This window comes from Chrysochloris asiatica, unplaced genomic scaffold (assembly GCF_000296735.1).
Source record: "Chrysochloris asiatica unplaced genomic scaffold, ChrAsi1.0 scaffold00021, whole genome shotgun sequence".
Classification (NCBI taxonomy): domain Eukaryota; kingdom Metazoa; phylum Chordata; class Mammalia; order Afrosoricida; family Chrysochloridae; genus Chrysochloris; species Chrysochloris asiatica.
In genome coordinates, this window is record NW_006408539.1 from 16,801,656 (window position 1) to 16,869,270 (window position 67,615).

A 67,615-nucleotide genomic window follows, 5' to 3' on the forward strand; every position below is an offset into this window, starting at 1 on the left:
ACAGTTGTGGGATGACATCAAGAACACCATACATGAAGATAAAAGGTCATTAAAATGACAGGAAAGGAAGAAAGAAAGACCAAAATGGAAGTCAGAAGAGACTCTGAACCTTGTTCTTGAGCATAGAAAAGCTAAAGCAAATGGAATAAATGAAGAAGTAAGCATGCTGAATAGAAAAGTTCAAACGGCAGCTTGAGAAGACAAAGTATTATATAGAAATGTGCAAAGACCTGGAATTAGAAAACTATGTATTTCACCTGACCCAAGCCATGGCATTTTTATTAGCCTCATATGCATGTGACAGTTGGGCAATGAATAAGGAAGACTGGAGAAGCAGTGATACATCTGAGTTATGGTGCTGGAGAAGAATATGAAAAGTGCCATGGACTGCCAGAAGAACCAACAAATTTGTGTACAGCCCGAATGCTCCTGAGAAGCCAGGATGCTGAGACCTCATCTCTCATACTTCAGACACATTATCAGGAGGGAGCAGTCCGTGGAGAAGGACATCATGCCCGGTAAAGTGGAGGGTCAGAGAAAAAGAGGAAGACACCAACGAGATGGATTGGCACAGTGGCAGCAGCAGTGAGCTCAAGGGGAACAAGTGTTGTGAGGCTAACGCAGGACTGGGTAATGTTTCAGTCTGTTGTAAATAGAGTGGCTGTGAGTCAGAACCCGGAGATAGCACCTAAACAACAACAACCCACTGTCTTCAAGTGGAGTCGCTCTCATAGGGACCCTGTAAGATAGAGTACAGCTGCTCCGTAGGGTTTCCAAGGTTGTAAATCTTCAAGGGAACAGACAGCCTCCTTTCCCCAGTGGATTATTGATGGATTTGAACCACTGAATTATAGTTAGAGCCCAATGCTTAATCTACTGCACCCCGTGGGCTAGTAGTTGTTTATTGGATAGCAGAGACCAGAGGAAGTCATCAGTGAGACATGGAGACTTGAGCTAAGACTTCAGCTATGCTTGTCCATCTTACCCTTCATGGCTCCGGGTAATCAGCATGGCAGTTGAATCGATTTCAACTCATTGTGAATCCTGCAGGCCAGAGTAGAACTGCTCCCCAGAGTTTCTGAGATGGTAAATCTTTTGTTTTTGCTCCAAAGTGAGTTATTTTTTTTATTAGATTGGGGTGATTCAGTGCAATTTTAACTAGATGCCATGTCTTTAACCTTTTATTGTGAATTGAGTGAAGGTTTACAAAGCAGATCATCAGTTTTACACCCAACATTATACATCTCAATGATTGCAATCCTCTCCAGGCAACAGCACTTCCCCACTTCCTCCACGTGCCTCTTATTTTTAGTTACCTTCCTTCCCGTTCCTTCTGAACTTCATCCTGAGGTAAATGATGCTCTTTTGAGCTTGAATGGTTGACTGAACTTCATCCTGAGGTAAATGATGCTCTTTTGAGCTTGAATGGTTGACTCCTGTATATCTATATACTACTTGTTTGGAAATTGAGCCATGAGGATGAGTTCCATTCCAGTCTCTTTCTGATCGGTAAGCTTGTTCTTTTTGATAATTTTGAGTTTTGTTCCACATTGAGACTGTTAATCTTTATGTAAATCTTATCTTTCTCCTGAGTAGCGGCTGGTAGGTTTGAACCGCTAAACCTTGCAGTTAGTAGCTCAATGCTTTGTTGTTGTTGTTGTTATGAGGTGCCGTCGAGTCTGTTCCAAATCACAAAAGAATGAAACACTGTGTGGTCCTGGGCCATCCTGACAATTGTCATGTTTGAGCCCTTTGTTGTTGCATCTTTATTAGTCCCAATTTACCAAGCATGATGTCCTCCTCCACGGGCTGGTCCTTCCTGGCACCATGTTCAAAATCTTGCCATCTTCGCTTCTAAGGAGCGTTTTGCTTGTACTTCTTCCAAGACGTAGTTATTTGTTCTTCTGGTGGTCCACGGCACTTTCAGTAATCTTTGTCAACACCTTAATTCGAATGCATTGGTTTTTCTGCTGTCTTTCTTATTCATTGTCCAACTTACACATTCAATATATGAGGTGACTGAAAATACTGTGACTTGGGTCAGGTGCACCTTAGTCCTCAAAGTTACATCTTTGTTCTTTAATGCTTTAAGGAGATATTGTGCAGCAGATTTGCCTAATATAATATGTCCTTTGATTTTTTTGACCACTGCTTTCATGAGCATTGATTATGAATCCAAGCAAAATGAAGTCTTGGACAATTTCAATCTTTTATCTCTTTATCATGATGCTATTTATTGATCCAGTTGTGAGGCTTTCAAAAAAAAATTTTTTTTTTTTTTCATTGACGTGTTGTCCATTCTGAAGGCTGTATTTTTTGATCTTCATCACTAAGTATTTCAGTTCTGGCAATCTGAAATAGAGATTTCAGCCTGGCAAACCCGATGGACAGTTCTACTCTGTCATTTGGGACCAGTATGAGTTGGGATAAGGAACTCTGACACCGTAGTGGTTATGAATCGGGCTGCAGTTTGAAACTACCAGCTGTTCCACGGGAGAAAGATGAGGCTTTCTGCTCCCGTAAAGATTTATTATAGCCTCGGAAGCACTACACAGGGTCTCTATGAGTTGGAACCGACTCCACTGCACATAATCACCACCATGAGTTGGAATTGGCTCCATAGTATACTGACATACATGCTCACAGGAGAACAGGGTCCTAAAGTGACCCAGTGTGATCGGGTGGTACACAGGGTGGTGTGGGCCTCAGAGAGGGTGCGAGAGGGTCAGGACCGGGTTGAGAGCATGGGATGAAATAGGGCCAGAGATTTGCACCTAGGACATGGTGATGGTAGCTAGTAGAACTGAATCGAGAAAGGTCTCAGGGCAGTTAGATTGGGGAATTGGAGTAGACAGATCTTAACCTTTTGTTCTCTAAATCATTTGCATCATGCTTCTGAAAAAATATTTTTCATTCCTTTTTTCCTTTATTCCATTTAAGTAGTGTTGTGGTCAGAAACATCGATTGCTTATCTTATTTCTTGGGTATTAAGATTTACTTTTTTTCAAACTTGAATAAATAGACATTTAAAAATGTAATACATTAAAGGCTTATGGAAACATTACAAAACACACACACACAGTGTGTCTGAGTGGGTCAAGTTAAGTCCATCTCCAAAATGTGCTCTCAGGATGAGGCAGCGAATATGTCACTTACTCACAATAAACATGTGGATAGCCATCATAGAAGCTGACAGGAAATTAGCAGAATAGTCCCTAGGGAAACACAGTGCTCTGCTTCTAGTGCCGTGAAATGTAAATATGTCTTCTGAAATGCAGACATACATGTTCAATTTCTTACTACCACTTAAAAGTTTGTCACTAAGGAAGCATGTGTGCCATGATGGATGGGTGTGCTGGACATTTATCCTCTAAGATATACTTCAGTGACCTCATTCCTGGGGTCAACAAGCACTTAAAATATGAGCCTTTTAAACTGCTCTAGAATTTCTTCCCCACCCGTCCTCAAAATGTGAATCCATTCTGTTGATGTAAAGGTAAGTGAAGACAGGGCATGCCTCATGCTCTGATGAAACATCCGTCTCGAATGTGCAAAGAAACATATTCATTCCTAGAAACGGGACTCCACCATGCTCTTGTAGGGGCCTGTTAGGGCAATCCTCTGTTGGATCAGACCCCTGTGGGAGCTGTGCCCACTCTCTAGGTATAGAACCTGCTCGATCAGATTTATGTCCTGAAGTCAAACATCTTGTGTTATGAGGAAATTAGTGAGTTTGCAGACATTTTATGGGAGCAGCTAGATTTGACCCAGGTGAAAGACAGAAAGCATGCCTGAGAAGAGAGGACCAAGTTCACATTGGTTTAGAATTATTAGGAAAAATGGAGTTTGGATGAGGGAAAATTCTGAATGATGGAATATTTGAAAAGAGACATGATTTAGTATTTTCAATAACTAGGTCATATGCTGTTATTGTTAGCTACCATAGAGTCAGTTCCAACTCATAGTGACTCTGTATAGAGTTTCCCAGGTTGTAAATCTTTACGGGAGCAGAAAGCCTTATCTTTCTCCTTTGGAGTGACTTGGTGAGTTTTTGAACTCACCGGTTAGCAGTCCAGTGCTTACCCTACATCGCCACCTAAGCCCTATGGAGTAGTTCTACCCTGTCATTGGGTAATCATGAGTTGGAATTGATTACAAAGAAACTGAGGACAACAACATACACCCTGTTGATGCCTTCCACTGAGAGATGTCATAGAAAAACAAAGCAAAATAAAACGAACCTGATAGATTTCTTTTTGATTCAATTCTGGAACTCAAAATGTTTTAAGCAGTAATGGCCCCATTGAAACCCGATTTTAAAGAGTATGATCTGTTGAATATAAAACTGATAATCTTGTCTGTAAAGCTGAAACACAATTCTCAATAAAAAGAAGAAATCTGCTTTTAAGCTTTGCTTTATAGGCTTATGTAGTTTATGGCACGTGGCATGATGAATGATCAGTGACTTGGAGACAATATTGGTAACCGGTAGAAGTAGGTTGCTGATTCATCATGGGTGTTGAGGGTGGGGAAGAGTCCGTCCCAGTGAAGTCTCATCACCCCAGACAGTTTCATAACAGAGACTTCCACTTGCTGTAACTGAAAACTTAGTACAGGTAACAGGGACTGTATACAACAGTCTCCTCATTTTTTCCACATGCAAGAGTTCTTTTGAATTTCAGTAGAATATTAATTCACTTTTCTAAAACAGAAAGAAAGAATGTTTAATTCAGAGCTCCCTCCTGTTTTGCCTCCTTTACAGTGTTTCAATCTGACACCTCCTCTACAGTGGGAATGACAAGGTCCAGCCATGAGCCCCTTACTTCCCTGTGAAGTTACTGGCTATCAGAAAACTCAGGGGGGCCTTGACCATGGACACTTATGCTTATTCATATTCAGACTGGTCTCAAAAGTCAGAGCACGCTACCATGAACAGCCTCACCCATTGCCCCATGAACTCCCAGAGTAAGGGAGAGGTTCTGTAAGTATTCCTTTCAATTGAATAGAGGCATCTTCTATCTTATCTACATTCACATACTGTTGCTTGGATATATTCTGTTCATTAGGTCACAAAACACTTTGAATTTGAAGGTAGGGTTTGAATTTAAAAGATTTTCAGTATCATTCTGGAATGATAATGAGTGTTACTGATAAGTGTTAGTTTCAGATGATGTATAATTGCAAAAGCAAGCCTCTTTCCTAACCTATTTGTGTACCTTAGAGCCTCTCTTTTATCTCTTAGGTCCTGCTCTTTTGAGTCTTACAAACAACCTTGTCAGGTTTTGGTTTGGAGATTATGCTAGCCTCATCAAAAGAGTGAATGGTCTAATCTGCCGTTCATAACATACCCAAGCCTACATGACATACCACCTAGAAATCAACCAGTATCCATAGTGAAACAGATCTACAAGACTGAGGACTGCTGCAATAAAAAACTCAAAAAGAAGGAATCATGTATAGAACTTCTAAATGAAGAGAAAATCAAATAGATTTCAAGAACAAATAAACCTAAAACTAGACCAAGACTTATTCCTAACCTTAGCGCAACCCTAACCCCTAACACTAATTCTAGTACTAACCGTAACCTTAAAAGTAATTGAACTCTTAGGCCTAGCCTAGACCCACCCATTGTTCTAACCTTATTCCTTCCTTCTACCCACCACTCTGAAATAATTCAGTAGAATTTTCTGACAAAAACATCTGAAACCAAGATTTGCTTGGTGGGAAAGTTATTTATTGACTGAGTTTCTTTCATAGTTAAAGAACCATTCAGATTTTTATCTTCTTTTTAAAAAATTACAATATCATACATTAATTCATATGATTTTTAGTGAAAGTTGCAAATATAAGTGACTGTGGATCTTTCCATTTCTTCTCATGTTAGCTTCAGCAAACTGTATTTTTCTAGGATTTACTCCTTTTCACCTGTATTCTCAATTTTACTGGAACAACATTCTGTGTAATATCCTTTTATTGTTATTTGTTAATATCTGCAGGATTTGTAGCGCTATTCCTTTTTTTCTTGATCAGTCCATTTTACTTGGTTACATACACATTGTTGTCATTGTTAGGTACCATCCAGTGGGTTCTGACCTATGCACAACAGAATGAAACACTGTGTGATCCTGTGCCAACCTCACAACGGTTGTTATGTTTGAGTCCATTGTTGCTGCCACTGTGTTAATCATATTCCTCTTTTGCGTTGACCCTCCACATTACCAACATGATGTCCTTCTCCAGGGATTGGTTCCTCCTGAAAACACATCTAAACTGAGACATGAGGTCGCATCATTCTCTTTTATAAGGAATACTCTGGTTGTACTTCTTCCAGGACAACTTTGTTATTCTGGCAGTCCATGATACTTTCAATATTCCTCTCCAAATCCATAAACCAATTGCAGGATTCTTCTATTGTCTTCCTTATTCACTGTCCAGCTTTCATATGCATATAAGGCTTGAGTCAGGCACATCTTAGTCCTCAAAGTGACATCTTTGTTTCTTAACACTTTAGAGAGGTAGTTTGCTGCAGATTTGCCTAATGTAATACGTTGTTCAATTTTTTGATGATCACAATAAGCAACTCCAACCTCCAACCTAAAGCCACATCCAACATGGTCATTTGGGACAATTTCTAACTGTAATTCATACAGATTAATTCATTTATTTTGCTTTTTTGGATAGAAACCATCTTGATTAGAGGATTAGATCAGGGCTTCTCAAAGTGTTTATACTTTGGAACCATCTGGAGATCTTGCTGAAATGCAGATTTGGATTCAGTGACTGTAGGGTGGGGTCTCGCTCCCAGGGCAAGCAGACGTTGTTCTCCAAGGAGCTCGCTGTAGATAGCAAGGACTCAGATAATTACTTCCCAGGAAGACCTTCTCTTTAGGAGATGACCTCATGAGTGCTGATAAGGAATCACTATTTTGACTCTCTGTGTCTGACTGACTTCAGTGCCAAGTGACTTCATCTCACTTGAAAAGCTCATGTCAAATGATGTGCAAAACTGAAATTAAAAACAAACCCAAAGTAAAAAACACTAAAAATAATTGTGAGAGATTAAAGTAGTGAGTGAGATTTCAAATGTTTTTAAAGGCCAGAGAGACGTCTAAAGATTAATTTCTACTTCAGCAGTTTGGTTTCTGTATCCTTTTAGCTCTTAAAAATGATTGAGAAAAAAAAAAAAAAGATTGAGGACTCCAAAGAGTTTTGGTCTATGTAAGCTACAGTTATTGCTATCACTACTTTAGAAATTAAAACGGAGAAGCTTTAAAGACATTTATGTATTGTTGTTGTTGTTGTTGTTGTTGTTGTTCAGGGCCTACTCATAAGGACCCTGTGCACAACAGAATGAAACACTACCCTGTCCAGCATCTTTCTCACAATTGTTGCTAGTTTTGAGCCCCTCGCAGCTGCCACTGTGCCAGTCCATCTTGTTGGGAGGCCTTCCTTTTTTTCTCTGACCCTCCACTTTACCATGCAAAATGTCCTTCTCCAGGGACTGGTCCCTCCTGATACTATGCCTAACGTACGAGAGACGAAATCTCACCATCCTTGTCTTAAGGGACATTCTGGCTGTACCTCTTCCAACACAGACGGGTTTTTTCTGGTACCTTTAATATTCTTCTCCAACACCACATCTCAAATGCATCAATTCTTCTACGATCTTACTTATTCACCATCCAACTTTCACATGCATATGAGGCCATTGAACATACCATGATTTGGGTCAGGTGCATCTATTAAGTTACTTAAAATAATGATAAAATCCAGAAACCTAATCTTTGCCATTGAATTGATTCGGACTCATGGCAACCCTGTGTGTGACAGAGTAGAGCTACTCCATCGGGTTTTCTGGACTGTAATCTTTACGGTTGCTCATCACCAGGCCTTTCTTACATAGCACCCCTGGGTGGGTCTGAACCACCAACCTTTAGGTTTGTAGTCAAGCACAAACCCATTTACACCACTCCACCCCAAGACCAAACCCACTGCCACCGAGTTGATTCTGATTCATAGTGACCCTGTATAGGGTTTCTTAGACTATAAATCTTTATAGGGTCAGACAGCCTCATCTTTCTCCTGCTATTGAGAGTAAAAGTCCCAAACCAAACCAGTGCCATAGTCATTCTGCATAGGGTTTCCAAGAATGTAAATCTTGATTGGAGCACACAGTCTTATCTTCCTCCCTTGGAGCAGCTGATGGGCTTGAACTTCCAGACTTACAGTTAGCAGCCCAGGGCTTATCCCACAGTGCCACCATAGCTTCATATTTGCAGCATGCAAGGACAGATAAAGACATGATAGATAGATAGATAGATAGATAGATAGATAGATAGATAGATAGAAAGAATGATAACCCACCAACTGCACCATTGCATATTAACTTAAACAGCGTATGTTGTTGTTAAGCGCTGTCAAGTCAGTTCCAACTCAGTGACCCTGCGTAACGTTTCCGAGAAGCAGCTGGTGGGTTTGAACCACTGACCTTGCAGTTCAAACTGACCTTGAGGTCCAGTGCATTATCCTGCAGCACCACACCAGGGCTCCTAAATAACATATGTATATATACATATATATATATTTTTATTTTAAAGAAAAATAATTATTTAGGTCATTCAGGATTTAAAAACAACCGTGTAGTGAGAAGAGTGGCATTGTTGGACATTTTGGCCAATGTCTCTGAGGTCTGGCATCAGAGAAGACAGCTGGGTCCTCCATCTGCCTCTGTTTCTTCTCTGTTGTGGTATCATGCACCAGGTAATGTCTGGAAACCCCCACTGTACTCTGGAGGGAGAATGAAGATGAAAAAGGCAAAAGACCTCTTCCAATTGTTTTGAAAACAACTTGGATCTGAGAACCCTGGAAGGTGCTTCCTCCCTGTCCACGTGTACCCCAGCTTTCTTTGACTTTCTTTCTGGCTTATCTCAAGTCCTAGAGGCTTGGATGACTAATCTGCTTATATTTGGGCAGAGCAAACCTTCTGCTTAATTAGCAGTCAAGAAACCCGCCGAACCGGCCAAGAATTGGCCAACTCTCTAATAGTGAGTATTAACCCTGGTGAAAGTATTCAGCAGATTCTGAAGGTTAAGGCTTCAGAATTTACCCTAAAATAATTATTAGAATTTATTTATTGATACCAAAGGGGAAAATGTTTGGCATTTTAGACATTGTGGGAAATCTTCGTGAGGCAAGAATTTAGCGATGTTCTTTTGGCCCTTGCAGTTGTGACAACATTTTTTCTTTTTGTTGTGATTTGGGTACATGTTTACAGAGCGATTTTGTTTTCCGTGTAATAGTTTGTACACATTCTGTTGTGATGCTGTAGGATAAACACTGGACAGCTAGCCACAAGGCTGATGACTCAAACCCACTAACTGTTCCTCAGAAACCCCATACAGGGTCACTTAACAAAAGCAACAGCACCTTCTGCTTCGTGACATTGATTTGTAATTCCCAAATGGTAACAGCACTCTTCCCGTTTCCTCACCGTGCTTCCTGTTCTTTTCATTTGTCCTTCCTTCCTGTCCCTTCCTGATTCTGAGCTCACCACTGGGCAAATGTTGCCCTTTTAGTCTTGTATGGTTGATTGTTCTAAGGAGTGTATACCTCCCTGATGTTATTGTTCACCTGTTGTTGTTGTTATTGTTAAGTGCCTTCAAGTGGATTCTAACTCGTAGTGACCCTGCATAGGGTTTACAGGGAGCAGCTAGTGAGCTTGAACCACCAACCTTGTACTTCAAACCAACTTTGCAGTCCAGTGCATTAGCCCACAGCACTACCCCAAGACTCCTGTTGCTCTGATAGGCTTGTCTTTTGTTTAACTGAAAGCTCACTCCAGGGTGAGCTCACTTCTAGGTCAGAAGCATATGTAAGGGCCATGGTCTCAGGGGTTCCAATAAGACTGCTCTTTTGTTCTGAGTCTGAGTTTTGTACCACATTTCCCCCCACACTATCCAGAACCTTCTATTGTGATCGTAATCAGAGTGGTCTGTATTGGTCGTAGGGTACCATCTAGTTCTTCTGGTCTCATGGAAACTGAGGTTCACATGGTCCATTAGTCCTTTGGACAAATTGTTTCCATGCGTCTTTGATTTTCTTCCTTCTTTGCTCTGGCAGGGGAGAGATCAATAATAGCTGCATATTAGATGGCCACTTACAAGCTTTAAAGATGTTACTCACCAAAATAGGATATACTTTGTTTTTTTGAATTATGTTATGCTAACAGACATTTCAATGTAAAGAAAACAAAAATCCTCACCACTGGACCAATAAACAACATTCTTATCAACAGAGAAAAGATTGAAGTTGTCAAGAACTTCATTCTTATTGCATCAACTATCAACACTCATGGAAGTAGCAGTTAAGAAATCAAATGATGTATTACATTAGGCAAATCTGTTGCACAAGACCTTTTTAAAGTGTTGAAGAGCAAAGATGTCAGCTTGAAGACTAAAGTATGTCTGATTCAAGCCATGGTATTTTCAATAACATCATATGCATGCGGAAGCTGGACAGTGAATAAGAAGACCGTAGAAGAATTGATACTTTTGAGTTCTGGTGTTGGAGGAGAATATTGAAAGTGTCATGGGCTGCCAGAGTGCTTCTTGGAGGCCAGGATGGCCAAACTTCGTCTCTTATACTTTGGACATATTGTCAGGAGAGACCAGTCGCTGGAGAAGGATATCATGTTTGGTAGGATAGAGGGTCAGAGAAAAAGAGTAAGACCCCCAGCAAGATGGATTGGCAAAGTGGCAGCATCAATGGTCTCAAGCATGGCAACATAATGAGGTTGGCCCAGAATCAGGCCATGTTTCATTCTGCTGTGCATAAGGTTGCTATGAGTCGGTACTGACTCAATGGAACCTAATAAGAGCAACAACAACAGACATTCATGTCCCTTTTGCCCATGGTCCTCAGCCCCTAGACCCAGTGACTCATTTCCCAAAGGATTCAGGCTGTGGCTAAGAAATTTTTATAACTTTACCCCCTGTATATGCTGCTATATACATGGATATATTTGGAGCACATACGAATACATACATAGAACTTTCCTCTGCTAAACCTCTATATATGCATAGGTATAGTCCCATTTGCCTTCCCACACCTGCTCAGCGTGTGTGTCTGTTTGTGTGTCCACTCATGCTGTGGTGCTGTTGTGTGCCACCAAGTTGTTCTGACTCATAGTGACCCTGTTTTTTTTTTTTTACAGAAGCAGAAAGTCTCATCTTTCTATTATGGAGCGACTGGTAGATTAGAACTACTGACCTTGAGGTTATCAGCCCAGCTGGTAATCCACTAAGATACCAGGGGTCCTTATTTGTTGTTTTTATTAAGTTCCATCGAGTTGGTTCCAACTTATACCAACCCTGTGCAGGGTTTTTGAGGAGTGGCTGGTGAACTTGAACCACTGACCTTGCGGTTCAAATAGACCTTGCAGTCCAGCACATTAACCCATAGCACCACATGAGGAGTCCAGGGGTCCTTATAGATTATTGTTATTACTGTTAGCTGCATTTTTTTCTTTACACAGAGAAACAAATAAAGATGATCAGACTGCAAATGTGAGCGCAGTTGTTCATAACATTCTATTACTTCTCTCTCAACTGTGAGATGAATTTGCTTTCTAGGCTTGAAATAGGAAACACGAGACAACGAATGCTTATTTTATAGATTTCATGGGGAAACACATCCATTTTATCTTTTACATGTTGTATATGAGCTACGATGTCATTAAAAGGCCGTCAGCCAAAATGTTCTAGTTTTGTGTCGTAGTGGTTAACTTAACTGCTTCTCTGTGTAACAATTCTCACTTAAATTTTCACCTTTTATTTTGCCACTCAAGAGTTCCTTTTCTCACTTGGAACATGTTCTGGTACTATGAATTGCCATCGATTTTGGCTCTTGGGAAGAGTATCCAAAAGTGCCACACACCTCACCTAAAGACCACATCTCCCACAAAAGCAAACACAATTTTGGAAGTTAACCAACATGTTCTTGATCCGAAGAGTCAGGTATCATTGTAAGCTTCCTCACGCAAGCTTACAATGGTGGTGGTGTGTAGTGGATTTGGTTCCAAATCATAATGACCCTGTACAGGGTTTCTGAGGCTGTAAATCTTTATGGGAACAGAAAGCCTCATCTTTGTCCCATGGAACAGCTGGTAGTTTTGAACTGTTGACCTGGAGATTAGCAGCCCGATTTGTAACCACTACGCTACCAGAGCTTATAATATCTTGATTTATAGCCCCACTCTTTCATAACTGATGGCCATTCTAATTGGGAATATCGTAAAAGATGAAGCCTAGGCTGTATTTCCTTTATGTGTTCAACTTAATAATAACTGTTTGCATTTTTTTGCAGAGAATTCTTAGAAGACTTCTTTTCTTATGCATAAAGAAATGGTTCCTGTTTACCTCTATTCACTTTAATGATTACATTCCTCCCTTTGCCTCCCACTACGTCATCTTTCCTCTGCCAACCTCCCTCTTGTTGTATATTGCCTGCCCTGTCACCCTTGTTGGCAGGAATCTACCCTCTAGCTCATGAATCATTTTTCCTCCCTCCTCCTCACTGTAATCATCATTGATTGCTGTTGTTTCTTTAATGCAGAAAACTTTTTCTTAAGGTTTTAAAACATTAGTTTCATACAATATTTGTCCTTTTGTGATTGACTACTTTCACTCAGCATAAGGTCCTCTAGGTCCATCCATGTTATGAGATGTTTCACAGATTCATTGTTATTCTTCAACACTAAATTGTGTGTATGTACCAACGTTTGTTTATCCATTCTTCTGTTGATGGGCATTTAGGCTGTCTCTATCTTTTTGATGTTTCTCTTGTAGACAGAAAATTGAAGGATCCTGTTTTCCTTTTTGTTCTGCTCTCTCTGTCTCTTGACTGGTGAATTTAATCCATTTACATTCAGTGTAATTATCTATAGGTATGAATGGATTACTGTAATTTCGCTGTGTGTTTTTTTGTGTGTGGTATTGCTTGTGTCTTTATTCCACATCATTTCCTGCATTGAGTTCATTTTGTTTGTGGGTTATCTTTACATTTTCACTTTTATGTATTAATGTTAACTAAATCTCTCAATTTTCCTCTTTAAAATTTTTTTTTGATGTGCAGGTATGCTAATATTCTTTGAGGTTACCTTGTAATTTATTAATTTTTTTCCTGTTGAAGAAGGTCTATTTTATCTTGAAATCTACTTGGCTTCCTTGCATTTGGAAGTTCTGCATCTATGCTATTCCCTCTTTTTGCTTTGTAGTTGATTTCAATATAGATTGACATCTCTGATTCCCTATTTTCAGTCTTGTAGGATTGCTTTACTTTAAATACTTACATATCTGGGTTGATTCTGGGTGGTGTAGTCAAGTATAGTAATCTCAGGTTGTTATCTGCTGTTGAACACCCTTTCAAAATTTTTTGTAAAGTTGGTCTTATCATTACAAATACCTTTAATTTTGGTTTATCAGAAAACATCCTAATTTTGCCTTTGTATGTGAGGAACAGCTTTGTTGGGTATATGATTCTTGGTTGGCAATTTGTTTTCTTTTTTTCTGTCAGCATTTTGTATATGTCATCCCATCGCCTTCTTGCCTGCATGGTTTCTGCTGAGAAATCAGACATCAGTCGTATTGATTTTCCTTTGCAGGTAGCTTTTTGTTTTCCCCAAGTTGCCCTCAGGATTCTTTCCTTGTCTTTAATTTTGGAAAGTTTGATTATGATATGCCTTGGTGATTTTCTTTTAGGATTTATCCTGTTATTCAACTTCTTGTATGTCTTTCATGATATTAGGGAAGTTTTCCAACAACTGTCTCACAATTTCCTCTGTGTTTTTAACTGTCTGTCCCTGTTCTGAAAGAAATCTCATCACCTCTTCAAGGTGTCCCACATAATGGTTGTTTCTCGTCATGGTGTCCCACATAACTCTTAGACTTTCATTGGATTTTAAAATTCCTTGTTCTGATTTTCTTGTAGCATATTAGTATTAGAGATTTATCCTCAAGTTCAGTAATTTTGGCTTCCATTGCTTCAAATCTACTCCTTTGCCCTTTCAATGTATTGTCCATTTCTAAAATTTTAGTGCTAATGGATTTCTAATTGCAGGTTTTATATTGTTTCATAATTTGCATTTATTTTGTCTGTTTGTTCTTTAAGTGTTTTCCTGAATTCTTCTAAAGTTTTTTTTCTGTGTTCTCCTTGCTTTCCTTGATCCTCCTGTCAATCCTTAGAAGGCATCTAAATATCATTCTTTTTCAGGTAGTTCCATTATCTTTTCTTCTTCAGAAACATTTTCTGGCTCTGCATCTTGGCCATTTGTTTGAGTCATTCTCTCTTGTTTCTTCGTGTGAACTAAAATTTTCTGTTGTCTCTGGGGCATTGTGGGGTTGTTGAATTTAATCGATGACTGTGTGCTTATGTGTTCTTAAGAGCTGTCTCCTGTGGGTGTTGTTAGAGAATGGATGTGTGTACACTGTTCTCGTTTGCTGTTTATTCACCTCAGTTTAGGGTGGGTTTGGTTTGTGCTGGCTGCTGTCTGCCATTGACCAGGTGGTATAGGAGCTGTCTTCTGTTGGGTGGGAAAGAGAAAATACTTCCTCCTCCCCACAAGAAAACAAAACAGAATAAACAAACAAGGAAACAACAATAAAAACTGAAAATAGTAAAGAGAAAAAAAAACAACAAAAAACAGACAAGAGCCAGAAAAAAGAGCATAACAACTATCCAGATAGAAGAGCAACAGGGAAATGGAGTTATAGAAGAGAGAATAAAGGGGAGAAAAAACAAAACCAACAACAACAACAAAATGACACTTATGAAAACTAGGGAGAGGGGAGATGAAAAAAGAAAGAGAGTAGAGATTAGCAAAGAAAGATAAAAAGTTTGGGGGAAGGTAGAGGGAAAGTCAGAAACAGAAGAAAAGAAGGAAACACGAAACCAGAGATTTAAAGGATAAAATTCAAGGGAATGGAAAGAGGAGGAAGAGAATAGACAAAACACAATGAAACAACAAAAGGGAAAAACAAGCAAACCCCAAAGAGAAAACAAAACAGTATAGCTGTTGGATCTACAGAGGGGAAAACTCTGGGGAGCTCCTGCCAGCCAAGGAACTCATGAGGTGTGTGTGAGAGGGATGTGTTCCTGGGCCCAGCAGAGTTCCTGGGCCCAGAGAGAGTCACTATAGGCCTAAGTGTTATCTATCACGTAGGGCACTCAATCTGGAAGTAGTTCCTGGAGGTCCTTGATGGAGCTGCTTTCAGTGTCTGTTAGGACCACAGGGCAGCTTGCGGCAGGATGACTGATTAAATGCTGGTCTGGTGGCTCTTTGGGTTCTGTAGGTCCTAAGTCATGCCCACCTGAATCCAGGCACCAAAATTGTGCACCAAAGCAGTGCCACCTCACACTGGCATTGCTCCCAACCATGTGATTCTGAACTCACAGAGAGCAGAGGCTATGCTGGGCGTAGATGAAGGTGGGCAATGGCCACCCCTCTGGTCCCCAGGGAAGCATGGGGAAAAAGAAGGAACTGTGTATTCCTAGTTGCCTGTGTGACTCTGCTCTGCCAGGCTATCTTCTGTTGCCAAAGCTGCTAACAAAGGTGTGGTGTCTGGCCAGCTGTTCATCAGTCAGTCTCCCTCTTTCACCGTCCCTACTCAAATTCTCCTTTCTGCAAGTACACAGTCCACTTCTCTAGCCTTTCTTCTGAAGTTCAGGGTTCCTACATTTTCATCTGTGTCTGTTTTATATGGTCTCTCACATCTTTGTTGTAGAGGTCTGTGTAGTGCATCTGCCTAGTCCAGCATCTTATCGGAAGTCCATGTATACCTATTCTTGACTTTTTATAAAAGTGGTTTCATCCAATATTTGTCCTTTTGTGATTGACGTGTTTCACTAAACATAATGTCCTCCAGATCCATTGATGTTATGTATAAGATGTTTTGCAGACTGATGATCCTTTATTGTTGCATAGTATTTAATTGTGCGTATGTACCACAATTTATTTACCCATTCATCCATTGATAGTCACTTAGGTTGTTTGCATTTTTTGCTATTTTGAATAGTGCTGCAATGAACATATGTATGTGTATGTCTGTTCATGTCACTGCTCATATATCTATGAACCAACTCAATGGCACTTAGCAACAATGGCATGTCATAAGACATACTTGCAACCATTAGCCATTGTCATTGTGTGTCAGTGAGTCAGTTCTGACTCATAGCGACTCTCTATAAGGTTTCTGAGAGTCACTGGTGGATTTGAACTGAACTGTTGACCTTATGGTTAGCAGTCTAATGCTTATCCTACACTGCCACACCAGGGTTCATTAGCCGTTTACCTTTAGAGAAATGCAAATCAAACCCATAAAGAGTTACTTTCTTACCCCTGCAAAAGTGGCAATGATAAAAACAAAACAATACAGAAAACAACAAATGCTGGTGAGGTGTGGGGAGATTAGAACTTCTGGTGTTGTTAAGTGCCGTCAAGTTGGTTCTGACTCATAGCGACCCTGTATAGGGTTTCCGAGGAGTGGCCGGTGAGCTTGAATCACTGACCCTGTGGTTCAAACCGACCTTGCAGTCCAGTTCATTAACTTGTAATGCCACACCAGGTTGTGGGGAGACTAGAACACCTGGTGGGATTATAAAATGGTACAACCAGTGTGAAAAACAGTGTGGTGTTTTCTCAAAATGCTAGAACTAGAACTACATCATGATCCGGCAATCCCACTCCTAGATGTTTACCCTGGATGTGGGAGCAGCCATACAAACAGACATATGCTCAAACATGTTTTGCTTTTTTCTTGCCTCACAGGGGCCCCCTGATTTATTTTTAGGCTAATTTTGGGTTATTGTTATATTAATTTTCTATCTCAGGTTCAAAACATTTCATTTTATTTTCCCAATTCAATTGCATTACTGTTTTAAGTGTGATATACAAGTTTACTAAAGTTTGGAAGTTTCATCTCCCCTAAGGTGCCTCAGACTGACTGTTTTTTACTTTATACTTGAAATCTTTCTAGACTTGCAGAAAAAGTTAAAATAATAATAGAAAGAATTATCAAATTTTCCAAATGTTGTTATTCTATTAACAGTACTTTATTATTTTATTTTATTTTGTTCTGTTCTGTTCTGTTCTATTCTTCTCTGTTTGTCTGTCTATCTTTTTATCTACCTACCTACCTACCTACCTACCTACCTATAAACCACTTAAGAATAAATTGCAGGCACTTTGCTGCTCCATTACCTCCAGGAGTCCTGGTGTGGCACTGTAGGGTAAGTACTGGACCACAAGGTCAGTTTAAACCTTAAGGTCAGTGATTCAGATTCACTGGCCACTCCTTGGAAACCATATAGAGGGTCGTTATGAGTCAGAATTGACTGGATGACACTTAACAACAACAACATTACCTATAGATATTTCAATGCTTATTTCCTAAATGCACGGATTTTTTTTTTTTTTCCTCTCAAATATCTATAGTACATGTAAGAGCTCTGGTGTGGTACTGTGGGTTAATGTGTCAGACTTCAAAGCTGTTTGAACTGCAAGGTCAGTGCTTCAAGCTTACCAGTAGCTCCTTGGAAACTCTATACAGGGTCGCTATGGGTTGGAACCAGCTCGATGGCACTTAACAATAACAAAAACAATAGTACATGTAACAAAATCAAGAAATTACCATTGATGTAATATTCTTTGGTCCACAGACCTCAGAAATTTCCAGTTCTCCCAATAACATTCCACAATGTTGTTGTTGTTAAGTGCCATCAAGTCGGTTCTGACCCATAGCGACCCTGTATAGGGTTTCCGAGGGTGTAAATCTTTACGGGAGTAGAAAGCCTCATCTTTCTCCCTCGGAGTGGCTGGTAGTTTCGAACCGCTGACCTTAAGGTTCGCAGCCCGATTCGTAACCACTACGCTACCAGAGCTCCTTAACATTCCACATAGCTAAAGTAAAAAAAAAAAATTTTCCTTCCATCTCTTCTCTATGTGTCCTGAAATTTGTAGTTAGATCTACTATGTTATTGTTAATTGTTGCCAAGTTGGTTTTGACTCATGGCAGCCCTGTTTAGGGTTTCTGAAGAGCAGCTGATGGATTTGAACTGGCAATCTTATGGTTAGCAGTCCAGCGCTGATCCTACAGTGCCGCATCAGAGCTCATAATTAGATCCAGTGGCTTGATAAATATTCAGGTTTGATTTGCTTTTGTTACACTAGTTCAAAGATGACATTGCGAAATCCCATTGAGAAACACACAGTGTGGTTCTCACTCTTTGGTGGTTTAACCACAGCCTAGATGTATTAATGCATTAAACCAAAACAATGACTCCAAAACAACAACAGCAAAAACTCCAACTGCTCTCTAGTTGATTCCAACTCATCACAACCCAACAGGGCAGAGCAGAACTGCCTCACAGCGCTCGTCATGCTGTGAGTCTCTGGAAGCACACTGCCTGCCGCATTGTTCTCCTTCAGAGCGGCTGGTAGGCTGAAACCAGTGTCCTTTTGATTGGCAGCTGAGCGCTTTAACAGTGCACCACATTCATGAAGGGTTACAAACTGGTGTTCTCAGTCAGTCGGTTCTCCTTCATTATTAACTGGATTACATATGTAAAGGGAAAACTTGCTCTGATTTGAGATTCATATTGAGAAGGCAAACTAGCTATTGGCTTCTTTCTCTTTTGTATCAGTTTTCATGACATGAATTTGGCTGGAAGAGGGTATTCTTTAAGGGCGTTCCAACTGACTGGACTCCTAGTCATGCTTACCCCAGTTCTGTGAGAATAGAACTGGGCTCCATAGGATTCTCAGGCTGAGTTTTCACAAGTACATCACCAGGCCTTTCATCTGAGGTGCTTCCAATCTTTTGATCATCAGCCAAGTACGTTAGCCATTTGCACTCCAAGGACTCCTTTTAGATAGTTGTCATGGTTGTTAAGTGTCATCAAGTTAGTTCTGACTCATAGCGACCCTGTATGGGGTTTTTAAGGAGCGGCTGGCGGGTTTGAACCACCAACCTTACAGTTAGCAGGCCAGTGTTTATCCTATAGTGCCACATCAGGAATCCTTAATATAGTAGAAGAATGGACAACGCTTGCCGATTTGCCAAGAATTAACCGTACAAATTCTTTTTAATACAGTCTCCTCCTATGTGCTACAGAAGAACATGCCATTGCAAATAGAAAAGTTGGCATAGTGTGCTATAGAATTAGCACCAAGAATATTGCATCAGTTTTTATCTTCAAAGCAGTTCAGGGCTAATTAGCTCTCCCATCTCCCCAAGGAAGGAGGTGTTATTAACTTCATTTGAAAGATAAGAAAATGGAGACCTGGAGAAGACCTAAGAGTGACTTGTCCCCAAGGTAAGAAGGTATTACTATGGGTGAGGAGATGATAGTTTTTTGTGTGGCTTGATGAAAGGGAGATACGGGGAAAGCCGGAGTGAAAGACATCTAGACACCACGGCCACAATTCTGTCACCGAACATTGTATAGTGTGTCAAAATCTGAGACCAACAGTCAAGGGGGGTTACCAGTGCAGTCTGGGATGTTCTGTGTCTGACACATGCTAACATACCAGTAGTTTGAAGGTGACCCAATACAAGTAAAGTGCTACATTTTGTTACTGTGGCTATCTTGGTAGTATAATAGACTGTCCCTGGGTGTTGTGAATGGTTTACTCTTAGCTACTAATATATAGGTTAATGGCTTGAAACCACCCAGTAGTGCCGTGGAAGAAAAGTCTGGCAACTTGTTTCCATAAAGATTACAGTCAGGGAAACTTCCTGGAGCTCAGCGCTCTCCTGTAACACACGGGGTCATCATGAGTTGGAATCTGCTCAATGGCACTGGGTTCTTGTTTAGTATGACAAGGACGGAGTGTCTCACCTAGGTTTAGATTCCTCAGTGGCGGTACACAGCTGCAAGATGTCACTTGTCTTTTTCTCTAAGTGAGGGCTATTGAATGTACATTGGCTACTTCTTGTGTAAAGCTTGTATTTCTGTTAAACATTCAACATACTCAATTCATGCCAAAAGATGACATATAATTGTGAGCTTGGATCAAACCAGAGATGCTATAATTGGGATATAATCTTCCCAACATCAGGGTTGGCACTCAGGTTTTTCATCGTAGATAGGCTGAAGTTAAAACAATCCCAACACCTCAGAGCTGGAACATTCGAAATGTGTGTTCTCCACCCAGACTAATTGCTTTAACAGCATGTAATTGCCTGACCTCAGGTAAGCTTGCCTCCTCAGCACAAACTCCTTTCTCAGGTGGGGAGACAGCGAGGGGACAAGACAATCATCCAAAGGGAGAAATTGGAAGCCTGTTTTTTTCCGGAGATTTTTATTAGGCACCTTACAGCAATCCCTAACCTCCAACCCATGCATGCAGCTTTGTGATGACTTAGTAATTTATCTCTTTGAGAAGACCTGTTCATGCTGTGACTCAAATACAACCTGTTAGACCTAAAAGGGGAACAATCTCTGGTTGAGCTCACACATCAGATGTCTTCTTTATTTAATTCTCACCTTGGGCCCCGATGAACCAAAAAATTATAATTTTTTTTTTTTTTTTTTTTTTAAGAACTGCATCCCTTCTCCTCCGACTTAAAACCAGCTTTGATGTTATGGCTGTTTAGCTATCCAAAGTCCTCCTTATCATAATTTCCTGGACAGATAAGGAGGAAGGAGGAGAGAGCCTACCCTTCTTCCACAGCCTCTTCTTCCTCCGCATCTACTCAAAGCCACGATCCACTTTCTTCATCTCCTCCTTCTCCTTCCTGGGAAGTTGTGAATGGTTAACACCAGGCACACACTGCTTTGCTCATCAAATTCTAAAATATTGATAGGTTGAAAACAGTCAATTTAAGACTCATATTAAGACTCATATTAAGGCTCATATTAGTTCCACAAAAATGCTCTACATCTTTTTGTTGAGTAATGACTGGGACTTTAAAGCTTGTGACTGACCATCTAAGGGGCCACTATTGGTCTCTTCTCATCAGAACAAAGAAAAGTGGAAACAATTAACCCCAACAACTAGTGCCAGCTGGTTCTGACTTATAGTGACCCTAATGTTCAGGGTTTCCAAGGAGCAGCTGGTGGGTTTGAACAGCCAACTTCACAGTTAGTAGTCAGTCCAATGCTTACTGTACAGCTCCATAGCTGATCACACAATTCTCAGCCTCCACTACCCTGAGACCCAGAGAACTTGATGTCTGCTCTGAAAAGGGTTATATTAGAAGGTCCTGGGGGACAATGTGGTCTGAAATTAAAAATCGTAAAAAAGACCAGGATCACTGGTTGGATAGAAATTGGTGGTACCCCCTAAGATTATGGTTCTTAGTCATCCTTCAAGCCTGGAACCAAACCCACACCTGTAGTTCAACTTTCAGTCAAACTATAGACAAACTTGTAATGTGAACAATAACACTAGGAAGGTAGCTCCGCTCCTTAGAACAATCAACAGTTGGAGAGGAAAATGTGGCATTTGTCCAGAGACAAAGTTCAGAAGGGAAGGAAGGAATAGGAATGAAACACAAGGAGGAAGTAGGATGTGGCTGTTATTGTAGGAGTGTTTACAAATGATTGGTTACATTTGTTTCAGTGGCACATACAACATGTGTTAAACTGTTGAATGGAAAATGGATTTGCTATATAAACTTTCAACCAAGTAATATGAAAAGTTAAAAGGAGAGATTAATATCAGGACACGTTCTTTTATATAAGGAGAACCAATCTTTGTCACGCTAACAAATGGGGTAGCTGACAACAAAATTCAGCACAGGGACATACACGAATGGAAGCTCCTATGGAGGGGTATATGGGAGACATCTCTACCTGGGAATGGCTACTTTACCAGAGGGGGAGGGATCATCATTGTGATTCAGTGAGTCAGCATTGTGGTTTGGCTCTGGGGCTATTTCTTTAGGCTTTCTCCTTCCAAGTCTCTTTCGAAAAGAAAACTAACAGCAAATGTCAAGGGAATTCTCTGGCTCATTTATATTCTTCTGTTCCTAAGCTATACTAAAGGTTCCAGGTTTCTTTATTTTTAAAACAGTAGAAGATGTGTGGTATTTTGTGACTTCAGGGTTTGGAGTCGGTTTTGGGGATGAATTCTGAGTCCTTCTCTGATTAGCATTTACTTCAATTCCTCATATCGATATCACTTTCATATTTGTAAAGTGAGGATCATAATACTTCACTGATTGGATTATTGGGAGCTTTGAATGAGTAATAAATATGAAATTACTTTGCAAATGAAAGGTTTTGGATCCTTTTTGGTGGAAAATGGTGAAAGTACAGTACAAACGTACAAACTGCTAAACACCACAGTATCAGTTGTCAGTGGTAAGGAGCAGCCTTTTGGTTAACAGATGAGCACTTAACCACTGTGCCACCAGGGTTCCTACCATAGTGACAGAAATGTAGCAGTTAAGTGCTGTCTAGTCGGTTTTGACTCATAGCGACCCTGTGCAGGGTTTCCCAGGAACAGCTGGTGAGTTTGAACTGCTGACCTTGTGGTTCGAACTGACGTTTCATTTTAGCGATCATCGTACAGCGCCACATCTCAACTCTCGGAGTACCAGTTACTCATTTAATACAGAATTCCATATAAAGCATTGGATACTTATGCCCCTGTTTGGATCCCCCTGGCTTTTCGCTCACGGTTAGTAAATGCCACTGTCTTTTTAGGTTTATTCTTTGGCGGTTTCTCTTTTCTGCTTAAAGACACCCAGACCTAAAGGTGGGAAGTAAAAACTTCACATCAACTGTTTTGTGTGTGTTACTGAGATACAGTCTGTGATTCTTAATTCCTCTCAAATTTTAAAGACGATCATTTTTTTCTTCCACATAAAGAAAGCAATCTTTATTTTCCCTTTACATATACGATTTTCCCTCTATAGCTACTAAGGAGCTCTGGTGGCGTAATGGTTACGAGTTGGGCTGCTAACCTCAAGGTCAGCTGCTAACCTCAAGGTCAGCAGTTCGAAACTACCAATCACCCCACGGGAGAAAGATGAACGTTTCTGCTCCCGTAAAGATTTGCACCCTCAGAAACTCTATGTAAGAACCAACTCCACAGGGCACATCACCACATCTACAATATAGGTAAAGCCAACCATTCCAGGGTCTGTGACTACACCCCAAATTTTGAAGAGTAAAAATCATAATCATTCACATGCTCTGAATATTTACTAGGTGACAGACACCGTTTTAAGCCCTTTAGAAAGTGTTATCTCATTAAAAGCAACGACCCCATGTGTGTCAGAGTAGCGAGCTGTGCTCCGTAGGGTTTCCAATGGTTCACTTTTCCGAAGGAGGTTGCCAGGCCTTCCTTCTGAGGTGCCTCTGGATGGACTTGAACCGCAAACCTTTGTGTCAGCAGCCCAGCATGTTAACTGTTTGCACAGCTCAGCCTCATTAGAACCCTACTTGTTAATGCCACCCCAGTTTACAGATAAGGAAACAGAGGCACAGTGAAACTTAGTTTAGTTGAGGTCACAGAGTAAGGGCGTAGGAGGTTTGGGGTCCTTGTCATGCCATCCCAGAATCAGCGTTCACCATCCGACAGCCTGCACCAGTTGAGAGCCATCAAAACGCCATGGTCTGTGAGCAACTATGCCAGAATCACCAGAAGGAACTCAGATTCCTGGGCCTCACCCTAAATCTGTTGCATCCGGATCTCTGGCTAGTGTGCCTGGGAATGTGTAATCTGAATGCCCTTCCTTTTCTGATCCTCCTCCCTTTGTACCCTGTGATTCTCTTGCATGGGTGATGTTGAAGAGTCGCATTTGAGCTAAGTGGATAGACAATAAACCTTTGATTTACCTACTATTATCATTTTTAATTCCTTCTGTTTTAGAATATTAAAGGCAATATGAAAATATGAATGGACACCACTTATTTTATAACTAGCAGCGTCTGCACCATTCTCTTGCTATAAACAATTTGCTGCTTTCCGCTACTTTAAGTAATAGGACAACCTGCTTACATAATGTCTGGTGTTCAAAGCACTGGGTGAGTTGTAAGAGAGGGACATAAAGATTAATAAAACAAGGTCCTTACTCAGCAGGGCGTTTATAGTTCAAGGAGGGAGCCAGATTCAAATACCAATAATCAGTGGGTGTCAAGAAAAGTTCAAAGTGCAGAATACCACTTAGCTTCTGGAAATGTCTGGTCTCAGGCTTCTAAAGGGGAAGCCTTCAGATCCTAGAGTGCTGTAGTGCACTGGGAGGCAACGGAGGACTTGGGGTAGAAGGAATTTCTCCTAAGTGTTATCCTAGGGGGTGATTCGCTCTTCTCATCTAAAGAGTCCAGCGTGGTGCCTTATACACATAGTAAATGTTGATTCATGCTTTTCTCCAGCACTTTCCTTTGAAGCCTTCTGGAAAATGTCCTCATTTTCCAAGGGAAGCCAGTTGAGTTCATATTTATGAGACCTGTAAGTCTCTGTGTTCTCTTTCCTGTCATTGGTCCTGTCTGATGACCTGCTTGTGGAAATTCACAGCCATCGAAAACTCTATGGGGCCCAGTTCTATTCTGAAACAAATGGGTCACCGTGAGTCAGAATTGGCTTGTCTGCAACCGGTTTTCTTTGTTTGTGTTTTCAGTGAAAGTATTCACAATAGTTCAGATTCCCATTCAACAATTTCTACACAAGTTGTTCAGTGACATTACTTCTCTTCTTTACAATGTGTCCACACTCATGATTTCTGTTTGGATGTCTCTGTTTCCATTCATCTAGTTTTTCCTACTCTCTGACATTCTCAGCTTTGTTTTTAAGGAATTGTTATCCGTTTTGTTTTTTTTTTTCATTTTGGGTTACCACATAGCATTAAGTGCTTAACAGAAGAAGGGACATTTTTTATAGCCCACACAGGAATGGGCATGTTTGATCTCAGGTTACACATGAGTGTGGCATTTAACACAAGAGAATATTATAGTTGTTAAGGGCAAACATTCCAACATTTCTAGATATGGTGACCCTTGGGAGGTTACTGAACAGTGTCTCTGTGTTGGTTTCCTTTTCAGCTATAGATATGTTTATATATAATAAAAATAGAGCTCATGCAAAATGGTTCTGGCAGGAACATAGTAGAAGGTTGGGCTACTGGTACTTCAAACATTGTGTGCACACAATGCCGCAGTGGGGTTAAGACACACCATTTAGGAAATGAAGGATTTGGGCATGGCGGTGCCCAGGTTCCCTTGGAGCTGATCCTCAGCTGGGCCTTGACATGATGAGTTGCTTGTTGAAGTCAGACAGAGCTTCCAGTCTGCAATTGAATCTTCACGTGGAGAATGCTGGGGAGGTGGGGAGGAGGGAGAGACTGTCAGACTTGTTTCCACGGTGCTCTCTCCCCCAGGGGTGAGCATCCCTCTGGAGGTACTCTATGCTCAGCATTGTGCCCTTTTCCTGCTTGGCCTGGCTCCCCAGGGAGGTGCCCTCTCCTCCTCCCCACAATCCTCCTTGTGCCCACTCAGGTACAAACTGTAACTCTGTTTTGTTACAAGAAGCAACTCAAGGAGAAGCTGAGGCTTAGCTCTAGGGGAACTGTCCTTTTCCAAATGGTGCGCCTTCAGCCTGAAGTGTGTGCACACATGTGTGTTTTACTGATAAGAGTACGACCTTCCACTATGCTGCTTACAGTAACCCTTTTACATGAGTTTTATTTCTATCCACGGTGAGACATCGGCTTCTGCTGGACAGTTCTAGACTGTCTAGACTCTCCAAGGCAAAGTCTGGAGTTTCTGCTTTACAAGAAACATATCTTCTTCACCACAAGCAATGATATATGGTGACGATAGAAACTTTGGAAGATACAGCCAAGTACAGAAAGAAAAGAAAAATCACCAGCCAGAAATACTTTTCAAGATTTTATGCATTTTCTTCAACATACTATTTGTTAATTCAAAATCAAGCAACCCTTATGTGCATTACAGCAAGAAGCCCAAATCCCTAAATACTGTTTTCCAGGGTTCACTACAGTGTATTTCTTTGTTAAGCAGAATTGGGATTACAATTTATGTATATAATCTGCTTGGTAAAGTGGAGGGTCAGTGAGGAAGAGGAAGATCCTTAACAAGATGGATTGGCACTGTGGCAGCAGCAATGAGCTCAAACGTACCAATGGTGAGGATGGCACAAGGCTGGGCCGTGTGTTGTTCTCTTGAGCATAGGATCTCTATGAGTCGGAGCTGACTAGAGGACACCTACCAAACAACAACTTTCACAGAGTTTGATTTTGTGAACATTATTCTTTGAAAACCTAATTAGTTATAGTTTCTTAATGATAGATTTTCAACTGGTTTCTGTTATAAACCATATCACCATGCAAATTTTGTACCTAAATCATTGAATTTACCTGTAATTATTTCGTTAAGAAAGGTTTCTTTTTCTAAACTTTTATGAAGATAAAATGTGTATCTAAAAATGCTCTCATTTTAACTAGAGACATTAATCACACCCACAATGTTGTAAAGCCATCACCAATACCTGTTTCTTAAAAAATTTCCAGCATTCCAAACAGAGACTCCAAACCTCTTCAGCAATAAATAACTCCAATTCCCTCCTCCCCTGGTTCCTGGAAACCATGAATGAACTTTGATCTCTATTGCTTATTCTGGATGTTTCACTTAAGTAGTTGTGGTTGTTAAGTGTTGTCATTTCCAACTCAGAATGACCCTGGATAAGATTTCCAAGGAGCAGTTGATGGGTTTGAACCACCGACCTTGATAAACAGTTCAGTGCTTATCCTAAAGCACCACACCAAGACTCATTTAAGTAGGAGCATGTACTCTGTCTGTTTGGGTCTTACTTCACTTAGCCAGAGTTTTCAAGATTCATCCATGTTGTAGCATATATCTGAAATTGATTTCCCTTTATGACTGGGTAAAAGGCAGATTTCTTAAAAAGAGAACACACATGCCAAATTATCCTCTGTGAGAGCTGGCCAATTTATGTTCCTACCAAATGTATTGAAAATTTTATTTCTATTAAAGATTTCAGAAACGTGGTATTTTGATTATTACAACTATTTTTCTCTTTGTCCTCTGAGTATTACATATGAAAAGAAAATGATAAAAATCTTGTATATGAAAACACTTCAAGAAGTTCAAGGAAAAATGAATTGAAAAGATAATGAAAATTTTCTGTGAACTTTTTGAAGCTCCCTTGGATATATAAATATTTGCACAACTAAATTTGAAGTAAGGTTCCCTGTTGGCACTGTGGGTTAGGCATTGGGTTACTTACGTCAAGGTCAGAGGTTCAAACCCACTAGCTACTCTGAGGGAGAAAGATGAGGCTGTCTGCTCTTGTAAAGATTTACAGTCTTGGGAACTGTAGGCTTGCTTTGAGGTGGAATCCACTCAAAGACAGTGGGTTTTTAAGTTTAAATATGGACTAAAGAAACCATGCAGCTGTTACATAATGAATTAAAATCTAGCCATTTGAGTACTAATATGTTTACTTTTTATGTCATATTTGAAAGTACTCTTTTTTTTTAGTGAATTATGTGATAGTTTTCATGGGAGGACATCAGCTTCACATTGATCCAGTCGTATATTGTTTCCTTGCCATGGTTACAATCCCTTCCATGCATCATCCATCAACCAAAGGGTATACCCCGCAAGCCTGCCCCTGGTCCAAAGTCTCCAGCCGCTCCATCTCCCCATGTCATCGTCTCTGCCTCCATCGCTGGCATCACTGCTTCTCTGGGTAGGGTTCCGTTCTCTGCTCTTCTCCTTTGATGGTCCCAGGGACCTCCGCTCCTAGACTGCAAGGTTAATCACTCCCCTTTCTTTGTCCCCAAACGTCTACCTTTACATTTCCAACCCTCACAATCAGTCCTGTGAAGTACTCATTTTGACAAGGTAAAGGTCAGCTTGTACTCTTTCATCTTTACATCTAAAAAGAATGTAAGATGATGATCTGTTCAACAAGCCCCCCTGTGTTCTCTAAAGAGGATTCTGGGTGCTGAGAAGTTAAGTGGCTGCTGAATGGATTATTACTGAACGAATGGCAGTGCCTGGCTCAGAACTAACTCCAAAACAATTCGATTTCCCACACTGTCACCTCTGTCTTCTCTACGCACATCCGCCAAACTTAAGGGCTTTGTCACTGAATTTTCTGCTCAGATAGGCCTTTGCGGCCACTGTCAAACATTTCTTTCACTTCCCTTATCAGCAAAACGTGTCTAGCAAAACTTAGACATTCCCTTCAGTTTGCTCCTCAAAAGGCCAGAAGTGCTACTTAACTGACCTTAACTATTTGGGGTTTAATTCTGGGTTGTGTGTTACCTTTTTTTCATTGTTGTCTTATAATAATAATTATTTTTAAAAATTTGCTTCTTTGTAGAAAATTTCACACTGGCTATCATTTAGTATGGAATTTCTTCTACACAGTTTAATGCTTTTTTACAAGCTATTACTGGATAAGAAAAAAAACAGCAAAAGAACACATTAAATGATCAGATTCTTAGAAGAGGTTAGGGTACAGGATTATAATGAAAGGTTTTAGAATTTTGTATTTTTTTCTGTCTCAGGAAGCCTCGGTCTTGATCTTTCTTGACTCAGTTTCCCTGTATGTGAAAAGGAGATACTGGTCTTCAGTGACTAACTGGGGGGCTAGATGGTGCAGTTTCTGTGAATAGTTGGGATTGTGCAAGGTCCTTATTACTCCTCTAGTGTGTGGGAGAGGTGTTTTGTGGCCCAGTCATGCCGTCCACATATCACGGGGAAAGGCAGCAACACTGGATGATTTGTAGGTATCTGTGAAGACAGTTTAAGAATTTGTGGCTGAAAATTGTGTCCTGAAAAAAAAAAAAGTATATATATATGTCTATGTATCTATATATCTATATATACACACATATACATATATATACATATACACACATATGTATATGTATATAAAATGAGAGAGAGAGAGAGAGAGAGAGAGAGAGAGAGAGAGACAGACAGACAGACGGGGGAGAGAGGGAGGAAGGAAGAGAGAGAAAGAAAAAAACTCCTGCATGCTGTAACAAAGCTCTTTTGAGTGATTCCTGGGAGTGGCTGGGTGTGTCAGATGTCTCCCTCAGCCCTAATGCTGAGTAAATGAGTTACAATGTTTCAACCTATAGGTCAGAAAAAACACACCAAAAACCTTCCAACACTACAGTCTCCTAGGTTATTAAATATTTGGGCCAATGATGACTGTGGCTGAGTGAGAGGAAATTATTGTCTGATAAAACTGTAGAATGAGTAAAGGAAATAAGAATTCGTTTTTTAAGTTATATTTTTCCCCCTCTGAAAAAAACCCTAGTCAATCATTTTTTGTGTATCAAAGGAGAAAGAAAATTATAGATTATTTTGTGAATTATAAAGCAAATGCTTCCCCCCCACAAACAGATGTATCACAAACTGACAATGTCACCAAATATTTTTCTTAAAAGAACATTTATTTTGCAAATGGAAAGCATTTGGGATGAACTGGAAAAAAGAGTCTTGAAGAAAATCAGTTGATAATTACAGAAATGTCAAACTGATTTCAGACTTATGGGTTGATTTATCATGATTAAAATCAGCAAAGTCTCATAGTAAGTAGGGTAACTCCCCCTTTATTCTTTCTCCAGATATCTATTAAAACACCCACTATGAACCAGGTAGTGTTCTAAGTGTTTCAAATATATCAAGGAATAAAACAGAGAAATCCCTGCTATGTTCAAAATGGAGAAGGCAACCTACAACAAATGAGACAAGTAAGCTGTATAATATATAGTATGTTGCTGTTGTTAAGTACCGTGGAGTTGGTTCCAACTCATAGTGACCCTGCACAGGGTTTCCGAGGCTGCAAATCTTTATAGGAGCAGAAAGCCTCATCTTTCTCCCGCGGAACAGCTGGAAGTTTCTAACTGCCGACCTTGAGGTTAGCAGCCCGATTCATAACCACTACGCTACCAGAGCTCCTTAATATATTGTATAGCAAACTGTAAAATTTCGTGTTCTTTGACTTCCTATAATTTCAAACTTCATCATGAGGAAGAGAGATCGAACAAACCCTATGGTTGTCTCTTCTTGAGGGTCCATGGTAGGACATTAAAGACCCTACAAGATAGCAAGAACAGAATTGTTTGAACATTGCTGCTCTCTGAATTATCAATAAGAGGAGAACCTTTTTCTTATAAGTCTCTTGCCTCCAAGTCCACATGCTAACAGGAAGACGACATTCTCTTACTAGACATTTCCTTCAGGATGCTCAGGATTGTTTACACTACCACAATTACTATAGAATCCCAGATCATAGAAATTTAAAGCTAAACTGTAGTTTTTTAAGCCCCATTGCTGGGTCTTAGTCTGACTAGCTTCTGTTTTAGTGTCCAGGGTCTGATACACTTAACAAAACCTCACTTAATCAAATCATAGACTCCAATTTGAGTGTCCCATTGAAATGCCGAGATACAGTGGGACCTACAGGTTGCATGCAGAAGAAATTCTCGAGGCCATTCTCTGCTGACATTCTTCATGTGGTCCAGAAATACCTAGGAAATGTGAACTTTTTAAAATGTAAACTACCATTGGCCTCCTTACCCTGTGAGTTCTGTGTCTGAAGATTCAACCAAACTGGATAGAAAATATGTATAAAAATAGCAATTAAGGAGTCAAAACAAGCCTTCAAAGACTAAGAGGGAACTAAAATGCTCTTTACATAGCATTTACATTATATTAAGGATTATAAGGAGTCCTGGTATGGTGTTGTAGGATAGGCACTAGCCTGCTAGGTTGATTTGAACCACAAGGTCGGTGGTTCAAACTCACCAGCTGCTCCTTGGAAACCTTATACAGGGTTACTATAAGTTGGAACCAAATTGGCACACTTAACAACAACAAGTATTAGAAGGGAGTTCTGATGTGGTGCTGTGGGATAAATGCTGGACTGCTAACCAAAAGGTGGGCAGTTCAAAACCACCAGCTGCTCCTAGGAAACCCCACACAGGATTGCCATGCTTAGGAATGGACTCTGAGGCACTTCACAAATTATAAATAATCTAGAGATGATTTAAAGTATACAAGAAGGTGTTTATATTATTCACAATAGTGCACGTTACATAAGGGACTTGAATATCCATGGAGTTTGGCATCCCTGGGTGTCCTGGAGTTGATCTCCATGAATACCAAGGGATGACTGTACTTGTGTAACATTGTCCTTGCTCACTTTTATCTTCTCCAGTTTCTTCCAGATGGAATTTAGAAGGATATAAACTTGTGGCTGCCATGGAGAAACATTACTAGAAAATCATTCCTTAAGATCAAAACGAATCAGAATTTTAATTCCATGATCACCAAAGGGGAACTGTTGTTTGCCTCAGTCAGTACTTTGTCTTTGTCAATGACATTATTTTGAGCATTATGGGTTCTGTACTTACTTGGGTTTGATGAGAATGTGAAAACACTGAGGTACTTACCTCCAGAAATCCTTCTGGAAGGAAAGGCTTTTTGAGGGGCAATGTTCCACGTAATCTTTGGTTGGCATCCCTATCAACTAAACCTGGGTTGTTTCAGCTCTGAGCTTTGGTTCATGCTTTGTTCCTCTAGAGAATGGTTTTCTGATGTCAAATGGTACTGTCTTCAATTACTCCCAGGTGGAAAGGATCAGGCGCATCTCTGAGCTCCCTTCTTCCTCTATACCTCTCTCTGTCACTTATAGGAGCCCTGGTGGCACAGAGGTTAAGCACTAGACTGTTACCCAACAAACAGGTCGGCAGTTTGAACTCACCAGTTGCTCCGAGGGAGAAAGATGTGGCAGTCTGCTTTCACAAAGATTTACAGCGTTGGAGACCCCAGGGGGCAATTCTACTCTGTCCAGCGGCATCACTATCCATTGGCATAGAGTCTATGGGAATGAGTTTGGGTTTGATTTATGTCACATAAGGAATCCTGGTGGTGCAATGGTTAAGCGTTAGGCTGCTAACTAAAAGATTGTTGGTTCAAACCTAGCTCTTATGTATAACAGTATAGATTTTCATATAACCTCCTCCGTGGGAGAAATATGAGGCTTTCTGCTCCCGTAAAGATATACAGCTTTGGAAACCCTGTACAGGGGCGCTGTGAGTCGGAACCAACTCCATGGCACATAGCAACAACAAGATATGAGATACTAACATGTACTTGCATATAATTGTTAACCTTAACAACCTGAGATATGTAGATGATACACCCTTGCTTGCCCATAAGTGAAGAGGACTTAAAATTACTTACTGATGAAGATCAAAGACTACATACAGTCTTTAGTGTGGATTGCACCTTAATTTAGAGAAAACAGAAGTGCTCACAACTGGATCAATAAATAACATCACGATAAATGGATGGAGTTGTCAGACTTTATTTTGCTTGGATCCACAATCAATACCCAGGGAAGCAGCAGTTAAGAAATCAAACGACATAGTGCACTAGGAAAAAAATGCTGCACAAGACCTCTTTGTTCACAGTGTTCAAGAGCAAACCAGTCAGTGTGAGGACGATGGTGCACCTAACCCGAGCCATGGTATTTTCAGTTGTCTCATTGCGTAGTGGTTACGAATCGGGCTGTGAACCGCAAGGTCAGCAGTTTGAAACTACCAGCTGTTCTGCTGGAGAAAGATGAGGCTTTCTGCTCCCATAAAGATTTATAGCCTCGGAAACCCTGTACAGGGTCGCTATGAGTCGGAACCGACTCCATGGCATGTAACAACAACAACATATGCTTTGGTAGTGTAGTGGTTACGAATTGGGCTTCAAACCTTAAGGTCAGCAGTTCGAAACTACCAGCCGCTCTGTGGGAGAAAGATGAGGCTTTCTGTTCCCGTAAAGATTTTACAGCTTCGGACACCCTGTACAGGGTCACTATGGGTCGGAACCAACTTGACGGCACTTAACAACAACAACATATGCATGTGAAAGATGGACAGTGATAAGGAAGATCTTAGAAGAATCAATGTGTTTGAATTGTGGTGTTGGAGACGAATACTAAAAGTACCACGCACTTCCAAAAGAACAAATAAATCTGTGTTGGAAGGAGTACAGCCAGGATGCTTCTTGGAAGCCACGAAGGTGAGACTTTGTGGCTCATAGTCTGTACATGTTTTCAGGTGGGAACAGTCCCTGGAGAAGGATATCATTCTCAGTAAAGTGGAGGGTCAGCAAAAAAGAGGAAGACTCCCAGTGAGATGGATTGACGCAGTGGCAGCAGCAATGGAATCAAACGTAACAATTGTGAGGATGGTGCAGGGCTGGGGGGTGCTGAGTTCTGTTGTGCAGAGGGTCACTATGAGTAAGACTCGACTCAGTTGTATCTAGCAACAACAAAGGAGTTGTTGTTAGGTACGAGCCTGTATAGGGTTTCTGAGGCTGTAAATCTCTATGGGAGCGGAAAGCCACCTCTTTCTCCCATGGAGCAGCTGATAGATTTGAACTACTGACCTTGAGGTTAGCGGTCCAGTTTGTAATCCACCACACTACCAGGGCTCCTTATAGTCGTTGCTAGTTGCTGTTTCGTCACTTCCGACTCCTGGCGACCCCATGTGTGTAGGGTCCAAGTGTGCTCCATAGGCATTCCGAGGCTAACACCTTTCAGAGACTTATCTTCCAAGGAGCTTCTAGTTGTTAAATGCTGTTGAGTTGCTTCCAACTCATTCATAGTGACGTGTATAGGGTTTCCAAGGAGCAGCTGGTGGTTTTAAACCATGAACTTTGTGGTTAGTAGTCCAGTGCTTATCCTACAGTGCCACACCAGGACTCCAAGGAACTTCTTTGACGTTGTTGTTATTAAGTACTGTCGAGCCAACTGCAACTCCTAGTAACTCTGTATAGGGTTTCCAATGAGTGGCTGGTGGGTTTGAACTGCTTAGCTTGTGGTTAGCAGTACAGTGCCTATCCTATAACACCCCACCAGGAGTTCCTAGTTGGATTCAAGCCATCAACCTTTTATCTAGTTGTCCATTAGGTTTGTCTAGCATTTCTCCTGGTGTGGCGCAGTGGGCTAATGCATCAGACTGCAAAGTCATTTAAACTGCAAGATTGGTGGTTCAAGCTTACGAGCTGCTCCTTGGAAACCCTATGCAGGGTCTCTATGGGTCGGAATCGAGTCGACGGCACTTAACAACAAGAAGCATTTCTCAATTTAGTAGAGCCAGCTTCCAAATGTATAAATAACTTTGTCCTCAAACCCTTACTTTCCCATTACTCTTGGATTATACACAATCACTTCAAGATTGAAAGACTCTGCCCACATTTCTCTCTGATGAGCTTTTACCTCTACTTACTCCAATCATACCTGGAATTCAACTTTATGAAGAATTCTGAGCTCTTTGATTTACACCATGTTAGTTTTGACATGACTTAAATTGTTCCTTTTCAAAGTTCTTTGAGTTTGGGGAACAATAGGTCCAAAGGGGCAAGATCAGGCTTTAAGTTTTTGCAACAAAATACTTAAAGGACAGCCCTGCTACCCTGGAGTACACACATTGCCATGATGGAAAATAATTCTTGCCACAACTTTCTTAGCCTTTTTCTCATCAATACAGTTTTCAATTTTCTGAAAACTTCATTGTAAGACCCCTGTGTTCTTCATAAGATCATTCCGTGTTCTTGAGAAAATCTAACAAGATGGTTGCGGTTGATGTTAGGTGCTGTCGAGTCGGCTCTGACTCATGGTGACCCGATGCACAACAGAACAAAACACTGCCCAGTCCTGTGCCATCCTCACAATTGTTGTTAAGCCTGAGCCCATTGCTGCTGCCACTGTGCCAGTCCATCTTGTTGGGGGTCTTCCTCTTTTTTGCTGACCCTCCACTTTACCAAGCATTTACTTTACCTTCTCCAGGAATTTGTCTCTCCTGATAATATGTCAAAAATGTGAGAGACAATGTCTTGTCATCCTCGCTTCCAAGGAACATTCTGGCTATACCTCTTCCAACACCCTTTTTGTTTTTTCTGGCAGTCCATGATATTTTATTATTCTTTTCTGACACATAACTCAAATGCATCAATTCTTCTATGGTCTTTTTTATTCATTATCCAACTTTCACATGCATATGAGGCAATTGAAAATACCATGACTTGGGTCAGGCACACACAAACTGATATCTTTGCTATTGAACAATTTAAAGAGGTCTTGTGCAGCAGATTTGCCCAATGCAATATGCCATTTGATGTCTTGTTTGCTGCTTCCATGAGAGTTGATTGTGGAACCAAGCAAAATGAAGTATTTGACAACTTCAGTCTTTGAGTCATTTATCATGATGTTATGTATTGGCCTAGAGAATTTTTGTTTTCTTTACACTGAGGTGCAATCCATATTGGAAGCTATATTCTTTGATTTTCATCAGTATTTTAAGTCTTTCTTGTTCTCAGCAAGCAAATTGTATTATCTGCATATTGCGTCTTCCTCCTACCTTGAAGCCCTGCTCTTCTGCATATAATCCAGTTTCTCAGATTATTTGCTCATCATGCAGATTGAATCAGTATGGTGAGCGATCACAGCCTTGGCGCACACCTTTCCTGATTCTAAATCATTCAGAATCCTCTTGTTCTGTGAGCATGATGGCTTCTGGGTCTATGTACAAGTTTCTCATGAGCATAAGTGTTCCATAGCTTGTCATGAACCACACAGTCAAAAGCCTTTGCACAGTCAATCAAGCACAAGTCAATATCTTTCTGGAATTCTCTGCTTTCAGCCAAGATTCATCTGCTATGTCAGAAGTGATAGCCCTAGCTCCATGGCATCTTCTGAATCCTTTTTTGATCACCTTTCTATTTCTCTTCTAGCTTCTAACAGAGGGAAGCCCTGCGGTCTCCATTGTGGCACCAAGCTGTTGCAGAGGTATGCAGTACACTGTCACCATCGCGTAGTCCGTCTGTCTTATGTAATATTACACCTCTGGTGTTGTCTTTATTTATTTAGTTATGAGTGTATGCATTTAGCCCCTGGCAGGCTCCACCAACATCCCGTTCCTGCCCTGGCACGTTGAAGACTTGTAGAAGCTGTGCAGACAACAGCAACATCAGCCTGAATTCCGCTCCCCAACCCCCAATCTCGGAAAGGCTGCCAAGAGGCATGAGTAAGAATGGCGTGAACAAATGGGCGGGACAAATGGGCTGGACGGAGCTAGGCGTGGCTCCGGTGGGTGTGGCAGCCAGGTCAATATACGGGCTCTTTCTGCCCAGTTCGTCCGGGTTTGCTTCCATAGCAGGTTCTTTCTGCTCCTGGTGCTCTTTTTCCCTTGCCGGTGTGTCCTCCTGGATAGCTGTAACTCAGGTAAGCAGAATGGGGTGAGCTGGCTGGTGAGTCCCTTCTATGGGAATGGATGACAAACCCAAACATAGGCTGTGAGCTTCCTGCTGTGGCCTCACGGCATTTCATGTTCCCAACGCTCTGGGAACCAGGAACGCCATTTAGGGGCTAAGACCAGTTAGCCCGTATAAGGTTAGACTATGGAGGGATGAAGAAATGACATGCTCAGAAGGTTTGTTTTGGAGTGGTGGTGTGATGGTGGTACAGGGTGCCTTACAGCCTTCCACTGATTGTCAGACTGGTCTCAGATTTTAGAATATCCCAAGAAGTCTTGCAACGTTAGTTCCAGAAAGGGTGTGGTAGTCAAGAGAAATGAGAGAAAGTTGGGGAGTGTTTGGCTCACCTTCCTGTTTGGCAATGTGAAGCTAAGATTTAGCTACAGCAATGGTTCTTGAATTGATTGTTTAAAGCATTCAATCAATTTCTTATCTACTTGCAACTGCTTTCTTCTAGGCAGTAAGTGTTTGCCTCTCTTTGGGTTTCTGCAAACTTTAAACAAGTTACCAGCTTCAAAGTGTATCTTGAGCAACTCAGGTCCTCTTCTTCATCGACTTCACTTTTTTTTAATGGCTTCATTTATGTATATCATAACAAAACCCAACACAAAACAAAATAACCCACAGCCACTGAGTGGATTCCGACTCCTAACAACCCTAGAGGATAGAGTAGAAGGGTGGCACTGGGTTTCTGAGGCTGGAAATCTTGGCAGAACCAGACTTTGCCTCATCTTCTCTTGTCTTCCAAACCACAGACCTGTGGGTGAGCATCCCAGTACTTAGCCCACCGCATGTTCAGCACACTGGGCTGTTCTGTAGATTTGTAACCAGATTCTCTTCTAAGGGACTCAGGGATAGTTTAACTCAGCCCCTTCATTTTATAGACATGGGGCGGAGCCCACAGTGCAAGGGATCCATGACATGTAACTGTCAGACATGCAGTTGAACTAGAACCCAAGTCTTCAAATTCAAAGCTCAGGGGTTTTCCTCCTGACACCCCCAAGTATGCTTACCATCTTTACCTTCTACACCATTCACTCTGTTCTTGTTACGAAGGGCCATTGAATCAGTTCTGACTCATGGCGACCCTGTATAGGGTTTCCCAGGCTTTAAATCTTCTTGGGAGCAGAAAGCTTCATCTGTCGCCTGTGGAGCAACTGGTGGGCCTGAACTACAGAGCTACTGGCTAGCAGTCATGTGTTGATCGTATGGAGCCACCACGCTCTATCATTCACCCTAGAAGTTGTGAATAAAAGGGGACTCCTAACACCAGTCCTCACCATGAAGCTGAAGTGCTTGGTGGATTCTTTGATGGGTAGAGAGGTGGGCGTTGGTCTGAGACATTTGCTGATTCAAACTGAGGATTCTCAATAGAAAGCCTGTCAGCAGGTTTCCTAACGCCTTGAGCGCTGCCACTTTGGCCCCTCTGGTTTCAAATGAACTTGGAGGTTTTGCTGTCTCAGCAATCTGCGTCATTCTGGTGTGGCGAGTCTGGCTCTGCTTTTTTTGTGGGCAGCAGTGGGTGGCTGTGTGGTCAGGCTACCAAGCAAATGGGAGCAGCTGTGATGGTTGAGAACATCTTCTCTCTACCGGAAATTAAGCAATTAACCTGATTTCTAATAGGCACATTGCTCTGTAAACAGAGCAGGTTTCATAGGCATTTACTCATCACTTCATTGACTCCTCATAATATTCTTTCACACTGTAGGAACTGCATGCTTTCGTATTTTATTCATTTCGTACTCTGCACATAGGGGGTCATCGTGAGTTGGAATCTACTAATCTACAACAACACAATCTGACACAATGAAAAATTAGTTTTTAAGAAGTGAAAAATGTGTGCTTATAGCTGTATGCGTAACAAAGAGTGTTGTCAGTACTCTAGACGTGGGGTGGCTGTATGCTGTCTAAATCATAACATGTTTGAGAATGAAAGGGCATTGTTCCTAATATCAGGACAAGAGACACGGTCCAGGACTGTTGTAGGCAAAGCAGGATAGATGGGCACCTTACCCTCAGGGCATTAGCAACTTTGAAAATCTCTGTGTACCAGACAGGTTTCCACTTCCTTTCTACCTCATTTCTTCCCCTACAGCGTCTCTATGGTGTTCATTATCTTGAGATCCAAAAAGCTAGAGGAGTTATGATAGGAATTGTAAATCTGACGAATTACAACATTTCAAAATACATTTATAAAAGAAGTCAATTGTCCTCAGCCATCAAGAGAAATGGAGTTCTGATACATGCTACGGCATGAATGAAACTTGGAAACATTCTGCTGAGTGAAATCTGCCAGACACAAAAGGACAAGAACCATATCACGCTACTTATGTGAAACATCCAGAAAAGGCAAATGCAGAGAGACATGTTTACTAGGGGCTTCCAGGGACTCCGAAGAGGAGGGGATGGGAGTTTTTGCAGAAGGGGCACGAGTTTCTGTTTGGGCTGATATAAAACTTTTGGAATTGGATATAGGGGATGGTTGCTCAACACAGTAAATGTTTGTTGTTGTTAAAGTGCAGTAGAGTCAGTAGTGACCTTATGTAGAGTTTCGAGACTATGTATCTTTGCTGGAGCAGAAAGCCTCATCTTTCTCCCATGGAGCAGTTGGTGAGCTCGAACTGCCGACCATGTGGTTCATAGTTCAGTACTTATCCTACAAAGCCACCACCCTCCCCAGTGAATATAATTGGTGTTATTAAATGGTGTCCTTAAAACTGGTTAAAATGACAAAGTTTTTGTTGTATCTATTTTATCACAATACAAAAAAATTAGATTAATTGCAACTTGAGACAGGCGAAAATATTCCATAGTATACAAATAATGACAGCTATTTCTTATAGTTTTGGCAGTTTTTTTTTCATTGAAAAATGTAAAGCTACTTTTAAGTTAGATAAATTTTATAATGCAATTGTGTGATTAAAATCATTACAAACTTTTTTTTCTGGGGTGTACTTCATAATTATCAAAGTAAAATCTTGTAAAGCATTTAAATATACTAGATGAGGAAGAGTCTGTGAACATCTTTTGATTAAGAAAATAGTGATAGCTTTGCTTTTGATTTCTGCAGTAGAGAAAAGTCAGACAGTTGAGGATCCACTCCCCACGCCTGTACATATGAGGATCTTTGTGTTTCTATTCCAAGACAGCACTTTAGCAGAAAAGATGACCGTGCGCGCCCTCAGAGAAGACTGACAGACCTTAGAAGAGGCTTCATTTTTCTAATCATTCACTACATGTTGTTAGGTGTCCTTGAGTGTGTTCTGACTCACGGCGACACCACGCAACACAGTAGAAGTGCCCTGTGGGGTTTTTCTAGGCGGCCATCTTTATGGGAACAGCTCTTTCTCCCACGGAGTTGCTGGGTGGGTCAGAATTGCAGAACTTTCGGTTCACAGTCACCACAGTGCCACCTGGGTTCCTCATTCATTATACAGTCTACCTGACTCTCTCAGGAGCTGTCAGCCCACGCCTCCTCTACAGCCTCCTCTCCCTATCTTATCTTAGCATTTCCACTGCTCCTAATTCCCATGTCCAGAGCCATCTCTCTAAAATGGGAATCTGATGAATTCAGCACCTTGCTCAAAATCCTCGATGGCTACCTGTTTCCTCCTCATACCTGTAGGTTTCTGGCATCTCTCTCTCACACTCAGCCTTCAGGAACAGACCCTGGGTTCCTTCTTTGTACTCATCACTGATCCCTGCAGCCCTGCCCCTCCTCACAGCCCAGCCCACAGGAAGTGGTTTCTCCCCTGCTCCACACTGTGTCAGCTTTCATTGACACACATTTTTCATGACTAACTCCTGCTAGTCCTGCAGGCCTCACCTTTAGTGTGACTCAGGTGCCACCCTGTCTGAGGAGCCCTCACAGAACTTTCTAGAATGGGCCATGTGCTGTTCTTCATAAAAGGACCCATGTTACCTGTGCACTCCATCAAAACACTTATCATACTCATGTACCCCTGGGTGGTGAAAATGACTTACCCTCAGGTGACTCTGTACAATAAGCACTGGACTGTAAACCAGAAGTTCGGTGGTTCAAGCCCACCAGCTGCTCTGCAGGAGAAAGACGAGGCTTTCTGCTCATATATAGATTTTCAGCTTCCTAAAATCTGTTCAGGAGTCTTGGTGTGGTGCTGTGGGTTAATGCGTCAGACTGCGAAGCCATTTGAACTGCCTTGGAAACTCTATACAAGGTTACTATGGGTCAGAATCGACTCGACAGCACTTCACAACAACAGAACCTGTGCAGGATTACTATGAGTTGGAACTGACTCAATGGCACTTAAAAACAACAACAAGAAATAACCAAAAGTTGGAGGTTTGAATCTACCCAAAAGTGCCATGAAAGGAAGGTCTGGAGATTTGCTTTTATAAAGATTACAGCCAAGAAAACGAGACCCACCCTTTCTAGAAGATGGGAACCATGTTGTGTTTACTGTTGATTTCTTGATGTCTAACTTAGTGCCCGACACACATTAGGTGCTCAATGAATACTTAGTCAATGACAAACCATTGGTAAACCTAACAAAAGAAAACAGGGAGAAGACACAAATAAGATGCATAAGAAACCCCATGGGTGATGTCACAACAGAACCAATGGAAATCGAAAGGATATTAAATAACAGAATACTATGAAGAGTTGTACTGCAACAAATTTGAAAATCTAGAGGAGATGGAGACATTTTTAGAAAAGCATTACTTACCTAAATGTATACAGAATGAAGTAGAAAACCTGAACAGGCATATAGTAAAAGAAGAAATTAATCAGGTCGTCAAAGAACTACCAACCTCTAAAGTGTGGTGAGATCTAGGGACACCTGAGCCCATGGACAAAGACATAGCCACATAGGGCTAGAGCTGAGAGTGAAGCATCCAGCTGATATCAAGTGAGGGGAGGGTCACAAGAACACCCAAACTTGCAGATAATACCCATTTGACCTAGCCTCCATGGCTTGATAATCAGAAGTCGACTAGAGGAAGATAAAAAAAAAATTTTTGATAAAGGAAATGAGGGAAAATTGTTACAATTTGATGAACTTGACCTATACTCATGGAAGTGGTAGCTCAAAATACCAACAGAGAGGGAAGGAATCTTCACATCAAGTATCAATGCTATCTCTTCTGTACACAGGGTAGACAGGGACGGGCAACTTAGACATTGGCTACCTAAAATGAGGGGGGCGATAAAAGCACGAACTGACTGGCTTACAAGGTTTCAAGAGGGAGTTTAGTTTAAGAGTGTGTGGGGGAAGGTAGAGTCCCCACTGAATATTTTCATCTTGTCTAGATAGGTCTGGTAAAAAAGAGATGGGGATAAGATTTTTATGATTCAATAGTAAGTAATAGTTATCATGACTAATTGTGACTGTCCCAATTGTAAAGGTAGAAGTTTTGTAACAAAAAATGGGGAGTAGTTAATCTTACAGTCCAGAAATAGAGGACCCTAGGACCATCAAGGGAGAAGAGCACAAGTGGCATCAGGGACCCTATCCATAGAAGCAGCAACACCAGAGATGGAAGCAGAGATGGGGACATGGAGAGAGAGGGAGCAGCTGAGGACTCTAGATTCATGGAGAGAGAGGGACTGAGGGCTGGCGGCCAGGAGGCAGACTTGCAGAATATGCCCTTTGGTGGTATAAACTATAATATATGCCTGAGTGTTTAAAAAAAAAAAAAAAAAAAAAAAAGAGCTAAAATGAACAGAGAGAAATCCTGTTAACTGATGGTACATGGAGGGGATTATAATCATTGTAATGAAATAAAGTATGGGATTTGTTGAATGTAAAACTGATGCTCTGCCCTGTAAACTTTCACTCAATTCACAATAAAAGCTTAAAAAAAAAAGTAACTACCAACCAAAAAATATCCAGGGCCAAATGGCTTCACTGGTGAGTTTTACTGTACATTCAGGAAGGAGTTGTCACCAATGCTACTCAAAAGTGTTTCAGAATATAGAAGAGGATGGAAAACATCCTAATATATTCCATGAAGCAAGCATAACTTCATACTAAAACCAGGGAAGGACATCACTAAGAAAGAAAATTATAGACCAATAACCAGTGAACATCAATGCAAACATTCTCAACAAAATCCTAGCCAACAGAACTCAATGAATATACCCACTGCTTTTGCATCAATTCCAACTCATAGAGACCCTATAGGACAAGGTAGAACTGTCCCATAGGGTTTGCAAAGCTGTGATCTTTGTGTAAGTAGACTACAACTTCTTTCTCCCATGGAGTGGCTGATGGATTTGAACCACTGATTGAGAGTTATCAGCTGATTGCTTAACCACTGTGCCAAAAGGGCTCTTTCTATCACATGAAAGAACTAGAATACTCAGTTTGCCAAATACATGGCAGGCAAAGTACAAGAGTTCCTTCCCGTAAGAAAATCACAGAGCAGTTTTACATTGATTTACAAAATATACCAGCTATTTTGGTATCTCTATAAGGAGCTCTGGTAGTGTAGTGGTTACGAATCGGGCTGCGAACCTTAAGGCCAGCAGTTCGAAACTACCAGCGGTTCCGCGGAAGAAAGATGAGGCGTTCTGCTCCCTTAAACATTTACAGCCTCAGAAACCCTGTACAGGGTCGCTATGGATCGGAACCAACTCAACGGCACTAAACAACAACAACAACAAAGGAGTCCTGGAGTCCTGGTGTGGCGTTGTGGGTTAATGTGCCAGACTGCAAGGTTGGCAGTTCAAGCTCACCAACTGCACCTCAGAAACCTTATACAGGGTCGCTATGGGTCGGAATCAACTCAACAGCACTTAACAACAACAACAACAAAGGAGCCCTGGTGTGGTGCTGTGGGCTAATGCATCAGACTGCAAAGTTGTTTGAACTGCAAGGTCTGTGGTCCAGTCTTACCAACTGCTCCTTGGAAACGCTATACAGCTTCCCCATGGACTGGAATTGACTTAACCAATGCCACTTAACAACAACAGTCCTGGTGTGGCTCTGTGGACTAATGTGCTGGACTGCAAAAGTCAGTTTGAACCTCAAAGTCGGTGGTTCAAGCTCACCAGCTGCTCCTCAGAAACCCTTTACAGGATAGCTAATGGGTCAGAGCCTACTCGATGGCACTTAACAACAACAACAAAGGACCCCTGGTGGCACTGTGGATTAGGCAGTGAGCTTCAAGCCACTTGACAAGAGAAAGGTGAAGTTGTTGGCTCCTTTTGGTGTTTCTATAGGAGTAATAAGGAGCTCTGATAGCGTAGTGGTTACGAATTGGGCTGCGAACCTTAAGGACAGCAGTTCGAAACTACCAAATGTTCCGCGGGAGAAAGATGAGGCTTTCTGCTCCCATAAAGATTTACAGCCTCGGAAACCCTCTACAGGGTCACTATGAGTCAGTTCCAACTCCACGACACATAACCACCACCACCATAGGAGTAATATATAAGATTTGGGGAATTCTAGAGACTTCTGAGAGGACAAATGCCAGCAATGATGTAATTGCTAAGGAGGCTCAGTGTGGTGGGGAAGTAAGAGGGTGAGAGCTAGAAGAAATGAACTTGGGTTCTGGTTTTTCCACTGTCACGCCCTGCGTGGGTGGTCTTGGGAACATCAGTTCATCTCTGTTGGCTTCACTTTCCTCTTCTGTAAAATGAAGGGGTGGGACCAGACTAGATGGACTCAGAGATTTCTTTCCACTTTAAAGGCCTCTGATTTTTTTTTTTTTTTTTCAGACTTTTTATTGTGACTTGAGAGGGGATTTACAGACAGGATATCAGTTTTACATTCAACAAATCCTCCACTTTGTTTCATCTCAGTGACTGCAATCCTCTCTTCCCTGCAACAACAGTGACCCCACTTCCTCCCTGGGGTTCCTGTTTCCAGCCCACCTTCCTTCCCATCCGTTCTCAACTTCGTCCTTAGGTCAATGTTGCCCTTTTGATTTTGAATGCCTGGCTATTCCATGATTTATTTGTTGTTGTTGTTAAGTGCCATTGAGTCAATTCTGACTCATAGTGATCCTGTGTAGGGTTTCCGAGGAGCAGTTGGTGAGCTTGAACCACTAACCTTGAGGTTCAAACCGAACTTACAGTCCAATGCATTAAGCCACATCACCATACCAGGACTCATTTATAGTGAGCATAAAAAAAAAAGGTCTATGATTTTAACAAACTGTTGCAAAAAACAGGTGACTTTCAAAACAAATTCTTGTAACTGCTTTTGTGTTACTACTTAAATGTTCCCTCTTAGAGTAAAATAAAAGTGCATTTGTACTTTGGTATAGCTGAAAGATGTAGTGTTTCCTACATTGGAGCTGCGTGAATGTCTTTATTTGTACAATTCCTGTGCAGTTTTCCTGAGTGCCAGAACATTATCTCTGTAGCAGGGTGGTAATAAAATGAGAAAATGTGCAGTGGCCTCAGCCCTTCTAACATGTCATTAAGCATGACTTCACTCCATAGGAACTGCTGTTTTCAACTCCTGTCCCCATCATTTCTGTAGCATTTTCTTATGCCAAATAGTCTGTACGGGAGCTGGATGCTTTTCCTCGGTTGTAATGCAAACACAGTTGACTGTTTTTTACACGTTCAGATAATCTGGTGACACAGTGAGCCAGAAACTGGTTGTGACCAAAGTCATCCCTGAGATACTTCTGCCCAGATCACCACCAAAGTGTTTTTAGGTCACTTGAAAAGTTTCCTGCCTGGCGCAAATGGCTGGCTCTCGGTTGTTAACTGGAAGGTTAGCGGTTCAAAGACACTCAAAGGTTAGTGGTTCAAACACATCAACAAAAGGTCTGGTGGTCTGGTTTTGTAAAGGCTGTTGTTGTCAGGTGCCATCCAGTCTGTTCTGACTCACAATGACCCTATGCACAATAGAACGACACCCTGCCCGGGCCTGTGCCCTCCCCACACTGTTACACTGTTGAGTCTGTTGCTGCTGCTGCGGTATCAACCATTTTATTGGGGGTCTTCCTCTTTTTCTCTGGCCCTCCACTCTACCAAACACGGCACCGTCGTCCAGGGATTGGTCCTTCCTGACCACATGTCTGAAGTTGTAAAGTTAATGTAACAGTTCTACTCTGACACAAAGGGTCGCTATGAGCTAGAACCAACCTGATGCAATAGGTTTGGTTTTTATAGATTATGGAACCAATCCCTCTATCAACTGATCAGATTTACCATGATTAATATTGATTGATTGTTTAATTCTTACTGTGCATACAGACTCTTTCTGAGACCTCTTGTTAAGCTGCAAATATGCAGAGACTTCAGATTTTAGGAGCTGCATGCCCTTCTTCACCTGAAGGAGGAGTTTCAGAAAAAGAATCATGCCTTCAGGCACATAGACACAAACATAGGCCTGTTTGGACTTATTCTGTGGGTGCTGCATTCGGTGGACGGGAACCCACTGCCAGGCAGGGTCTTCCTGGTGAGAAGCCTCTGCGAAGTCTGTGTACCCATACACGTTTCAACAGGGACCTGGACCTCAGCCTGAGATTACAACACTGTGTTAATTACATTGTGCAATTAACAGCACTAAACGCCACAAATGACCTTTTATTCATAGTCATTGAGACTAAATGTACCTCCAATGCTATAATGAATGAATAATGCTTTCTTTGAAGAAAATGGTAAGAAGAACATTTCTCTTTGATCCACTTGTCGGTCCCACTGCCAGGTGACCGTGGTCAAATCGCCTCAGCCGAGCTTTTTTAAATAGGAAGTTACCATTCTCAGTAAATGGGAAACATTTTTGAAATATATATTTTCAATTTTATTAAAAAATAATAGCGCATTATTTTTACATTCTAACATAGATAACATATTTTTTATGAAAAAACGCAGTTTTCTACAGTAAAAAAACACCACACCAATGTGTTGTGAGAAGAGTGATGTGCCATTTTGCATCTATGCAAATGTCTTCAATATTTGATTTAATAGAAGACAGGTCCCGGAGTTGCAGGAAAGCACCATGAGAGAAAGAGAGTGAAAAGGGAAATGATATTCTCGCATTATTATGAACATAGTTTTGACCTTAAGAAGTTCCTGAAAAGGCCTACAGGACAGCCTGGAACCTTTGGGCATACTTTGAGAACCTCTGCTTCAGAAAGAGGATCTAAGAGGTAACCAGATGACCACTGGCTTTATCCACATTAACTTTTTACCATAGTCAATTCCCACTCATGGCAACCTCAGGTGTTATAGAGTATTACAATTCCGTAAGGTCATTTTTCTTGTGGTTGTGATCTTTATGGAAGCAGAGCTACAGACTTTTCTTCTGTGACGCCATTGGGTGGGTTCAAACCACCAACCTTCAGGTTAGTATTTGAGCACAAACTGTTTGTACTACTCCAGGACCTTTACCAGGATCCGGGTTTTAAAGCGGAAGCTGCCTTCGCTCGTCTTTACTGTCCATTTTAGTTCTATGGCAAATCTATGCTACATATTATAATATATGCTGTGGGCAGCCCTGCCTTCTCACTATTAGGATTATAAACTTGGAGAAGGAGGGACCAAAGTGATCCTTAGTACACTTTGTATGTATCTTGCACATAGCAGACATGTACAAACAACCAAAATAAAAACAGCTGTTGCTGTGTGTCAGGTACCCTACAAAGGCATTACTTTAGTAAACGTTACATGGAGTCACAGGAAACTGCTGTGATGTGATGGTTTTTCATCTGCAGATTTTCAGGTTGCTGTGACTTACCCTAACGCCTAATAGAAACAAAATGCTTTACAGAGAAACAGCAGCCGTTCATCGGAGCTGTCTACCATTCTGTCCTGACCACTGGGCTCCTGACACAGTGGCTGAGCCACCTGGTCAGCTATGCACACAGGGGCGCTCACCTGCTAGACCACTGAGAACTTAGGACTTACCTAGGGATGTCTTCACAAGCTGGCTTTCTTTCTCTGATTTTCCTCCTAGATTTCTTTTTGAGTTCACATAAAGTTCATTCCTTTCTTTTATTCACGGAAGGGTGCTCTTCCACTTTGACACTTGGTTGAGGAGTCTCTGGGTGGTACAAATTGATCAGTGCTCAACTTCTAGGCAAAAGATTGTCAGTTTGAACCCACCCAGAGGCACTTTGGAAGACAGATCTGGTGATTGGCTTCCAAAAGCTCACAACCTTGAAAACCCTTGGATCACAGTTCTAACATTTCTACTTTGCATACATGAGTTGGCATGAGTCAAATGAACTCAATGGCAACTGACAATAATAATAATAAACCCATCCCAGAAGGAGGTTCATGGTCTAAGACGATATCCTGGAAGACACCTACTATATACTTCAAAACTGAAGAATGAAAGAGGAATCCTAGGAGAATTCTGGTAGCATAGCAGTTACGAATTGGTCTGTAAACCTCAGGTCAGCAGTTAGAAACTACCAGCTATTCCACGGGAGAAAGATGAAGCTTTCTGCTCCCGTAAAGATTTACAGCGTCAGGAACCCTATACAGGGTCGCTATGAGTCAGAACCGACTCCACGGCCCACCACCACCACTTGGTTGGGATAGAATGGTATTGGACTGGCAGAATGCAGCTCAGAACATTTACAGATAGGCTTTCAATGAACATGCCATTTTCCTTTGGTTCTAGACTCACAATGGATGCCCTCAGACTGGCAAATTCTGCATTTGCAGTTGACCTGTTCAAACAACTGTGTGAAAAGGAGCCAACGGGCAACGTTCTCTTCTCTCCAATCTGTCTCTCCACCTCTCTGTCACTTGCTCAAGTAGGTGCCAAAGGTGACACAGCAAATGAAATTGGACAGGTAAGACCCAGACATTTTTCTGCTCTGAGTGTGAGTACAGTTATTGGAACCCAGAGATGCGTTTAGGGGAAAGTTAGTGGGGAATTCGTGGTTAGGCTCTCTCAGGACTGAGGGGTGACTCTCAGTCTGTTTTTGAATATAAATGCTCATTGATCTGTTCAGCCACCCACATTTAAAACAGGCACCATGTTATGATGGAGAACCAGTGGGTCCGATGGGCTCTCAGGCACGACAACTGACATCTTTTTCATTGTAAGGATCAGTCAAGATCGTGTTTGAGAAATATTGTACTGTAAATAACCCAGGAAGGAAAAAAGTGAGACTCTACACCTCTCTCCAATGTTGAAACAAAAACCGAAATGATCAACTATAAGTACATTTTATTGAAAGCATTACATTTTCTTTTTAAGGTGCAAGCTTAATTGCATTCCACCCTGTGACACATCCATGCTTATTTTAATACAGAAATAAAATTTTAAATGATATTCCTTCAAGTCACATAGATGAATATGAAGGTGGATTGTGTTCACTTATGGTTCTGAACACTCTCTGGGCCTTGAGTAGCCCTCGTGAGAAACATAGACTAAAACAAAGTGTATTAAAACATTTTGAACGCAGTAGATGAAGTAGAATTTATCTATCTTTACAGTTTCTTTTGGGCTTTCTCTCTATCCTTGCAATGCAAAGTAGCTTTGTAAAGTTCTTAGACCTTCAAACAGGACATGTCTCCACATTGTTACATTTTAAGTCCTCTTATGTTTTTTGATAGTAGGTAAGTAGTCTCCTAATACCATTCCAGTATTATCCTTATGTTCATCATTGTGAAGTCCAACAGACTCTCCCTTTGCATGGGCTTATAAACATTTAAACAGGAAACATTTTCTAATACTCATAAGGCACCACAAAGTTCTCATGTGACCTAGGAAATGTTATTTGGGTCAAGATGAAGGAGTTACACTTGAAATTGAGAATTGGAGAATAAATTTCTGTCCTTCAGCAAAGTTCAGGAAATGCTTTGTAAATAATGGATTTCTTCTCTTAACAGGTCCTTCATTTTGAAAATGTCAAAGATGTGCCGTTTGGATTTCAAACAGTAACATCGGATGTAAATAAACTCAGTTCCTTTTACTCACTGAAACTCATCAAACGCCTCTATGTAGACAAATCTCTGAATCCTTCTACAGTAAGTTATTTATAGTAATTAAAAATATTTAACTGTTTACCAGAAATGGTATTTTCACAGCATTAAGCCTATACCTTTTTTTTTTTTTTTTTTGAGTGAAATTAATTTCTAGGATTCTCAGTTACGACTTCAGGTTTATTAAAATCCATCAGTCCTAATGGAGATGTTGAATAGAGAAGGAATCAATGATAGATACAGCTTTGAGCTCAAAACAGTCAATTTGTGGGCTTCCTGTTTCCTTCTCAAATACTCATAAATTGTACCCTCCCTTTTAACTTCTCCACCAATAGAAATAGAGAATAGGGCAATGAATTGTCTAATAAATTTATCTCCATGGATACAAGACAGTTCATGATTCAAATCTCCTTCTTCTTAAACAGTAAGCATATGCCTTAGACAACATTTAAAAATCTTCACTGTATGTAGTATGCACATAGCGTTCTCCTTACATCAGTAAGAAAAATAGCAAAACATGAATGAACAGTTGTGGCTAGTCACAACTCAGGGTTGTTTGTTTTACTAGGTCATGATTGAACAGGACACTAGAATGGATGTCCACACGAGGTAGCTCTGGGTGTTTAATTTCAATTATTTCTTGAGGGAATGATCATCTGAAGAGTTCGGTGGTACCTTTATGCTTGTGGATATCTTTTGTTGTTGTTGTTGTTGTCAGGTGCCATTGAGCAGATTCTGACCCATAGCAACCCCAGGCACAACAGAATGAAACACTGCCTTGTCCCTCTTCATCCTCACAGTTTTTGTGATGCCTGAGTTCATTGCTCCTGCCACTGTGTCAGTCCATCTCATTGGGATCTTCCTCTCCTTCACTGACCTGATACTTTATTAAACATGATACCTTCTTCAGGGACTGGTTCCTCCTGATAACATGTCCAAAGTATGAAAGACATTGATATCTTTAGTGGGTATTGTAACATTTTTATTTGAAAAACATAATCAGCATCCCAGACTGTATAGAGTTCTGGTGGTATTGTGATTTAGTGCTTGCTTGCTAACCAGAAGGTCAGCAGTTTGAACCCACCAGCCGCTCCATGAGAGCAAGACATGACAATCTACTTCTGCTTCATAAACCCTGTGGGCCTACTCTAGTCTGTCTTACGAGGTTGCTAGGAGTTGGAATAGATTCTCAGCAGTGAAGTTTCTACACTAAATGGAGGAAGCTTCTCCCCTGGGTAGCACAAATGATTAAACCTCTCTGGTGATCTCTTTCTGAAAAACCAGGCCCTGAAAACCCTGTGGAGCACAGTTCTACACCGATATACGTGGAGTCACTAGAACCGGAGTCACCTTGACGGCAACCGGATCCCCACTTTAGTCATAAAAACTTGATTCACCTCATGTTTGCATCGCCACAATTTGAAAATATCTAAAGGCTACATACTTTACCATAGTTTTACTACTTTTTGTAGTGTTGTTGTTGTTATTAGGTGCTGTTGAGTTGGTTCTGTATGGGGTTCGCTGAGTGACCCTGTATAGGGTTTCCTAGGAGTGGCTGATGGGTTTGAACTGCTGACCATGCAGTTAAGAGTCCACTGCTTGTCCTATAGCACAACACCAAGACTTTCTCTAAAGATTTGTTGTTGTTGTTGTTAAGTGCCATCGAGTCGGTTCCAACTCATAGCGACCTGGTGTAGGGTTTCTGAGGAGTGACTGATGCGTTTGAACTGTTGACTTTGTGGACAACAGTCACGTGCTTATCCTACAGTGCCACATCAGGACTCCAACTCTGTCTTTCAGGGTTGCGGTTAGTTGGAAGAGACTTGATGGCAATGCGTTTTAGATATACTTTGTTTGCTTATACTTTCATTAAGCGTTTTGCATGATTTCAACCAAATCAGTGGTTGCAAAGATTTTTTCTTATTGTTAAATACTTTTGTGTTATCAGTGAAGGTTTACATAGCACCTTACGTTCTCGTTCAACAATTTCTACACAAGTTGTTCACTGACATTGATTACCTTCTTCATAATGTATGAACATTCTTAATATTTTCATACTGGTTGTTCCATTACCACCAATCTAGTTTCCCTGCTCCCTCACATTCTCATCTTTATTTTGAAGCCATTAATGACTGGTTTGGTGTCATGTAGGTGATTTTAAAAAGGGACACAGTACTTATGGGTAATCATTATTTCTTGAACCAATTTATTACTTAGCTACAGGGTGATCTCAGGGGTTAGTTTTGAGTCAAGCTTTGAAAAGTATCTCAGGGAAACAGTTTTGGAGAGTCCTTCAAGCTCAACCAGTCTAGTAGCTCTGGCTTTATTTTTTTAGGGATTTGAGGTTCTGTTGTAGCCTCTTCTCCCATCCTCTCAGGTTCCATCTATTGTGACCAAGATTGCAATGGTTGGTAGTCATAGCTGAGTACCACCTAGCTCTGGTCTCAGGGTAGATGAGATACTGTACAGGAATTACAACAAAAACAAAAAAGCAAAACCAAACAAAAAACCCTTCCATGCTTTCTTCTGGCTGTACAGCCTCGGGAGCTTTTACTAGATAGAGTACAAACAAGTGTGATCAAAACTGCCTGGGGGTTTGTTTTGTGCTTTTGCACAAAATCCCGGCCTCAGATTCCTTCAGTGAACACCAATGGCCATGGAGTCAAAAGATCTTCATCCACTTCTCTGGCGTTTCTAACTTTAATGTGTACATGACTCACTTAGGAATCTTGTGAAACTGAAGATTCTGATTCAACAGATCGGGGTTGGAATCTGTTGTCACTTAGGTGCAGATGAGTTGGCTCCAATCCATAGTGACCCCGTGTACAATAGAACAACACACTGCCCAGTCTGCACTATCCTCACAATTGTTGCTCTGTTTGAGCCCACTAGTGAGGCCACTGTGTCAATCCATCTCATTGGGGATCTTCATGGTTTACTCTGACCCTCAACTTTACCAAGCATGATGCTCTTTTCTGGGGACTGGCCCCACCTGATAGCATGTCTAAATATGTGAGATGAAGTCTCGCCATTCTTTTTTTATTTTCAATTCATGGATAGTTTTATTTTATTTATTTATTTACTTTTCTTTTTTTAATGATTTATTGTGAATTATGTGATAGTTTACATGGGAGAATATTACTTTTACATTCATTCCATCGTATATTGTCTCATTGCCATGGTTACAATCCCCTCCATGCAATCCTTCCCCTGTGCCCCTCAGGTCTTCATCACCATTCTTGCTTCTAAGGAACATTCTGGCTGTACTTCTTTCAAGACAGATTTGTCCATTTTTTCTGGCAGTCCTTGGCTTATTCAATATTCTTCTTCAACACCCTAACTCAGCTGCATCACTTCTTCTGAGGATTTCTTTTCTCCTCAGGTCCAGCTTTCACTCGTATATGAGGCAACTAAAAATACCACTTCCTCATGCATCCAACTTCCACATGCATGAGAGGTTATTGACAATACCATGACTTGGGTCAGGTGCACCTTAGTCCTCAAGCTGACATCTTTGCTCTTAAACACTTTAAAGAGATCTTGTGCAGCACACTTGCCTAACGTCGCTTGATTTCTTCATTGCTGCTTCCATGAGTGTTAACAGTTGATCTGAGCAAAATGAAGTTGAGTTACGGTGTTGGAGAGGAATAATAAAAGAACCATGGACTGTCAGAAGAGCAAACAAGTCTGTGTTGGAAAAAGTACAGTTAGAATACTTCCTGGAAGCCAGGATGGCCAGACTCCATCTCTCATACTTCAGACATATCATCAGGAGGGAGGAAGATATCATGCTTGTTAAAGTGGAGGGTCAGCAAAAAAAGAGGAAGACCCCCCCCCCTCCGCCCAGTGAGATGGATTGACAGAGGCTGAAAAGTAATAATGATTGTAAGGATGGTGAGGATGGTGCCGGACCCCGAAGTGTTTAGATACGTTGTGCATACAGTCACTGTGAGTTGGAACTGACTGGACAGCACTTAACAAAGCCAACATGATGTAGTTGTTGGGTGCCATCACGTTGGTTTGGACTCACATCTATCCCACGTGACATAGTAGTAGTGCCCTGTAGGGTTTTCTAGGTTTTATGGAGAATGATTGCTGAGCTTTTCTCTTGAGGAACTGCTGAGTGAGCTTTAACTGCCAGTCTTTCAGAAGCTAGTGTAGTGTTTCTTTTCTTCCCCTAAAAGCTGATACTAAATTATTGGATACTTTGACGATGTTATAGTGTCTTATTATTGAATAAATGAAACAATACAAAGAAAATTCATCATTTCCATATGAGGTTTCTAGTCATACAGTTGTTAAGTCCTTTGTGATTTTATGAACTGGATGTTTTTCAGGAGTTCATCAGTTCAACGAAGAGACCCTATGCGAAAGAATTGGAAACTGTTGATTTCAAAGATAAAATGGAAGAAACCAAAGGTCAAATCAACAAATCAGTTAAGGAACTCACAGATGGCAAGTACCTTTTACTTATTCTGCTGTAAATTGCTACGTAAACTCACCTTGCAGTTTCATGCATCCATCAGCCAAGCATGGGCTTCTGGTGTGACGCCATAGGATCAGCGCTGGACTGTGAACCATAGGTCGCAGCTGCTCCCCAGAAACCTTATACAAGGTCACTATGGGTTAGAACCGACTTGACGGCAACGAGAGCAACATTAACCAGATATAAACGAATTCAACATCTTGAAGATTCCTTGGGTACTTTTTAATTACACAAGCTAAACTCTTACCCATAAAGCCATCTGACAACCTGGATTTCAGAGCATTTCTTGCATCCTCTCTTCACTTGGCAGGAATTTCTGGTGCTTCAGTTTTAACAGATTTCCCCTCATTTTCAGAGCTCTTGTGCCCCTATGGGCAAGTCACCAACATCACTGGACCACCATTCCAATTTGGAAATGAAGGGATTCTACTACTACTTGATGGCTCATGAGGTCACTTCTAACTCTAAAATTCTATGAATTTATGGAGGAGAAAAGGATAGAAGGTTTCAAGGGCCTTTGTATTGGGGATTTGCGCTCTATACTGTGTAGATCGTCCCCAGGTTACACATGAACTCCACTTGTAAGTGTATCTTTAAGTAGAATTTGTAGGCGACGTGGGAGAGGTGCATCTGGTTCTTATTTAACTGTACTTAAATACAAGAATAGGGTCACAGCCTTTCCATGATTTAAAGCTGCATATGCATCCAGGTAGTCCTGGCGTGGCTCTGTGAGTTCATGCGCTGGACTGCAAAGTTGGTCTGAATCGCAGGTTGGAGGTTCAAGCTCACCAGCTGCTCCTCGGAAACCCCATAAAGGGTCGCTGTGGGTCGGAACTGACTCTATGACACTTAACAACAACAACAGTAACACTGTGCAGCAAGTAAAGGTGATTGTAGTAAAGGATCCCTTGGGAGTAGGGGCTGAGTCAGTTTCCAGTGAGGGCAAATTGACACCAGGTTACAGGACAAGAGTCAGTGGACGGTGAGTCTGATGAGCCCTGCACCCTCCCTGATTGCAGCGGACCTTGAGGCAAACACTTGGGGGTGGGGGATGTGTGGGTCTCAGACATGCTCTGTGAACTAGAAAGTCACCTGGCCTTTCTGAACCTCAGTTTCCTCAACTTTGAAATGGGACTGCCGATCTTTGCCTTATCAGAAAATGCTGAGCCCAGGGCCAGGTCCACAACAAGTTCCCAGACACTTTCTGTAAACCCAGAAACTGGAGTCATGAAGACCTGGCTTTCAGTCCCAAATCTACCCTGGCCCGTGTGACCTCTTGGACAAGTGGCTTTACATCTCCAAGTCTCGCCTTTGTCCTCTGTAAAACAGGGAGAAATATCTGGAATCGGGCATACGAAATGCCTAGCACACGGCCTGGCACAAATAGGCATTAAAAGGTGCTAGTGTGAGGTTTTATTCTTCCTTCTCTTTTGTCTCTTTCCTTCTTTTTCCCCCTTTTTTTCCCCCTCTAGGTCTCTTTGTGAGCGTGGTGGCCGCAACCGGGGAGGATTGAGGCGGGGGTCCTTCTGAAATGTGATGATCTGGGGCCACAGTTAAGATCCCTGGGTGTAACAATTTACACAATGATGAACCTAAAAGGACTTCTGGTATGGTGCTGTAGGATTAGCACTGGACTGCGAACCACAAGGTCAGCAGTTCAATCCCACCAGCTGTTCCTTGGGTTGCTATCAGTCAGACCCGACTCAACGGCACTTAACAACAACAGTAACATTAACCTATAAGTTGGTGGTTTGAACATACCTAGTGCAGGGTCACTATAAGTCGGAACTGACCCTGTGGTACTTAACAACAACAACAACATGAGCTCTGGTAGCATAGTGGTTACGAATCGGGCCGTGAACCTCAAGGTCAGCAATTTGAAACTACCTTCTATTCCATGGCAGAAAGATGAGGCTTTCTGTTCCCGTAAAGATTTACAGCCTCGGAAACCCTGTACAGGGTTGCTATGAGTCGGAACCAATTCCACGGCACATAACAACAGCAACAACAACAACAACAACAGAAGCATATTGGAAGACAGTCCTGGTGATCAGTTGTCAAAAAACTTAAACAAACCGAAACCCCCAAGCACTTACCATGAGTTAATTCTGACTCACAGTGGACCTATAGACAGAGTAGAACTTCCCCATAGGGTCTCCTAGACTACCACACTTCCTCTGTGGAGCAGCCAGTTGGTTGAACCTCTGACTATTTGGTTAATGACAGAGTGCTAATTAAAGCTCCTAGAGCTCCTTCAGGTGAGAAAACCTCCGAGTGCAGCTCTGGTCCATCACAGATGGGGATGCCGAGTGTCAGGATCCTCTTTACCGATGGGGCTGTCAGTGGGTTTTAATCTGATGTCACTCTAGCAAACGGTGGTCACCCAGGGAGTGGACTTGCCTACGTGTATCCGAATGCTGGTTTGGAACAGTCACTGGGATTTGTGGTTTTACAATTTTTTGCAGGCCACTTTGAGGAAATTCTAAGTGACAAGAGTGTCAATGATCAGACCAAAATCCTTGTGGTAAATGCTGCTTACTTTGTTGGAAAGTGGATGAAGAAATTTCCTGAGTCGGAAACAAAAGAATGCCCTTTCAGAGTAAACAAGGTATGTGGTGCAGCATGCAGCCATTAACGGCACCCCCGCTCCAGTTCCAGGGGTCATGGGGAGAACGAGGCCTCGTGAAGGAAGGGGCCTGTCCTGGTCACACCATGCTAGTGTAGATAACAAACAGGATTCTAGAGACCCCGCACTCTTTCCAGAAAGTCTTAGGGGTCTGTGCTGAGTGAGACCCTACACAACTTACAACCCAGAGGATAAAGCTAAATCATCAACTGGAAAATAGCTACAAATATTGGGGAATTCCTGCAAGAAAAGGAAACCAACTCCTTCTTCCCTACAAGCACCAGAGGCCTTTGGATGATCGTGAAGTCTTGACCATTTGGGAATCTTGCTCCTGACTGATTCTGTAACCTCATTTTCCTACGTATTAATAGGAGTCTTGGAGTCCTGGTGTGGCGCACTGGATAGGTAGCCACAAGGTTGACAGTTCAAACCTACCAGCTGCCCTTAGTGTGGTGCTATAGGTTAAGCACTGGACCACAAGGTCAATTTGAACAGCAAGGTGGCAGTTCAAACCCACCAGCTGCTTCTTGGAAACACTATACAGGGTCGCAGTGAGTCAGAACGGAGTTGACTGCACTTAACAACAGCACATATTTATGTTTATATTTATATTTATCATGCTCATGCAACCTGGAAAGTAAGCAGACAAATTTCCTCTTTTGCAGACGGACACCAAGCCTGTGCAGATGATGAACATGGAGGCTACTTTCTGCATGGGCCACATCGATGACATCAACAGCAAGATCATTGAGCTTCCTTTTCAGAATAAACACCTCAGCATGCTCATCCTGCTGCCCAAAGACGTGGACGATGAGTCGACAGGCCTGGAAAAGGTAACGGACAGGGGCGGTTCAAGATTGGCTCAACAAGGACTTTGATGGCAAAATCATTTTCCTGCTTCATCACACATCTTTCGTTTTTAAAACCAAACATATTCACCACCTATGATCTTTAAAGGATGCATCAGAGATCATCCAAATTCTCATTAGAAACTTTGATTTGAATGATTAAATTGGAACTCATGCCTAATACATGGCTATATGGGTAAATGCGCTGGACTGCGCAGTCGGTTGGAACCATAAAGTCAGCAGTTCAAGCTCACCGGCCGCTTCTTGGAAACCCTGTATAGAGTCTCTATGAGCCGAGAACAGACTCGACAGCACTTAACAACACCAAGTAGAGAAATTATAGTAAATGTTCAAGAAATTTTATATATAAAAGCCTTTCTAGTTTTTCGTTGGTCTCATGATTACTTACAGAACATCCATAATCTATTTATTTGGTCCTATGAAGTGACTCTAATTTTAAAAAAGAACAACACATCCCACCTCACTCCTAAATGTCAGAGCAACGAGAATATTCTTGCTGGGTGAGGAGAACAAGCTTGGTGGGTCTTTGATAAGAAGAACTAGTTACATATAAAGAGCTCATTTCCACATTTGAGGATCCATTCCGATTGCTTTGAAACTGGACTTACAAAGACTATTTGATAATCTAGCAGGACACCTTACCATTGGAAATAAAAATAAAAGAATCATTTCTTCCCTCTCTCTCTGTCTCTCTTTTTTTCTGTCCTTTAGGTTGAGAAACAACTCAACTCAGAGACACTGTTGCAGTGGACCAACCCCAGCACCATGACCAACGCCAAAGTCAAACTCTCCATTCCAAAATTTAAGGTGGAAAAGATGGTTGACCCCAAGCCGAGTCTGGAGAATCTAGGGCTGAAAAACATCTTTAATGAAAATACATCTGATTTCTCTGGAATGTCAGAGGCCAAGGGAGTGGCCCTATCCAATGTGATTCACCGAGTGTCCTTCGAAATAACCGAAGATGGTGGGGATTCCATTGAGGTGCCAGGGTCCCGCATCCTGCAACACAAGGATGAATTCAATGCTGACCACCCATTCATTTACATCATCAGGCACAACAAAACTCGAAACATCATTTTCTTTGGCAAGTTCTGCTCTCCTTGAGCAGCATGGCCCATGTTAAGTCCCACCTGACTTTTCTGTGGCTGCAGCTCCTACAAGCTCTGCATCCAGAGAAGCACTTTCCAACACAATCGATGGTTAATACGGCTGGGTCAGCAAGCAACTGTATTCATCATACGTAACCTCACACTTTTTCCATTCTTTGCTTTTGTTTCATCTCCCTCCTTGACCCCCCCTCCCCCATGAACGACAATGTCATGTGCTTTTGGTGAAAAGGTATCACCTTAGAGGATAAATATTTATTCACTTATTTGTTCAGCTAGTCAGGGTTATTGGCGGGAATGGGTGAGCAATTGCGCTGGGTTATTCCAAAAAGAAAATTCCTATAAGGAAAGTCTAGAGCACTGGTGAGAAATCTTTTTTTCTGGCAAAATTGAAAACAGCATTTGTGGGGCCATGCAAAATTATTAAGCTTAAAACTTAGCTTGCTATATTTGGTCAAACATTTAATTAACTCACCCCTAATGTGATGGCCTGGTATGGCTCTGTGGGCTAATGTGTCAGACTGCAAAGTCGTTTGAACCACAAAGTGGTTCAAGCTCACCAGCTGCTCCTTGGAAACCCTATACAGGGTCACTATGGGTTGGCATCGACTCGACGGCACTTAAAAACAACAACAACAGTGTGATGGCTGGAACTGTGCTTGCCTTAGCAGTGTCAGACCACATGATTTTGCTGGCCTCATATGGAGTCCTGGCGTGATGCTGTAGGATAAGCACTCAACCACAAGGTTGGTAGTTCAAACTCACCAGCCACTCCTCAAAAGGGTGAGATATGAGTCAGAACTGACTAGATGGCACTTAACAACACCAACAGACTGCCTGCGGGCCAAACGTTTTCCACCCCGGGTCTAGACGATCACATTTCCCCAAATTTGCCTTCTCGTAAAGGAAGATTGGATATTTGGTACGTCTTCACTTTCCTGGAAGACCAAAGAAATGGTCTTTCTGTGGAAGACCACAGAACTTCCTGGGTCCAATGACACATGTCCAATGACATATGTTCAGGCTGCTCTGGGTCAGAATTGCTTATACTAACTCTGAGAACAGGCGTTCCTTCAAACTCAGAATTAATTTTGGCATGATGTTCATATGTTACAGAATATAGACCATACTTAGTAGGGTCTGGGACCACTCACTGCCTTAGAATTGATTCTGACTCATAGGGAATCCTGTATGGGATTTGCAGAGCTGTAAACCTTTACAGGAGCAGAAAGCCTCATCTTTCTCCCATAGAGTGACTGATGGGTTTGAACTACCGACCTTGTTAGGTTAGCAATCTGTTGCTTATACTCCACGATCCTATAGATCACTATTTTAACATTTCTCCAACAAAATAAAGACTATTCACACCAAATGTATAGAGTCTAAATAGCCCATAAGTGGCAAAGTTTTGCCTCCAAATAAGTATGCCCGAGGCTTATGAAAAATCTTTAGTTTTAGACTTTTTTTAGATGTTTCAATGTTGCTAAGGGATTATAGATCTAGAGTAGCCCAAGACGTTAACCAACCTCCACTTGGTTGGAGCTAGACTCGTGGTAATGACTTCAGATACCAAAATTTCAATATCTGAAGATAGGGACTTAAAATGCATGCGAATTCTCACAGTAGCCAATCAAAAAGCTGGATGCGTTTAAGGGACTCCTGTGTTTGCCTAATGTGATAGTGGGAGGAGGGAAAGCATCTAATACTTTCCAGAAAAAAATATAATGAAAGTTTCTGAAGTGCCCCCTTCTTCAAAGTGGATGGGTTTAGTTTCTTTAGGTAGTGGCTGTTTACAGGGTTGCTCTAATGGATGAGTTGTGCTGTGGGTTTCCTGAGTTGATTCTCTACCCAAATAACACACAGCCACGGTCTTTCCCTCACCTCTCCCATGCCATTCATTGTTTAGAAATTCAATTTCTGTCCACTTATTCCGAAGGTTAACTATTGAATTTTCCTTATGCTATTTACAATAAAATGTTGAACTAGATGCCTACTTGTTTTTCCTTTTCATTAAGGTAGAGTTACTGTTTTGATATAAAACTAAGCATTTGGAAATGGACTAAGAATACGAAGGAATAAGGCGAATTGTGGCTCCTTTTCCCTTGCTTCCTCCTCCCACACTGCTTTCATCCTTGGGGGTTGTAGGGAAGCTTGTTGTGTCAGGATGATTGCCAACCACGTGTAGGTGTGTAATCAAGTCTCGTGACTTACAGGGGACACAGGCCTTCCCTCGATCTCATCTCACTTTAGACCAGGTATGCTAGTTTCTGGGGCGTCAGTTCCAACTCATGACAACTCCATGTGGGGCAGGGAAGAACTGTGCTTTGTAGGGGTTTCAAGATGGTGACGTTTGAGAAGCAGGTCTCCAGGTCTTTCTTCCACGGCACCTCTGGCTATTACAAATTGTATTGTTAAGCACATTGTAGTATATGTCTTTTGGTAAAGTATGAATACATTTCTGAGGGATATAAAACACACACACACACACACACACAACTGGGAAAAGGATCCTGAGCCATAGAATCAGCTTTGGTGGATACCATGAAGGAATTTTCCAAAGTAGCCTTACCTCTCTGGCTCTGTCTTTTATTGCTATTATTAAACAATAATAGCTTTCTCAACTGTGCCTCCTACCATCCCCACCGCTGTTCCCAGAGTATTTACTGCGAGCTGTGCTAAAGGTGACAAGCATTATGCAGCCTCCGGTGATAACTCTGTGAGGATTCCTTTGAGATGAGGGTGACTGAGGCTTAGAGATGCCAGGGAACTTGCCAAGAACACAGGGCCAGTGATGTAAGTATTACTCTCTGCTCTCAGAATCTATTCTTTTAATCACTAAGTATTTCATTACATTAATTTTTTTTCACTTGAATCATCTGCTTTCTGGGGCACTTTTTCTTCTGGTGTGGTGCTGTGAATCAGCACTGGCCTGCAAACCACAAGGTCAGTAGCTCAAACCCACCAGCTGCACCTGGGAAACCCTATACAGGGTCACTGTGAGTCAGAGCTGACTAGAGGACACTTAACAACAACAACCATGACAGCAATGTTAAAAACAAGATACTATGTTAACTATAAGAAAAATGAACGTAGGTCACTATATAACAATGGCACCTGCTGGGGAGGTGAACTTTTCAAACGCTTCTGGTCAAATGTCAAACACTTTTCAAAAGTTTTGCACTTTTCCCTCAAGGTTCCTATTTGGTCAACTGTATGTAATTTGCGACACACATATAAAGCAGATGAGAAAGGTGTTCTGTTTTCGTGTGACTTCTTAGATTAGACACCACTTCTGCAGCATTTGTGCCCCCTGCTCCCGGTGATTTAGGAGGCAGGTCAGTGGCTCTGGCCCCATCCTCAACCCCATGATAATAGCTGCTTTCAGTAGCGAGTCTTTCATGTGTGGGGATCAAAGGGTTTGATGATCATAAAATGACTCTTCCTGTCCCCACTCTGAAAGTAAGTGGCCTTATTCTCTGTGAGAGAGGATATAGCTTCAGGCCAGTCCCTGCCAGCCAGCCCATGGAACTCCTGAGAAGACTCCCTCCATGAGTGGACAGTTCTTGCTGTCCTCACCATAGCCCCCAGTGAGGCAGTAACAGTGGTAACTAACCAACACAGAATTTTAACTGGGGAGTCCCTGGGTGGTGCACCAACTCTAAGGTAGGAGGTTTGGTTCCACTCAGAAGTACCTCAGAAGAAAGGCCTGGTGATCAGCTTTGGAAACTTCAGCTACTGGAAGTCCTGTGAAGCATACACGAGGTCACCATGACGTGAGGTTGATTCCATGCAGATGGGAGATGAGGACCGGCTCGGGATAGAGGGGATTTAATCCTGTGGAACGTTTTGTAGTTAACCCCACCTTGTCTTCAGCAAAGAGCATCCTCTCTGATGTTGAAACAAAGGTTGGCCACCCTAGGGGAAGAGCCACAGTTGCTATGGGCCCCACATACTGTGTGTGAGGATGGGAACATGTGAGGTGAGTTCCAGGACTCTGCCCAGCACTCCCAGAAAGGTTGCTGAGGAATGCTGAGCAAGGAGGCAGTAAGACGAGTGTCCTCTCCCACACTTTAACCACGCATCACCTGGGCTCCTTTAGGAACACAAGCCGATGAGAAATCAGCTGTGTTCCCGACGACACATCCAGCCTGGACAAGATGGCTAGATTGAGCACAGGGAGTTGGTGAGGAACACTGCAAGGAGCATCCTGACTCAACCCAACTTGACTCTTGTCTCCTCCTCAGACCCCACTGGTCCACAAGGGGTCATGACCACTGCCAACCTGGCTCCATCACTCCTAGGGAGGATGCCTAGGTGGCATGTCCACTAGGATGAGTCCCGGTGACATCGTGAAGGGCCCTCAGGACAGGCTCTTGTGCCGACTCAGGCGGGCTACTATCCCAGGGATGGGAAACCTGTTCTTTACATTGAGAGCCACTGACCTGCTTCCCTGCTGTCCCTGAGTCAACAATGAAGGAAATGAAGGGCAGACAGCAACAGCCCCTACTGCAACCTGCTAGGCCTCACGAAGGAGGACTGGTAGCACAGCTGTTAAAGCACTTGGCTACTTACTGAACCATCTTGCCCACAAGGTTATCAAGACAATTTGCACCATATATTCATTGTTTAAGGAGCTCTGGTAGCGTAGTGGTTACGAATTGGACTGTGAACCTCAGGGTCAACAGTTCGAAACTACCAGCTGTTCCATGGGAGAAAGATGAGGCGTTCTGCTCTCGTAAAGATTTACAGCCTCAGAAACCCTGTACAGGGTCGCTATGAGTCAGAACCGACTCCATGGCACATAAAAACAACAACATTCATTGTTTGCTAACTTGTTGTATAACTAACTTGTTGTATAAACATTCCCTTGGGCACCTGTGCTATGTTCAATGGTGCTGGGTAAAGTACCAGGGATGAAAACCCCGAGTCAGATGTAGTAAGGTCAGTGAGTGCTGAGCAGTGCAGGACGGTGTGGAGAGAGAGTGTGGGGGAAGACCCCAAACCACCCACCCACTGCTGTCAAATCCAAACTCATTCCAACTCACAGAGACCCTATAGGACAGAATCTAACTGTCTCTTAGGGTTCCCAAGGCTGTAATCTCCATGGAAGCAGACTGCCTCATCTTTCTCCCATGGAGGGGCTGATGGATTTGAATCTCCAACCCTTATGTTAGCACCCAATGCTTTAGCCACTGTGCCACCAGGGAACCTTCCCAAGGCCCACTCACCTACTGCCATCGAGTTGATTCCGACTCACAGAGAACCTGTATAAGGTTTCTGAGGCTATAAATCTTTAAGGGAGGAGAGAGTCTCATCTTTCTCCCTTAGAGAGGTTGGTGGGTTTGAACCACTGACCTTATAGTTATCAGTCTAGTGCTTCTCCTACAGAACCACCTGGACTCCTCCCTAAAGACCCAGCAGGCGTTAATTAAGTGGAGAAATAAAGGGGGAGCAGAGAGGTATACAGCAATGCCTGGTTGCTGCATGGAATGCGTGTTAGTGGCTCAAGAGAAATGAGTTTCCAAGTGAGGGTGAAGATAGACCCGGGCTGTTAAAGTCAGGGAGGCCTTTATGTAAGCCTCTGCCTGAACCCAACCCATGTTCTCTGGCATGGATTCCAAATCATGCTGATTCCAGATGTGCACTCCAGAGGGTTTGCAGTGTCTGTAATCATGCCGATGCACATTGCCCCGTCTTTCTTCACTGACACTTCTGAGTGGATTCAAACCACCAACCTTGTGGCTAGTGGGTTTGAACTGTCGACGTTGTGATTAGCAGTCCAGTGCTTACCCTATAGCATCACACCAGGGCTCAGTTAGTGTTGGAGCTTCAACCCTTTGCCTCACCCATGAAACCTCTAATTCCCCGAGGAGCTTTGCAGAGATGCTGAAGGCCACAGGGAGTCAGTGAATAGTGCTTCTCACACTCACTATGGTGAAGAAATCATTTTAAAAAGATCACTTCCAATTCATCATAGACTGTTGTGCAAAGTAAAATGAATTTCTAAAAGAGTGAACTCAAAACACAAAATAGAAGCTTGGGTTTTTGTTACTGTAGTTACCTGACAAAACATGACTGAAATGGCCTTAGAAGCTCCCAAGCACTTACTCGAGTTTCTACCCTTACAACCTGGTGGACGGTGCTTTGCATCCCTCACATTAAGACAGGTGGAGGATCTGTTCGACTGGTGTCTTTAAAAGGTGTGCTTGGTGTGACGGGTGTGTGGCTGGAAGGAGTGATGGCAGAGACGATCAGGAGGTCTGTTAAGGTGACCCAGGTGAGAAAGCAAGGGGCTGGAGCCACCGAAGCAGCACTAGGGATGGTGAGATGTTGTTGTTGTTGTTAGGTGCCATTGAGTCAGTACTAATCAACATAGCCAAACACTGCCCAGTCCTGGGCCAACCTCAAAATCGTAACTACACGTGAGCCCATTGCTACTGCCACTGTGCCAATCCATTGTGTTGGGGGGTCTTCCTCTTTTTCTCTAGCACTCCACTTTGCCAAACATGACATCCTTCTCCAGGGACTGGTCCCTCCTGATGATATGTCCAAAGTATAAGATACGGATTCTGGCCATCCTGGCTTCCAAGGAGCACTCTGGCTGCACTTCTTCCAACACAGATTGGTGTGTTCTTTTGGCAGCCCATGGTACTTTCAACATTTTCCTCCAACACCATAACTCAAATGCATGCATTCTTTTATGGTCTTCCTTATTCACTGTCCAACTTTCACATGTATATGAAGTTATTGGAAATACCATGGCTTGGGTCAGGTGCACTTTAGTTCTCAAGCTGACATCTTTGCTCTTCAACAGTTGAAAAAGGTCTTGTGCAGCACATTTGCCTAATGCAATACGTCATTTTTTTTCTTGACTGTTGCTCCCACGAGTGTTGATGGTTGATCCCAGCAAAATGAAGTCTTTAAAAATTTCAATCCTTTCTCCATTGATATGAATGTTGTTTATTGGTCCAGTGGTGAGGATTTTAATTTTCTTTATATTGAGATACAATCCATACCGAAGGCTGTGCTCTCTGGTCTTCATCAGTAAATGTTTTAAGTCCTCTTCACTTCAGCAAGCAAGGCTGTATCATCTGCATATTGCATGCAGGTTGCTAAGGAGTCTTCCTCCAATCCTGATGCCATGTTTTTCTTTATATAATCCAGTTTCTTGGGTTATTTGCTCAGTATACAGGTTGAATAAGTATGGTGAAAGAATACAATCCTCAAAGTCCCTTCAATAGATGGTGCTGGCAGAACTGGAAATCAATATGCAAAAGATCGAAACAAGACCTTTACCTCATGTCATGTACAAAGACCAACTCAGCATGGATTAATGACCTAAATGTGAATCCCAGAATTATAAAGGTCATCAATGAAAAAATAGGGACAAATTTAAGGGCTCTAATCCAGGGCACACAAACACTACTAAACATTGCAAAAATTACACAAACAAAGACGAAATAGATGACTAGGGCATTCGAAAAATTAAAAACTTATGTGCATCAAAGTATTTCACCAAAAGAGTGAAAAGGGAGCCCACGGAATGGGAAAAATCTTTTGCAATGACACATCAGACAAGGGACTAATTTCTAAAATCTATAGGAAACTACAACACCTCTACAAGAAAAAGACAAGTAACCCAATAAAAAAATGGGCACAGGACATGAACAGATACTTCACCTAAGAAGACATTTGGGCAGCCAACAAACATATGAAGAAAGGTTCATGATCACTAGCCATTAGAGAGCTTCACATCAAAATAACAATGAGATATCATCTCACACCAGCAATAACAGCGAAGTTCAAAAATGCAGAGGATAATAAATGCTGCCGAGGATGTGGAGAGACTGGGACCCTCCTACATTGCTGGTGGGATTGCAAAATGGTTCAACCACTCTGGAAAACAGTATGTAGCTTTCTCAGAAAATTGGAAATAGAAATACCATATGTTCCAGCAATTCCTCTACTTGGTATTTATCCACAAGAAATACAAGCCATAACACGAGTAGATATATGCACACCAATATTCATAGCAGCATTATTTACAATAGCAAAAAGATGGAGACAGCCTAAGTGCCCATCAGCTGAAGAATGGATAAACAAACTGTGGTACATACACACAATGGAATATTGTGTTATCTTGAAGAATAACAAGGAAGCTGCAAGCCACCACATAACATGGATGAACATTAAGGACATTATAATGAGTGAAATTAGTCACAAAAGGACAAATATTGCATAAGACTGTTATAGTAAAAGATTTTTTAAAAGACTGTTAAGAAAAGATTTCCATACTATAAGGGAAAAAAAATTTATTTGTTGGTTACCGGTGGGATTGGGGGGGGGGTGGATTTGGAGGAGGTGGAGGGAGGCACAGGGGAGGGGGCAGACACACCATAGTTCGGGTGTTGGAGAGGGCAGTACACAAGAAGGGGGAGGGGTGGGAAAACACGGTAGATAGGGGAACACTAAGAAAGTTTTGCATGGGCTAAGTAGGACTCAACCTTGGAACAACAGGGCTCTGTGATACAGGGATCGAGGAATAGTTTGAAGAGGGGAAATAATACTAAGATGCTTGACTATCATAAATATTGGTTTCACTTACCTACTATTGTAAAATAGACACTTGAGTGGGATAGAAAGGAAGGTCAGGAAACATGATTACATAAAGCGTGTAAGCCCGTCTTCAGTCTATAACTGATTGAAATACCTAAAAGGGGTTCTAGAACTTGTCCAGTGAAACATGCCTCTTACGGAGCCTTTGCAGTTTATAGGACCCTAGGTGGAATCCTGAGCTCCATCCGGAACCTTCTGAGGTGGGACATTCCCACTAGAAAGGACAAGCAGAGTAGCCTGGAACAGCTAGAGTGACAGAAGATACATCTTCAAAGAAAGATCATCAGGAAAACCACCTCCCAAAAATGGCAGCATGACTGGCTACTACAAGAATAAGCAAGTTGTTTGCTGGAAAGCCATCAAGGCAAACAATCAAGTTCCTTCAGGAAAACCCCCTGCCCCCACCTTCTAAGAATGAAACTCAAAGGGAACATATGAGCAGGCATGTAAGCTTGCTGATAATCACATTTGTCTATTGGTGAGTGTAAGAGGGGAAAAGCCAGCAATGAAGAAATGGGCTGATTCCAACTACGTTCCATAGACTCCCATTGACCTGGAGATGAGAGAGAAAGGGCTGGTTGGGTCAAGGTGTGGTGAGACCTGGGGACACCTGAGCCCATGGACAAGGACATAGCCACAGAGGGCTAGAGCTGAGAGTGAAGCATCCAGCTGATATGAAGTGAGGGGAGATGTACAAAAACA

General features: G+C 41.8%; 1 protein-coding gene across 1 annotated transcript; it reads left to right on the forward strand.

Annotated features, from left to right (window-relative positions):
* The first annotated feature begins 47,884 nt into the window (after positions 1-47,884).
* Positions 47,885-58,295, forward strand: SERPINB5 (serpin peptidase inhibitor, clade B (ovalbumin), member 5). The gene is made up of 6 exons (XM_006837536.1): positions 47,885-48,072; positions 49,118-49,255; positions 53,548-53,665; positions 56,162-56,304; positions 56,988-57,155; positions 57,903-58,295. The coding sequence occupies exons 1-6, from the start codon at positions 47,905-47,907 to the stop codon at positions 58,293-58,295; spliced, it is 1,128 nt and encodes a 375-aa protein (XP_006837599.1). The 5' UTR covers positions 47,885-47,904.
* Positions 58,296-67,615: the final 9,320 nt, after the last annotated feature.

Excerpts from the sequence above, each read along its gene's own strand:
- SERPINB5 (XM_006837536.1), top strand. The coding sequence starts at position 47,905 with ATGGATGCCCTCAGACTGGCAAATTCTGCATTTGCAGTTGACCTGTTC. Across the intron at positions 48,073-49,117 it reads CAGCAAATGAAATTGGACAG|GTCCTTCATTTTGAAAATGT; the intron begins GTAAGACCCAGA and ends TTCTCTTAACAG. Across the intron at positions 56,305-56,987 it reads GCCCTTTCAGAGTAAACAAG|ACGGACACCAAGCCTGTGCA; the intron begins GTATGTGGTGCA and ends CCTCTTTTGCAG.